We start from the raw sequence: 72,089 nt of genomic DNA, 5'->3' as shown, positions 1-72,089 counted from the left end.
ACGCCCATGAGCCCTGAGTTCTACAGTTGTTTTTCTTCGATGTGATTTCACCCACTTTTAAGTGATCGCCGATCACGATCATTCAGGAATTGGTTCCCGCCACATTTCTTCCTCGAATACGATCGGTCCCCATTATCCTTTCAGTTTTTAATAATGCGTTGGACAGTTCTTAACCCAATTTTAGTAGTTTCTGCAATCACCTTAGATTTTTTCTCTGCTTGATGTATGCCAATGATTTGACACTTCTCAGACTAACATCTTTTCCACCACCACGAGATGTGTCTTTCTACGTGGTTGTTTAAGAAATGATGAAAAGAAAGACGGTCCAGCTTCACTGAAAATACTTGAGGCTTTATTTAATCCCGTGAGGATAAAAACCAACATACAGCAATGCAAGAAATCGACCGGTTTTGGATCACTATAGGTGCGGATCCTTAGTCATGATGTGCAATTTTCGCATGTTCATTTTCGGATTTGTTGTGCGCCAAGGTTCAGGGCGAGGTCCGGGCTCCTGGCTTCCTGTGGATGAGCGCGACATTTTCCAGTGTTGTTTTAAGAAATGATGGGTCAATTCAGACCTGCGGTTTGCTGCGTTTCCGGTCCATTCGGGTCTCCGGTGACCCGATGAACCGGAAAAGGACAGTGATAGCAATCACAGTCCGAGCATTTGGGGGCGGCGGTGCTGTCCTTGGTGCTGGCGGTGCTGTCCTTGGCGCTTATTGGTGCGGGGAAAGAGGTGGGAGATTCAAACTCCCGGCGCTCCTCTATCCCGTCCTCTTCCTGCTGCTGCTCCTGCACCGTTCTGCACCAGCTCCTGCGATCCCCCCGTCAGCACCCATCACCCTCCTGCACCCATCACCCTCCAGGTAGGTTTGGGTCAGTGAGGGAGAGGCACGATTAGACAGGTATAGAAGGGAGAGTTAGGAAAAAAAAAAAAAAAACTTTATCTGATTTATTGTTTCTGGTGGTTGGGGTCCACAGCACTTAGCTGTCAGACCCTAGACCCACCCAGGAGTGCTGCCACTTGCCCACCACCACCACTTTTTTTTTTTGTACCGCTGATCAGCAAGTTTGAACTTTTTTTTTTTTTTCTAACACTTGTCTATTTTTTTTTTTACTAAAAAGTATGTGAACACCCGTGCCCCCACACACATGCACATACAATAAAGTTTTACACGCACGCACATACACACGCACATGCACACACACATGCACACACACACATGGCCCGCCGGACGTTCTCGGCCGAGGAGGCATACGCCCATCTTGCCTCCGACTCCGAGAGCCCCAGTGAGGATGAGGATGACCCCACGTTCCTCTTGTCATCCGCATCCTCCTCATCATCATCTGATGACGATGAGCCCCCAAGGCGGTGGAGACACCGCCAGGCGGAGCCAGGGGCCCTACATGTAGGGACCCTGTGGCCCACACCAGTACGAGCCGCCCTGGGGCTCGTACTGGTTTCCCGGCCCACCAAATAAGCCCACCGGAGCCCCCTACCGGTGAACTTAGCTGGTGTCACCCAGTGGATTTTGAGCCCGAGATTCCGGATTTTGTTGGCAATCCAGGAATCCAGATTCCCACAGTGGGCTTCACTGAAATTGACTTTTTTTTTTTCAGTGACCCATTTGTGAATCTGATGTTGAAGCAGACGAACCTGTACGCCCAACAGTTCGTTGCTCAGCACCCGGGCTCCTTTTTGGCTAGACCCGGTGGCTGGACGCCGGTCAGTGCAGCCGAGATGAGGACGTTTTGGGGCCTCGTGCTGCACATAGGTCTAGTGCAAAAACCGAATGTCAGGCAATACTGGAGTGGGGACGTCCTCTACCAGACCCCACTCTACAGTATGGCCATGACACCCCCCCGGTTTGAGGCCATCCGGAAATGCCTGCATTATGCAGATAATGCAGCATGTCCCCCCCGAGGTGATCCTGCCTATGACCGTCTGTATAAGATACGGCCTGTCATCGATACCTTCGGGGCCAAATTTGCTCAGGCCTACGTACCTGGAAGGGAGGTCACAGTTGATGAGTCTCTCGTTGCTTTCAAGGGGAGACTCAGTTTCCGCCAATACATTCCCACTATGGCGTGAAAATGTACAAAATAGTACCTCAGGGTACACTTACAAATTTTGTGTGTACGAGGGGCGAGATTCCCGTATTGAACCCCCAGAATGTCCCCCCACTCTGGGTGTTAGCGGGAAACTCGTGTGGGACCTTATGCACCCACTGCTAGATAAGGGTTACCACTTGTACATGGATAACTTTTATACTAGCATTCCCTTGTTCAGGTCCCTTGCCGCCAGATCCACGTCCGCTTGTGGGACCGTGCGGAAAATTCAGCGCGGCCTCCCTGCCCACCGCCTCTAGGTACCTATCCCCAGGGGTGAGACCCGTGCCCTTACCAGTGGAAACCTGTTGCTGGTCAGTTATAAGGGCAAGACAACTGCGGCCCTCCAGATGTTTTAAAACTATAACCCCCAGCATGCCCAGACAACCTACAGCTATCAGCAGGGCATGGTGGGAATTGTAGTTTTGCACCTGGAGGGGCGCAGTTTGAGGATGCCTGCTTAGTGTCTCCAAAGTCTGAGAGGCATACATATTGGGCATCGCTGCCTCCGTAAAAATCTTCTCTATAAAAATAACATTTAACCCAACTCCCCCGGGAGAACAGCGTAAAAAAAAAAAAAGGGTAAAAAAAAAGCCATTTTTTTGTCACCTAACATCACAAAAAGTATAATAGCGAGCGATCAAAATGTCAAAAGTGCCAATAAAACCACCATCTCATCCCGCAAAATATGAGCCCCTACATTAGATTGTCGCCCAACAAAAAAATAAAAAACTGTAGCTCCCAGGCTATGGAGATACTAAAATAATTTTTTTCGGGCAAAATTTCCATTTGAATCCTTCTTTTCCGGTAATAAAGCAAGGGTTAACAGCCAAACAAAACTAAATATTTATTGCCCTGATTCTGTAGTTTGCAGAAACACCCCATATGTGGTCGTAAATGGCTATATAGCCACACGGTAGGGCATAGAATGAAGGAAATGCCATATGGTTTCTGGAAGGCAGATTTTGATGGACTGGTTTATTTTCACCATGTCCCTTTAGAAGCCCCCCTGATGTAGCCTAGACTAGAAACTCCAAAAAAGTGACCCCATCTAAGAAACTACACCCCTCAAGGTATTCAAAAGTTACTTTATAAACTTTGTTAACCCTTTAGGTGTTCCACAAAACTAAATAGCGAATGTAGAAACAATTTTAGAATTAAAATTTTTTGTTACCTTGCCTCCAAAAAGTGTAATATAGAGCAACCAAAAATCATATTTACCCTAAAATAGTCCCAAAACAACAACCACCTTATCCCGTAGTTTCCTAGATGGGGGTCACTTTTATGGAGTTTCTACTTTAGGGGTGCAGCAGGGGGCTTGAAAGGGTACATGGTGTAAATAAACCAGTACAGCAAAATCTGCCTTCCAAAACCATATGGCATTCCCCTTCTTCTATGTCCTGCCGTTTAGCCAAATAGTAGTTTACGACCACATATGGGGTGTTTCTGCAAACTACAGAATCAGGGCAACCCATTGAGTTTTGTTTGGTGTTAACCCATTTATTCCAGTAATAAAGTTAGGGTTAAAATGGAAAATTAAAAAGAAAATTGAAATTCCAAAATTATTTCTCCATCTGCCATTAACTCTTGTGGAACACCTAAAGGGTTAACAAAGTTTGTAAACGCAGTTTTGAATACCTTGAGGGGTGTACTTTCTTAGATGGAGTCACTTTTTTGGAATTTCTATTTTAGGGGTGCAACGGGGGGCTTGAAATGGGACATGGTATAAACAAAACCAGTCCTGCAAAATCTGCCTTCCAAAACCCATATGGCGTTCCCCTCCTTCTATGTCCTCCCGTTTGGCCAAACAGTAGTTTAGGACCACATATGGGGTGTTTTTGCAAACTACAGAATCAGGGCAACCCATATTGAGTTTTGTTTGGCAGTTAACAATTACTTTATTACTGGAAAAAATGTATTAAAATGGAAAATCTTAAAAAAAATAGAAATTCCAAAATTGTTTCTCCATCTGCCATTAACTCTTGTGGAACACCTAAAGGGTTAAAAAAGTTTGTAAACCCAGTTTTGAATACCTGGAGGGGTGTACTTTCTTAGATAGAGTCACTTTTTTGGAATTTCTATTCTAGGAATGCAACGGGGGGCTTGAAATGGGACATGGTATAAACAAAACCAGTCCTGCAAAATCTGCCTTGCAAAAACCATATTGCGTTCCCCTCCTTCTATGTCCTCCCGTTTGGCCAAACAGTAATTTAGTTTATGGGGTGTTTCTGCAAACTACAGAATCAGAGAAACCTATATTGAGTTTTGTTTCACAGTTAACCCTTGCTTTGTTCCTGGAAAAAATGGATTATTTTGGAAAATTAAAAAAAAAATCTAAATTCTTAAATTTTATGTCCATTCGCCATGAAGTCTTGTGGAAGACCTAAAGGGTTAACAAAGTTTGTAAAATCAGTTTTGAATATCTTGAGGGGTGTAGTTTCTAAAATGGGGTAATTTTTGGGTGGTTTCTATTACGTAAGCCTCACAAAGTGACTTCAGACCTGGACTGGTCCATAAATGGTGGTATTTGGAAATTTTCTGAAAAATGAAAAAATTTGCTTCTAAACTTCTAAGCTATGTAACATCCCCAAAAAATTAAATGGCGGAAGGATGGCGGAAGGATGTGCGCCAAAAAGCTCTCCGCCTGGGGCCCAGCCGCCACTACATTTACCCAGTGTGCAGTTAGGGAGATATAGCGTCCCTGGCCGTGCCTCCTGTAGCCTCCTCCTCCTACTCAGCTTCCTCCTCCTCTTCTTCCACCTGCTCATCCAGTCAGCCACACACCTTCACCACCAACTTCAGCACAGCCCGGGGTAAACGTCAGCAGGCCATTCTGAAACTCATATGTTTGGGGCACAGGCCCCACACCGCGCAGGAGTTGTGGCGGGGTATTGAACAACAGACCGACGAGTGGTTGCTGCCGGTGAGCCTCAAGCTCGGCCTGGTGGTGTGCGATAATGGGCGAAATCTCGTCGCAGCTCTGGGACTAGCCGGTTTGACGCACATCCCTAGTGGAGTTTCAGCTGCAGCACGCATGGGTCAGTCGCACTGTGGAAAAGCACCACTTCACCACCAATGACTGGGCCTCCATGCGAGACCTGTGTGCCCTGTTGCGCTGTTTCGAGTACTCCACCAACATGGCCAGTGGCGATGACGCCGTTATCACTTAGGGCGATGATTGAAGAGGAGGTCGCCCAGGAGGAGGAGGAAGAGGGGTCATTTTTAGCACTTTCAGGCCAGTCTCTTCGAAAGTGACTCAGATGGAGGTTTTTTGCAACAGCAAAGGCCAGGTACAAATGTGGCCAGACAGGGCCCACTACTGGAGGACGAGGATGAGGAGGAGGTGGAGGAGGATGAGGATGAAGCATGTTCACAGCGGGGTGGCACCCAACGCAGCTCGTGCCCATCACTGGTGCGTGGCTGGGGGGAAACGGAGGACGATGACAATACGCCTCCCACAGAGGACAGCTTGTCCTTACCTCTGGGCAGCCTGGCACACATGAGCGACTACATGCTGCAGTGCCTGCGCAACGACAGCAGAGTTGCCCACATTTTAACGTGTGCGGACTACTGGGTTGCCACCCTGCTGGATCCCTGGTACAAAGACAATGTGCCCACCTTACTTCCTGCACTGGAGCGTGATAGGAAGATGCGCGAGTACAAGCGCACGTTGGTAGACGCGCTACTGAGAGCATTCCCAAATGTCACAGGGGAACAAGTGGAAGCCCAAGGCGAAGGCAGAGGAGGAACAAGAGGTCGCCAACGCAGCTGAGTCACGGCCAGCTCCTCTGAGGGCAGGGTTAGCATGGCAGAGATGTGGAAAAGTTTTGTCACCACGCCACAGCTAACTGCACCACCACCTGATACGGAACATGTTAGCAGGAGGCAACATTTCACTAACATGGTGGAACAGTACGTGTGCACACCCCTCCACGTACTGACTGATGGTTCGGCCCCATTCATCTTCTGGGTCTCCAAATTGTCCACGTGGCCAGAGCTAGCCTTTTATGCCTTGGAGGTGCTGGCCTGCCCGGCGGCCAGCGTTTTGTCTGAACGTGTATTCAGCACGGCAGGGGGCGTCATTACAGACAAACGCAGCCGCCTATCCACAGCCAATGTGGACAAGCTGACGTTCATAATAATGAACCAGGCATGGATCCCACAGGACCTGTCCATCCCTTGTGCAGATTAGACATTAACTTCCTCCCCTTAACCATATATTATTGTACTCCAGGGCACTTCATTCAATCCTCTTTTTTTAATTTTAACATTATATTGCGGGGCAACCCAAAGTTGAATGAACCTCTCCTCTGTGTGGATGCCGGGGCCTAAATATCTGACAATGGCCTGTTCCAGTAGTGGGTGACATGAAGCCTTATTCTCTGCTATGACATGAAGCCTGATTCTCTGCTATGGGACCTTTCTCATCTGTCTGGGTGCCGGGGCCTAAATATCTGACAGTGGCCTGTTCCAGTGGTGGGTGACATGAAGCCTGATTCTCTGCTATGGGACCTCTCTCCTCTGTCTGTGTGCCGGGGCCTAAATATCTGCCAGTGGCCTGTTCCAGTGGTGGGTGACATGAAGCCTGATTCTCTGCAATGGGACCTCTCTCCTCTGTCTGGGTGCCGGTGCCTAAATATCTGACAATGGCCTGTTCCAGTGGTGGGTGACGTGAAGCCTGATTCTCTGCTATGGGACCTCTCTCCTCTGTCTGTGTGCCGGGGCCTAAATATCTGCCAGTGGCCTGTTCCAGTGGTGGGTGACATGAAGCCTGATTCTCTGCAATGGGACCTCTCTCTTCTGTCTGGGTGCCGGGGCCTAAATATCTGACAATGGCCTGTTCCAGTGGTGGGTGACGTGAAGCCTGATTCTCTGCTATGACATGAAGCCTGATTCTCTGCTATGGGACCTCTCTCCTCTGTCTGGGTGCCAGGCCTAAATATCTGACAGTGGCCTGTTCCAGTGGTGGGTGACATGAAGCCTGATCCTCTGCAATAGGACCTCTCTCCTCTGTCTGGGTTCCGGGGCCTAAATATCTGACAATGGCCTGTTCCAGTGGTGGGTGACATGAAGCCTTATTCTCTGCTATGACATGAAGCCTGATTCTCTGCTATGGGACCTTTCTCATCTGTCTGGGTGCCGGGGCCTAAATATCTGACAGTGGCCTGTTTCAGTGGTGGGTGACATGAAGCCTGATTCTCTGCTATGGGACCTCTCTCCTCTGTCTGTGTGCCGGGGCCTAAATATCTGTCAGTGGCCTGTTCCAGTGGTGGGTGACATGAAGCCTGATTCTCTGCAATGGGACCTCTCTCCTCTGTCTGGGTGCCGGGGCCTAAATATCTGACAATGGCCTGTTCCAGTGGTGGGTGACGTGAAGCCTGATTCTCTGCTATGGGACCTCTCTCCTCTGTCTGTGTGCCGGGGCCTAAATATCTGCCAGTGGCCTGTTCCAGTGGTGGGTGACATGAAGCCTGATTCTCTGCAATGGGACCTCTCTCCTCTGTCTGGGTGCCGGTGCCTAAATATCTGACAATGGCCTGTTCCAGTGGTGGGTGACGTGAAGCCTGATTCTCTGCTATGGGACCTCTCTCCTCTGTCTGTGTGCCGGGGCCTAAATATCTGCCAGTGGCCTGTTCCAGTGGTGGGTGACATGAAGCCTGATTCTCTGCAATGGGACCTCTCTCTTCTGTCTGGGTGCCGGGGCCTAAATATCTGACAATGGCCTGTTCCAGTGGTGGGTGACGTGAAGCCTGATTCTCTGCTATGACATGAAGCCTGATTCTCTGCTATGGGACCTCTCTCCTCTGTCTGGGTGCCAGGCCTAAATATCTGACAGTGGCCTGTTCCAGTGGTGGGTGACATGAAGCCTGATCCTCTGCAATAGGACCTCTCTCCTCTGTCTGGGTTCCGGGGCCTAAATATCTGACAATGGCCTGTTCCAGTGGTGGGTGACATGAAGCCTTATTCTCTGCTATGACATGAAGCCTGATTCTCTGCTATGGGACCTTTCTCATCTGTCTGGGTGCCGGGGCCTAAATATCTGACAGTGGCCTGTTTCAGTGGTGGGTGACATGAAGCCTGATTCTCTGCTATGGGACCTCTCTCCTCTGTCTGTGTGCCGGGGCCTAAATATCTGTCAGTGGCCTGTTCCAGTGGTGGGTGACATGAAGCCTGATTCTCTGCAATGGGACCTCTCTCCTCTGTCTGGGTGCCGGGGCCTAAATATCTGACAATGGCCTGTTCCAGTGGTGGGTGACGTGAAGCCTGATTCTCTGCTATGACATGAAGCCTGATTCTCTGCTATGGGACCTCTCTCCTCTGTCTGGGTGCCAGGCCTAAATATCTGACAGTGGCCTGTTCCAGTGGTGGGTGACATGAAGCCTGATCCTCTGCAATAGGACCTCTCTCCTCTGTCTGGGTTCCGGGGCCTAAATATCTGACAATGGCCTGTTCCAGTGGTGGGTGACATGAAGCCTGATTCTCTGCTATGACATGAAGCCTGATTCTCTGCTATGGGACCTCTCTCCTCTGTCTGGGTGACGGAGCCTAAATATCTGACAGTGGCCTGTTCCAGTGGTGGGTGACATGAAGCCTGATTATCTGCTATGGGACCTCTCTCCAATTGATATTGGTTAATTTTTATTAATTTTATTTTTATTTTAATTCATTTCCCTATCCACATCTGTTTGCAGGGGATTTACCTACATTTTGCTGCCTTTTGCAGCCCCCTTTCCTGGGCTGTTTTACAGCCTTTTTAGTGCCGAAAAGTTCGGGTCCCCATTGACTTCAATGGGGTTCGGGTTCAGGGCGAAGTTCGGGGCGAGTTCGGATCCCGAACCCGAACATTTCCGGGAAGTTCAGCCGAACTTCTCGAACCCGAACATCCAGGTGTTCGCTCAACTCTAGTTATCAGCACTTAAAGTGACACTGATCAGATTTGCAAAAAATGGCCAAGTCCTTAAGGTGAAATAGGGCTGAGTCCTTAAGGGGTTAAATCCATGTGGCGACTTTTTTTTTGGACAGGCAGTTTATATATGCATTCAGCCAATCTGAACGTGTATGTGTATGGGACAGTCGGGGGGAGTCTGGACACATACCTTCCATCAATAATGCCCCTTGCACCTTCCTACATACCTCCCCCCTTTGTTCAACCATAAGGGAGAGAACACCCACCAGACAGTGTACCCAGGACAGGGCATCTGCGTTTCCCTGTAACCTGCCTGCCCTATGTTCTACAGAAAATTTAAAGTTTTGTAATGACAAGAACCACCTGATGACCCGAGCATTCCTCTCTTTGGCCTGGCTCATCCACTTGAGAGAGGAGTGGTCGATAAACAGACGGAACTTTCTGCCCAACAGGTAATAGCGAAGAGACTCGAGTGCCCATTTGATGGCCAGGCACTCTCTCTCCACTATGCTGTACCTAGTCTCGGCTTGGGTAAGCTTACAGCTCAGGAAAACAACAGGATGTTCCTTCCCATTGATGTCCTGAGAGAGTACAGCTCCGAGGTCTACTTCAGAGGCATCGGTCTGTACCACAAACTCCCTCTTGAAGTCAGGTGTCACCAATACCGGGGACCCACACAGGGCAGACTTCAAAGCGGAGAAAGCCTTGTCCGCCTGCCTATTCCACTGAACCGTCACTGACTTGCGTCCCTTCAAAAGGCCTGTCAATAGTGCGGTGACCGTAGCAAAATTGGGGACAAACCTCATATAGTACCCCACCATACCCAGGAATGACTTTACTTGCCGAGTAGTGACAGGTCGGAGCCAATTCCTAATTGCCTCAATTTTGTGCACCTGAGGTTTGATAATTCCATGCCCAATTACATACCCCAGGTACTTGGTCTCTTCTAACCCTATCGTGCACTTTTTTGGGTTAGCAGTTAAGCCAGCCTTCCTAAGGGAGTCCACTACAGCCTGTACTTTAGGTAGGTGACTTTCCTAGTCGGCGCTGTGGATAACCATATTGTCCAGGTACGCTGAAGCGTACCAACGATGTGGACGGAGTACAATGTCCATTAGCCTTTAAAACGTGGCAGGAGCGCCATGTAGACCAAAGGATAATACCTTGTACTGATACAGCCCCTCTGGCGTAATGAAAGCCGTTTTTTCCTTGGCAGCCTCCGTCAAGGGTACCTACCAGTACCCTTTGGTGAGGTCCAACACAGAAAAATACCGGGCTTGGCCCAACTTCTCAATAAGCTCATCCACTCGAGGCATGGGCTATGCATCAAACTTGGACACCTCATTCAGTTTGCGGAAGTCGTTACAGAACCGCAATGTCCCATCCGGCTTGGGTATTAAGACTATCAGACTGGCCCATGCACTTTTTGACTCCTCGATGACACCTAGCTGGAGCATTAGCTGCACTTCCTCCGCGATGGCTTGTCGCTGAGCCTCGGGTACCCGGTATGGTTTTAACCAGACTTTTGCCTGAGGCTCAGTCATAATGTCATGTCGGACTATGGAAGTGCGTCCAGGGAGGTCTGAGTAATTTTACAAATGCCTAGGAAGGCAATAAGACCTATCTTGACCCAGGTGAAATTTAATACTTCACTTTTATTATTATATATATTAAAATCTGAATTACTAGGTGAGTGCTCATTTTATTTACCTTTATTAACTATTTTACAAACCCAAAAAATACTATGTTTAAGAATACAGTCAGCACTCCACTAGAGAATTGAGATGTTGAACGGCAATGACGGGGCGTGGAGGGGTGCACTACCTCCCACCCTATTACTTGTAATACAGGGCAATGCCGTATTACTTAGTGCAGGGCTGTTGCTAACTGAATATTGTTGTCAGTATGGCAGTGTAAAGCAGTGGGGAACAGGCAACATCAACCCACTGTCAGAATGGATGCTAATCACCCCCTTATACACGTGAGGCCAGCTAAAATGCCAGACCACAGATAGCCCTACAAGCTATAGTACACACCATAAGCTTGTGTTTGAACTGAATAGCTTGATTAATCTCTCTATTGAGATGTAGTCCAGCCGGACTGAACACAGTTGGATCACAATGAAGTAGAAGACTTCTTACTTGTAATACAGGACAATGCCGTGTTACTTAGTGCAGGGCTGTTGCCAACTGAATATTGTTGTCAGTATGGCAGTGTAAAGCAGTGGGGAACAAGCAGCATCGACCCACTGTCAGAGGGATGCTAATGACCCCCTTATACACGTGAGGCCAGCTTAATGCCAGACCACAGCTAGCCCTGCAAGCAATAGTACACACCATAAGCTTGTGTTTAAACTGAATAGCTTGATTGTTCTCTCTATTGAGATGTAGTCCAGCTTCATCAGGGGAAATGGGCACCATTGCTGCCCATTTCCCCTGATGAAGCCAGAATACTGGTGAAACATGTCGGGGGGCAGTTGTAGTTTGCAGTTTTAGATTCAGTCTTACACTCCATTGTGATCCAACTGTGTTCAGTCCGGCTGGACTACATCTCAATAGAGAGAACAATCAAGCTATTCAGTTCAAACACAAGCTTATGGTGTGTACTATAGCTTGCAGGGCTATCTGTGGTCTTGCATTAAGCTGGCCTCACGTGTATAAGGGGGTCATTAGCATCCCTCTGACAGTGGGTCGATGCCGCCTGTTCCCCACTGCTTTACACTGCCATACTGACAACAATATTCAGTTGGCAACAGCCCTGCACTAAGTAACACGGCATTGTCCTGTATTATAAGTAAGAAGTCTTCTACTTCATTGTGATCCAACTGTGTTCAGTCCGGCTGGACTACATCTCAATAGAGAGATTAATCAAGCTATTCAGTTCAAACACAAGCTTATGGTGTGTACTATAGCTTGTAGGGCTATCTGTGGTCTGGCATTTTAGCTGGCCTCACGTGTATAAGGGGGTCATTAGCACCCCATCTGACAGTGGGTTGATGTCGCCTGTTCCCCACTGCTTTACACTGCCAGACAACAATATTCAGTTAGCAACAGCCCTGCACTAAGTAATACGGCATTGCCCTGTATTACAAGTAATAGGGTGGGAGGTAGTGCCGTTCAACATCTCAATTCTCTAGTGGAGCGCTGACTGTATTTTTAAACATAGTATTTTTATGGTTTGTAAAATAGTTAATAAAGGTAAATAAAATGAGCACTCACCTAGTAATTCAGATTTTAATATATATAATAATAAAAGTGAAGTATTAAATTTCACCTGGGTCAAGATAGGTCTTATTGCCTTCCTAAGCATTTGTAAAATTATTTGTTAATAAACCTTACCCAGGTTCGGTCCTAACCATTATTATTCCAGGGAGGTCCGAGAACACATCCGTATTCCGACTAATGAACTCCTTGGCTTCCTGAGCCTGTTTAGAGGAGAGGCTCTCAGCAATTTTCATTGTGGCAGCCGCTTGACTTCCTTCAGACAGAGGGGCCGAAACCGCTTCCCCTAGGAACCCTTGTCATAGGCTGTCTTTCGCACAGGTTTCCCTATCTTTCCAGGGTTTGAGCAGATTCACATGGTACACATGCTCTGGATTTCGCCTCCCTGGCTGGTGTACCTTGTAATCTACCTCTCAAATTTTTTCAAGCACCTCGTAGGGCCCCTGCCACCTAGCTAGGAACTTACTGTCTATGGTTGGTGTATCACAGTTCAGACTATAACCCGTCTGTAGGTATGATTTATATAAAGTGGCAAATTCTAGTACTCAAAATCACAGGCTACCACCCTTAAAACTTAGCTTTAAATATTATCTAGAATATAAAATATACAAGGAACCCTCCAACATAGAACAAAATAAGGAACAAACACAAATAATGGAGCAATAGCATTTGGTTAATAATTGATATTCGGGTTAGTATATGACATGGGTGGGGCCTAATACTGAGCTATGGGCTCTCTCCCTATAGCTGACCCTCTCACTATTTATACCCTGCCTGTAAACAGAATAGCCGCCCCAATAGGGGCGATCCCGTATCAGGAACCTTCTGGATGGCCCTGATTAGGGATGGCCCTGATGGCTAATGTATGCTATCCTATTGATAAACCATTCTTATACCTAGCGAGTAATTGCCAAAAACAAAAACATATATACTATAAAAAAGTAGAGATATACTATAGAAGAGTATGAATTCTAGAACACAGATCCAGAAATAGATTATGTGATAGTCAATCCATTTCCTAGTTGTGATCCTAGCTGCTTATTGACAGTTATCAAATAGCACATAAATCACCCTTTACTATAGCAAAGTGTTTTGTGTCAACCAAGATTGGTGACACCAATATCCCTTAGATACAAGAATAATAGGATGCCATCTAGATTGATGACCTCCTCGTCCCAACGCGTTTCACCCTTATTGTCTTTGGGTTCAGAAATATCTCTGTAAATTGACAACTTTGTATAAAAAAAATCAAAAAGTTGTCATTTACAAAGATATTTCTCACACACATTATTGGCATATGTAAAAATACACCGCAAAACACATTGCCCTACTTCTTCTGAGTACGGCGATACCACATGTGTGACACTTTTTTGCAGCCTAGGTGCACAAAGGGGCCCAAATTCCAATGAGTACCTTTAGGATTTCACAGGGCATTTTTACGCATTTGGATTCCAAACTACTTCTCACGCTTTAGGGCCCCTAAAATGCCAGGGTAGTATAAATACCCCACAAGTGACCCCATTTTGGAAAGAAGACACCCCAAGGTATTCCGCGAGGGGCATGGCGAGTTCATAGAAGATTTCTTTTTTGGCACAAATTAGCGGAAAATGATTTTTTTTTTTTTTTTCTTACAGAGTCTCATATTCCACTAACTTGTGACAAAAAATAAAATTTTACATTAACTCTCCATGCCCCTCACAGAATACCTTGGGGTGTCTTCTTTCTAAAATGGGGTCACTTGTGGGGTATTTATACTGCCCTGGCATTTTAGGGGCCCTAAAGCGTGAGAAGTAGTTTGGAATCCAAATGCGTAAAAATGCCCTGTGAAATCCTAAAAGTACTCATTGGAATTTGGGCCCCTTTGCGCACCTAGGCTGCAAAAAAGTGTCACACATGTGGTATCGCCGTACTCAGAAGAAGTAGGGCAATGTGTTTTGGGGTGTATTTTTACATATACCCATACTGTGTGTGATAAATATCTCTGTAAATGACAACTTTTTCCATTTTTTTATACAAAGTTGTCAATTTACAGAGATATTTCTCTCACCCAGCATGGGTATATGTAAAAATACACCCTAAAACACATTGCCCTACTTCTCCTGAGTACGGTGATACCACATGAGTGACACTTTTTTGCAGCCAAGATGAGCAAAGGGGCCCAAATTCCAATGAGTACCTTTAGGATTTCACAGGGCATTTTTACGCATTTGGATTCCAAACTACTTCTTACACTTTAGGGCCCCTAAAATGCCAGGGCAGTATAAATACCCCACAAGTGACCCCATTTTGGAAAGAAGACTCGCCAAGGTATTCCGTGAGGGGCATGGCGAGTTCATAGAAGATTTTTTTTTTTGGCACAAGTTAGCGGAAATTAATTTTTTTTGTTTGTTTGTTTTTTCTTACAAAGTCTCAGATTCCGCTAACTTGTGAAAAAAAATTATTTTTACATGAACTCACCATACCCCTCACGGAATACCTTGGGGTGTCTTCTTTCCAAAATGGGGTCACTTGTGGGGTATTTATACTGCCCTGGCATTTTAGGGGCCCTAAAGCGTGAGAAGTAGTTTGGAATCCAAATGCGTAAAAATGCCCAGTGAAATCCTAAAAGTACTCATTGGAATTTGGGCCCCTTTGCGCATCTTGGCTGCAAAAAAGTGTCACTCATGTGGTATCGCTGTACTCAGGAGTAGTAGGGCAATGTGTTTTGGGGTGTATTTTTACATATACCCATGCTGGGTGAGAGAAATATCTCTGTAAATTGACAACTTTGTATAAAAAAATGGAAAAAGTTGTCATTTACAGAGATATTTCTCACACACAGGATGGGTATGTGTGAAAAGACACCCCAAAACACATTGCCCTACTTCTCCTGAGTACGGCGATATCACATGTGTGACACTTTTTTGCAGCCTAGGTGCGCAAAGGGGCCCAAATTCCAATGAGTACCTTTTAGGAGGGCATTTTTAGACATTTGGATTCCAAACTTATTCTCACGCTTTAGGGCCCCTAAAATGCCAGGGCAGTATAAATACCCCACATGTGACCCCATTTTGGAAAGAAGACACCCCAAGGTATTCCGTGAGGGGCATGGCGAGTTCATAGAAGATTATTTTTTTTGGGCACAAGTTAGCGGAAATTGATTTTTTTTTTGTTTTTTCTCACAAAGTCTCCCTTTCCGCTAACTTGTGACAAAAAGTTCAATCTTTCATGGACTCAATATGCCCCTCAGCGAATATCTTGGGGTGTCTTCTTTCCAAAATGGGGTCATTTGTGGGGTGTTTGTACTGCCCTGGCATTTGAGGGTCTCCACAATCATTACATGTATGGCCAGCATTAGGAGTTTCTGCTATTCTCCTTATATTGAGCATACGGGTAATGAGATTTTTTTTTCCGTTCAGCCTCTGGGCTGAAAGAGAAAATGAACGGCAGAGATTTCTTCATTCGCATCGATCAATGTGGATGAAAAAATCTCTGCCAAAAAATGTGCAAAAAAAAATAAAGAGGGGAAAGGCGTCTGCCAGGACATAGGAGCTCCGCCCAACATCCAAACCCACTTCAGCTCGTATGCCCTGGCAAACCCGATTTCTCCATTCACATCAATCGATGTGGATGAATAAATCATTGCCAGAATTATTATTTTTTTTTATACAAAGTGTTTGCCAAGGCATATGACCACCGCCCCTCAGCTCATAAGCCTCGGCAAACGTATCTTTTTTACTGCAGAGGAGAATTCTCATCTTGCAGCGCCGCATACACCGACTTTGTGTATTCTGACAGCATTGCAATGCTTCTGTCAGAATGCACATCAGTGCTGCAGCTGGTTGATCGCTTGGCCCACCTAGAAGCTAAAAAAAAAACAGGCAGCAACGCAATAAATTTATTAACATCAACTTTTATAAACTTTATATAACATTTGAAACAGAACATTAACTTTTTTGCTTACCTGTCAATTTTTTTTATTTTTTTTTTACCTTTAGATGACAAACCTCTCCTTCCCCATAGGACAATGTGCAAAGCGCAAATCGCCCAGAGATGTGGCGAAGTACATTATGCACTTCGTCCCAGGTGAAAGGAGAGGTTTGTAGCAGCTCTGTGTGAAAGGACCCTAAGACCCCTGTGTGCCTGTCCTGTGTCACGCGATCCCTACACTAATAGTGTACCTGTGTGTGGTAACATAGTAACATAGTAACATAGTACATAAGGCCGAAAAAATACATTTGTCCATCCAGTTCGGCCTGTTATCCTGCAAGTTGATCCAGAGGAAGGCCAAAAACCCTGTGAGGTAGAAGCCAATTTTCTCCACTTTAGGGGAATAAAAAATTCCTTCCCGACTCCAATCATGCAATCAGAATAACTCCCTGGATCAACGACCCCTCTCTAGTAGCTATAGCCTGTAATATTATTAAGCTCCAGAAATACGTCCAGGCCCCTCTTGAATTCCTTTATTGTACTCACCATCACCACCTCCTCAGGCAGAGAGTTCCATAGTCTCACTGCTCTTACCGTAAAGAAACCTCTTCTATGTTTGTGTACAAACCTTCTTTCCTCCAGACGCAGAGGATGTCCCCTCGTCACAGTCACAGTCCTGGGGATAAATAGCTGATGGGATAGATCTCTGTACTGACCCCTGATATATTTATACATATTAATTAGATCTCCCCTCAGTCGTCTTTTTTCTAAAGTGAATAACCCTAATTTTGATAATCTTTCAGGGTACTGTAGTTGCCCCATTCCAGTTATTACTTTAGTTGCCCTCCTCTGAACCCTCTCCAGCTCTGCTATGTCTGCCTTGTTTACAGGAGCCCAGAACTGTACACAGTACTCCATGTGTGGTCTGACTAGCGATTTGTAAAGTGATAGGACTATGTTCCTATCACAGGAATCTATGCCCCTTCTGATGCAACCCATTATCTTGTTGGCCTTGGCAGCAGCTGCCTGACACTGGTTTTTGCTGCTTAGTTTGCTGTTTATTAAAATTCCTAGATCCTTTTCTATGTCAGTGTTACCGAGTGTTTTACCATTTAGTATGTACGGGTGACTTGCATTTTTCCTTCCCATGTGCATAACTTTACATTTATCAGTGTTAAACCTCATCTGCCACTTATCTGCCCAAGCCTCCAATCTATCCAGATCCCTCTGTAGTAGTATACTGTCCTCATCAGTGTAAATTACTTTACACAGTTTAGTGTCATCTGCGAAAATTGATACTTTACTATGCAAGCCTTCTACAAGATCATTAATAAATATATTGAAGAGAATAGGGCCCAAGACTGACCCCTGAGGTACTCCACTAGTGACAGTGACCCAATCTGAGTGTGTACCGTTAATAACCACCCTCTGTTTTCTATCATTGAGCCAGTTACTTACCCACATACAGATGTTTTCTCCCAGTCCGAGCATTCTCATTTTATATACTAACCTTTTATGTGGTACAGTGTCAAATGCTTTGGAGAAGTCCAGATATACGACATCCATTGATTCGCCGCTGTCAAGTCTAGAACTTACCTCCTCATAGAAACTGATTAAATTAGTCTGACATGACCGATCTCTCACGAAGCCATGCTGATATGGCGTTATTTGCTTATTTCCGTTGAGATGCTCTAATATAGCATCTCTCAGAAAACCTTCAAACAGTTTACCCACAACAGATGTTAAACTTACCGGCCTATAGTTTCCAGGCTCGGTTTTTGGCCCCTTTTTGAATATTGGCACCACATATGCCACGCGCCAATCCTGTGGGACATTCCCTGTCAGTATAGAGTCTGCAAATATCAGAAATAAGGGTCTGGCTATGACATTACTTAATTCCTTTAGGATACGGGGGTGTATGTCATCCGGTCCTGGCGATTTGTCTATTTTAATCTTTTTAAGTCGCTGATGTACTTCTTCCTGGGTCAGACAGGACACTTTTAATGGGGAATTTATTTTTACATTCTGCATGTCATCTGACAGTTTATTTTCCTCAGTGAATACATTGGAGAAAAAAATATTTAACAGCTTTGCTTTCTCCTCGTCGCTCTCTGCGACTCCCCCCTCATTACTCTTTAAAGGGCCAACACCTTCAGATTTATACTTTTTAACATTTATATAATTGAAGAACATTTTAGGGTTAGTTTTACTCTCTTTGGCAATTAATCTCTCGGTCTCTAGTTTGGCCGCTTTTATTTGTTTTTTACATGTTCTATTTTTTCCTTATAGTTTTTCAGTGCTTCCGTGCTACCCTCCTGTTTTAGTGTTTTATATGCTTTCTTTTTGTCATTTATTGCTTTCTTTACAGTTCTATTTATCCACATTGGTTTATTTTTGTTCCTTAACCTTTTATTACCATACAGTATGTACCTCTCACAATGAGTTTTTAGGATGTTTTTAAAGATATCCCATTTTGGTACTTGCGGAAACACTCCCCTATGCATAGGGCAGGCTGGTCAGGACAGTCAGGACAAAAAACGGCGGTGTCACGCCTTATTTCAGCCCTGCTACAGACACGACATCTTTTTCTTGGGGAACGCTGAGTTGGGGTACCAGGATAGACACTCGGGAAGTTTCTGTCATGTAGCCGGCTAACTACACCAGGGACTTGGGGCACGGACCAGGGGCATAGCTAAAAGCTCATGGACCCTAGTGCAAGAGTTTAGCTTGGGCCACCCTTCCCTCAGTGCTTGTTGGAAAGGGGCAGGGGAGCACGTAGCCTTCCTGCTGCCTGAGGCAAACATTGAAAGGGCACCCCCTCATGCCAAATTCTTGACCAAACCCCTTCCCTCCAGCCAGAGGTGTAAGTTGACCAGCATGCACTTTCTATAATGCCAGTGTCTTATGTGGCACAAGGGTCTTTGGGCCCCTCAGGCTCCTGGGCCCGGTAGCGACAGCTACCTCTGCACCCCCTATAGCTACGCCCCTGGCACAGACCCTCCTGGATACAGGAGTTCCGAAATGATCTTTTCCTGGAATTTTAGGAAGGATCCCGTTCTCCCAGCCTTATTGTAGAGAACAAAACTATTATAGACAGCCAATTAAATAAAATAAATAGACACCTTCTTATACCAGCGTCTGGTGCGGCGGGACACTAAATAGGGAGCCAACATCTGGTCATTGAAGTGCACCCCTCCCATGTGAAGGTTATAGTCGTGGACAGAGAGGGGTTTCTCAATGACTCCAGTTGCCCTTTCAATTTGTACTGTCGTGTCTGCGTGAATGGTGGACAGAAGGTAAACGTCCCTTTTGTCCCTCCACTTCACCGCGAGCTGTTCTTGGTCACACAAGGCAGCCCTCTTCCCCTGTGCAAGTCAGGTATTAACGAGCCATTGGGGGAAGCCCCGGCGACTAGGTCGCGCGGTGCCACAGCATTGAATTCCGACTATATGTAAGTGCAGAAAGAGGGCCACGCTTTTGTAAAAATTGTCCACGTATAAGTGGTACCCCTTGTGGAGTAAGGGTGACACCAAGTCCCAGACAATCTTGCCACTGCTCCCCAGGTAGTCAGGGCATCCGACCAGCTCCAGTTTTGAGTCTTTTCCCTCATAGACCCTAAAACGATATGTATAGCCTGTGGCCCTTTCACAGAGCTTATACAGTTTGACCCCATACCGGGCGCGCTTGCTGGGGATGTACTGTTTGATGCCAAGGCGCCCGGTAAAATGTACAAGGGACTCGTCTATGCAGATGTTCTGATTGGGGGTATACACATCTGCAAACCTGGATGACAAACGGTCTATGAGGGGCCGAATTTTGTGGAGCCGGTCATAAGCAGGGTGGCCTCTTGGATGACAGGTTTTATTGTCAGTGAAATGCATAAAGCGCATGATGACCTCAAAAAGTGCCCTGGACATAGCAGCAGAGAAAATGGGCATGTAATGTATTGGGTCTTTAGACCAATAGGACCGCAATACATTTTTTTTAGTTAGACCCATGCTGAGGATAAGGCCCAAAAATATTTTAAATTTGGAAACTGTGACTGGTTTCCACCGGAAAGGCTGGGCATAGAAGCTTTCAGGATTGGCGGCTATATACTGTGTGGCGTAGCGGTTGGTTTCTGCCACAACAAAGTCATAGAGATCTGCGGTGAAGAACAGCTCAAAAAACTCAAGGGCTGATAATAAATGAGCTGTCTCCACGCGAACTCCAGACTGGGCGGTGAAAGGGGGCAATACGGGTGCGGCGGAAGCAGGGGATTGCCAATTTGGGTTTGCCAGCACCTCTGGGAGACTAAGGGCTCTACTGGCCTGTGAACGTGGTGGCTGCGATGGGGGAGTTACTGCACATGTCACCGTACCAGCTTGAACTGCCCTTCTGGTGCTCGCCACTTCACCAGGGAATACAGCAGTGCTGGTAGAAGGTCCAGGATGTGCTGCGCTGCTGGTGTATGCCGCACCATAAAAAAGATCAGCGCTAGCACCATTCTGCTGCAAATGAGGCTCATCACACGGGGTATGCAGAACACTGACATGGGGTCGGGTACGCCTGACCGTAGCAGGGACCTCAACCTCGTCATCTTCACTAGCGGTTAGAGTGCCACTGCTGTCTACAGGTTCATATTCTGAACCACTGGATTCAGCGGGTGAGGCGTTCCCATCGCTTTCATCCATCAGGGCCAGAATCCTGTAGGCCTCTTCAGTGGAATATCCCTTTTTTTGACATTTTGGGCTAACTAAATTTAGGGGGTATTCCTCTGAGACTACCCAGGAAAAAGAGCACACCTGCTTAGTAAAAAGGAGTGCTTGCGAAGTAAAGCTGCGATCGCTAATAAAGATCCAGAAAGCTCAAAAGTGATCTTTATAGCGCCGCAGCGATTTTACGGTGTTTTTGCAGTGATCAGAAAAAAAAATATTCTGTCACTGCGGTGGGGCGGACTGAACGCAAGTGTGGGCACAAGATCAGGCCTGATCGGGCGAACACTGCGTTTTTTGTAGAACCTAAGGTGACCCTAATGTACTTATATAGATCTGATTGCGATCAGTATTGATCACTTACAGATACTATATAGTACTAGTGCTGATTAGCGACAGTGATGACACTAATTAGCGACTAATCAGTCACTGTGGTGCGGTGGGTAACTGGCGGTGATAAGGGACCCTTATAGGGGGGTGATCAGAGACAGGGGGGTGACAGGGGGTTGATCAGGGAGTCTATATGGGGTGATCAGGGGTTAATAAGGGGTTAATAAGTGACGGGGGGGTGTAATGTGTGTGTGGTGTTTGGTGCTACTTACAGAGCTGCCTGTGTCCTCTGGTGGTCGATCCAAGCAAAAGGGACCACCAGAGGAGCAGGTAGCAGGTATATCAGAAGCTATTTACAAAATAGCGTCTGATATACCTATTTGATTGGTTATTTAAAAAATCTACAGCCTGCCAGCCAATGATCAGCGCTGGCAGGCTGTAGTTCAACTTGTGAACTGCGCAATCCTGTTTACCAATTACCAATTTAAATATCATCTAAATATTAACCGCTTGCCATCACGGTAACGCCGACAGGCGTCCGGACGGCAGCGCTCTCAGGTCTCAGCGACGCCTATTGGCGTCATCTCGTGAGACCTGAGATTTCCTGTGAACGCGCGCTCACAGGAGCGCGCGTTCACAGGAAATCTCAGGTCTCACGAGATGACGCCAATAGGCGTCGCTGAGACCCGAGAGCGCTGCCGTCCGGACGCCTGTCGGCGTTACCGTGACGGCAAGCGGTTAATATTTAGATGATATTCAAATTGGTAATATATGACATTAATAGAAGATTGTCTACTTGCGTATCATAGACGTGGGTAGTATACTCAATATCTTCCTATAGTGACAGCCACCTGTGAAATAATATAATGTACATGAGCTTCCAACTCACATTAAAGTAGCATAGATTCACATTAGGTAATCACAATTGAGTACCTGGTTATGGCTGGCCTCTGATTATAACACACAGAGAGACGTGTCTTTAATGTGTATATCCAATACATGTTATATTTCCGGAGGTCCGGTATTCAAGGCGACATAGTGGTACTTCACATGCATCTCAGCCGACTTATGGTTGATATATCAATATATACAGTATATGGGCCCAATAGGTCAAAATAGACTGCCGATGTATTATAATGCAATCTATGGGGAATCAAGATGGTGAAAATAAATAGCCTAAAGTATCCCATAATATCGCCCCTAGTCTGTCAAAATAAGGACTAAAGCACAGGCAGAGACATTAATCGCTGGTACTCCAGTATTGTATGAGAGCTAAGTTACCTGTAGGGCAGTCTGTCCATATGTATGCGGCGTCCGATAGCCTCCCGGCGTCTGCAGTGATACAGAGCGTAGGTATGCTGCGTCTGGCTCTTTGAAATAGCCGCCGGCTGATTACATCACTAGGTCACATGATCGCAGATCTTTCAAATGTCCCTGACCAATGTATTCAGTATGGTAAATGTATTTAGTGCTTCTAAATGGTCAGTTTAGACTATACTTAGATAAGAATATGAGAGAGAAGATGATGATACATAAGATTATTTATACTTAAAATGGCATTCTATTATTTAATTGATTTAATTATTAAGTTATTTAGTTATATTAGTCATCTACCAATATATTACAGTAGTATATCATGTGTTATATAGAATTTTCTTTATTATACACTGCTCAAAAAAATAAAGGGAACACTTAAACAACACAATGTAACTCCAAGTCAATCACACTTCTGTGAAATCAAACTGTCCACTTAGGAAGCAACACTGAGTGACAATCAATTTCACATGCTGTTGTGCAAATGGGATAGACAACAGGTGGAAATTATAGGCAATTAGCAAGACACCCCCAATAAAGGAGTGGTTCTGCAGGTGGTGACACAGACCACTTCTCAGTTCCCATGCTTCCTGGCTGATGTTTTGGTCACTTTTGAATGCTGGCGGTGCTTTCACTCTAGTGGTAGCATGAGACGGAGTCTACAACCCACACAAGTGGCTCAGGTAGTGCAGCTTATCCAGGATGGCACATCAATGCGAGCTGTGGCAAGAAGGTTTGCTGTGTCTGTCAGCGTAGTGTCCAGAGCATGGAGGCGCTACCAGGAGACAGGCCAGTACATTAGGAGACGTGGAGGAGGCCGTAGGAGGGCAACAACCCAGCAGCAGGACCGCTACCTCCGCCTTTGTGCAAGGAGGAACAGGAGGAGCACTGCCAGAGCCCTTCAAAATGACCTCCAGCAGGCCACAAATGTGCATGTGTCTGCTCAAACGGTCAGAAACAGACTCCATGAGGGTGATATGAGGGCCCGACGTCCACATGTGGGGGTTGTGCTTACAGCCCAACACCGTGCAGGACGTTTGGCATTTGCTAGAGAACACCAAGATTGGGAAATTCGCCACTGGTGCCCTGTGCTCTTCACAGATGAAAGCAGGTTCACACTGAGCACATGTGACAGACGTGACAGAGTCTGGAGACGCCGTGGAGAATGTTCTGCTGCCTGCAACATCCTCCAGCATGACTGATTTGGCATTGGGTCAGTAATGGTGTGGGGTGGCATTTCTTTGAAAGGCCGCACAGCCCTCCATGTGCTCGACAGAGGTAGCCTGACTGCCATTAGGTACCGAGATGAGATCCTCAGACCCCTTGTGAGACCATATGCTGGTGTGGTTGGCCCTGGGTTCCTCCTAATGCAAGACAATGCTAGACCTCATGTGGCTGGAGTGTGTCAGCAGTTCTTGCAAGACGAAGGCATTGATGCTATGGACTGGCCCGCCCGTTCCCAGTACCTGAATCCAATTGAGCACATCTGGGACATCATGTCTCGCCCTATCCACCAACGTCACGTTGCACCACAGACTGTCCAGGAGTTGGCAGATGCTTTAGTCCAGGTCTGGGAGGAGATCCCTCAGGAGGCCATCCACCACCTCATCAGGAGCATGCACAGGCGTTGTAGGGAGGTTATAAAGGCACGTGGAGGCTACACACACTACTGAGCCTCATTTTGACTTGTTTTAAGGACATTACATCAAAGTTGGATCAGCCTGTAGTGTGTTTTTCCACTTTAATGTGACTCCAAATCCAGTGTGACTCCAAATCCAGACCTCCATGGGTTAAAAAATGTGATTTCCATTTTTTTTATTTTTGTGTGATTTTGTTGTCAGCACATTCAACTATGTAAAGAACAAAGTATTTCAGAAGAATATTTAATTAATTCAGATCTAGGATGTGTTATTTTTGTGTTCCCTTTATTTTTTTGAGCAGTGTATTTTAAATATTATAACATTTTTATAATTAAATCTATTTAAAAGAGGTCTAGATAGGGTGTTCCCCAATTTACTATGGAGACTTATTGGGGTAGCTAATGAGCCCCATTGTTAATTAGGTACTCCATATATGTGTCAAAATATATAGGAACCCCTAAATAAGATGATGGATCTGGACTATAAAAAGCACGCAAAATCAATCCAAACGTTTATCCCCATGGTTTTAAGGGCAAAAATCCTTCTGGATTCTTTTTGTTTCAAAATCTTATCCAAATTACCCCCACGTATTGAGGGTTTGATGGTTTCAATTACTGAGAAGTGTATCGATTTGATGTTTCCTTCATGATACAGTACAACATGTCTAGCTAGAGGTTTGTCTCGTCTGTTTCGTATATCCCCTATATGCTCTAAGATCCGTTTTTTTGAAAGGCCTACAGGTTTTTCCTATGTATTTTAAATTACACTCACATTGTGCCAAGTAGGACCACTCCTGCCGTATTACAGTTGGCAAAGCTCCGTGCTGAATATATTTTATTTCCAGAGCTGTCCATAAAAGTGTTCCCTATATGGATAAAGGGGCATGCCTTGCACTTTCCACATCTAAATATGCCCAGGCTCCTTTTCTAGAGCCATGTGTTCTTATGCTGAGATTCAAAATGGCTGTGGACTAATGTATCCCCAATACTTCGACCCTGCCTATATGTAATCGCTGGGTAATCAGGTAGACATTTATCTAGGTCCGGGTCTGTTTTTAATAATTGGTTTATTATATCCTGTACTTGTTTAGCCTCAGTATTGTATGTGCCAATAACTCTAATTAACTTTTTAGGCATGTCTCATCTTAGGTTGAAATAGTGACGACCGTTTTACTGTGCATGGGCCCAGGCCTCATAAAGGCATGAGTCCGGATATCCCCTATTCTTAAAGCGGTTAAACAATTTGTGTGCCTCCACAGTGAAATCTTCTTGTTCAGAACAGTTCCTGCGAATTCTCAGGAACTGTTCTTTAGGTATTCCTCGTTTTTGTGGAACTGGATGAAAACTGTCCCACCTCAAGAGGCTGTTAGTAGATGTCTTTTTTCTATATAGAGTAGTTTTAATATAGTCATCTAACCCACGTTCAATTAAAATATCCAAAAAGGCAATCCGATCATGTTGGAGCTCCGACCTGAAATAGAGGCCAATATGATTGCAATTAAGATCACTCATGAATTAATTAAATTCCGCCTCAGTGCCTGCCCAAAGTAGCAAAATGTCATCAATAACCCTGAACCAAAGCAAAATGTGCTTTGTCCAGTCATGTAATGATTCGGTGAATACCACAGTATCCTCCCACCAGCCCAGGTGGCGCACAAGGGCTTCCCATCGCGGTGCCCCTGAGCTGGTGGTAGAAGTGGCCCTCAAATAAAAAATAATTATGTGTCAGTATAAAATCCAATAATTGGATAATAAACTGATTATGCTTATGGCAGGTCTTTTGATCTTGTATCTAAAAAGTATTTTACAGCCGCCAAACCTTTATTATGGGGTATTGATGTGTATAATGCCTTCACATCAATGGAGGCCAGCCATATATTAGATTCAAGGGTTATTCCCTCCAGACGTTAAAGAAGGTCAGTTGTGTCCCTCAAATATGACGGTAAGGCTGTAACAAAAGGGCGGAGGACCTGATCGATATGTGTCCCCACGTTCTGTGTGAGGGATTCAATCCCTGACACTATTGGACGCCCTTTAAGGGGACGAACACCCTTATGTATTTTTGGGAGCGCATAAAATGTTGCTACCCTTGGCATACGTGGTTTAAGATATTCAAATTCATTCCTATCGATGAGCTTTTGTTCAAGGGATGCTTGAAGGATCAGGGTAAGTTCGGCTGAGTACATATCAGTAGGGTTTATCCTAAGACGTTGATAATTTTGTTTTTCTCGTAGCAGGGAAAGACACTTTATATTGATCACATGTGAGAATAGTGATGTTGCCCCCCTTATCAGCGGGTTTGATCACAACATCCACATTTTCACATTTTGAGAGCTTCCATTTCTGTCTTAGGCCTCATGCACACGACAGTTGTTTTTTGCGTCCGCCAAAAAAAACAGATGCGGCATCCGTTTTTTTTGGAGGATCCGTTTTTTTCCACAGATCCCTTGTAATAAATGCCTATCCTTGTCCGCAAATGTGAACAAAGTAGGACATGCACAATTTTTTTTGCTAAAGGGAAACACTGACAACGGACGCGGAACACAAACGGATGAACTATCAGCATTTTTTTGCTGACCCATTGAAATGAATGGCTCCCCATCCTATCCGCAAAAAAAACGGAACGGAGGCCTTGCATGAGGCCGTAGAGTAATTTTTATCGGTGATTTTTAGTTGATGATGATGTATAGTCTTCTGTACATGCAGTCTTACCCTTAGGGCCTCGATGCACTTAGCTGGTTGAGAAGAAGGCATGACACTTTGCCATGGGCCACAAAGGCCTAGAGAATAAGGAACCTATTCCAGAGACCAATTTCCTAGCACTTATCAAATGGAAAATCAAGAAAAAGGGAAGGTAGGGAAGGGAAGGGAGGGAAGGGAGGGAAGGTAGGGGGATCTCAAGGTTCAAAGGGTTCGGGCGAGATATAGAAAATGTGAAAAGAACAAAATTAATAAATGTGAGGAAAAGGTATCTTTAAAATAGAAGGGACATTACCAACCGTGAATTTATAGACTAAGATTTAGGAAAACCCCCAAAATTATATGAACCAAAAATAAGTGTTATATAGGAAGATCAAACGCCTGTTTGAAAAGTAAGGTTTTCAGTGCACGTCTGAATGAGAGAAGACTGGGAATCATTTTCAGGGCCAGAGGTAGGTGGTTCCAAAATCTTGCCCCTTGAGCCGAAAAAGATCTACCTCCACGTCTGATCTTATTAACTTGTGGTATGTTAAAATTCGCAGATTTTTCTGGTTGAATTTTCTCTAAGTCCCTCATCACTGATTTTAAAAATAGATCAATGTTGGCCTCATTTAGGGATTTAGGGGGCATTTTTGTACTACTATTCATTTAGTAATTGTACCAATGTGTCCACTCCTTGCAGATCATTCATTTCAAGTAATAGTTCCTGACATCTTTTTTGGTCTACAGATGCAAAGATTTTCCGCCACCTAAGTTTTCTTGTAAATAAGTGAAGGTCCTTCACCCATTCAAACAAACTAAAACGGGTTGTAGGTACATATGATAGACCTTTTTCAAGGATAGCTACTTCTGTCTTAGATAGTGGAATTCCTGCAAGGTTAATTTATCATTAGAGTGTCCTAATGCTTTTTTGATCCCTGTAGTCTCTCCCTGAGTCCATAGGTATTGGCTGGTATCTGGCCAAAAAAAGAGGCTGGATTGGTAGAGGGAGAGGAGCGTGTAGATGTACCAGACGAGGTAGAAGATCCATCTTTTTCCTCTTGTTGTATTTGTCCCTTTTCTATCTCAGTCATAGTGTGGGTTGAAGATTTGAGGGGGCCCATTGTTTATATGTGTGGCCTCTTGTGTATTCACTATTCTTAGAGTTGAACCTAGAAGATCTCTTTCTCCCTCTATATCCCCCTCTACCTCTCCAGTAGCCCCTGCGGTTATACTGTTGTTGTCCTACGTGGGGTTCTTGGTCAGAACTTTCCCCTTCCGAAACAGATGACTCAGTTACAGATCCTCTCTGATTCAGAGACGTGATCTCATATGCTGTTTTATTGCGGAATTCCGTGAGATCCTTAATGAACTGCCGATTTGTTCATTATTTTGTTCTATGTTGGAGGGTTCCTTGTATATTTTATATTCTAGATAATATTAAAAGCTAAGTTTTAAGGGTGGTAGCCTGTGATTTTGTCTATGGTTGGTACCAGAACCAATACCCAATCACCCGGGTTAAAAGGTCCGGACCTGAGCCTGCAAATTATAGATCCTACTCTGGGCTCGCTGCACTGCCTCCATATGCTCCTTAACCAGAGGTAAAACTGTTTCCATCTGTCCTTGCATCTGGGTGACGTACTCAACAACACTACTGTGCGGTGTAGGTTGTTGTTCCCACGCCTCTTTGGCCACGTCCAACAGACCGCGAGGGTGTCTGCCGTATAACATTTCGAAGGGCAAGAACCCAGTAGAGGCCTGGGGCACCTCTCGCACTGCAAACATGAGATAGGGCAGAAAAAGGTCCCAATCCCTCCCATCCTTAGAGACCACTCTTTTTAGCATATTTTTTTATGTTTGTATAAACCTCTCTACCAGGACATCCGTTTGCGGATGATACACGGACATCCGTAGCTGTTTTATGTGGAGCAACTTACAGAGTTCCTTCATGACCTTAGACATAAACTGGGTCCCTTGGTCAGTCAGAACCTCCTTAGGCAGACCCACGCGAGAAAACATCTCCATTAACTCCTTAGATATGAGTTTGGCTGATGTATGCCGCAGTGGCACCGCCTCGGGGAACCGAGTGGAGTAGTCGAGGACAACCAAGATGTGCTGGTGTCCTCTAGCAGACTTCGGTTCCGGGCCTATGAGATCCATAGCGATTCGCTCGAACGGTACCCCGATAATCGGGAGGGGTACCAGGGGACTACGGAAATGTGGCTGGGGGCTCGTTATCTGGCAGGTTGGGCAGGACTTACAATATTCTTCTACCTCTCTGAACACACTGGGCCAGTAAAACCGCTGTAGAATCCAGTCCTGCGTTTTTTGCATTCCCAGATGACCCCCGAGAACATGCTGGTGGGCTAACTCTAACACGAGTTTGCAATAAGCCTGGGGCACCACCAACTGTTCAATGGATTCACCTCGCAGCTGGTTTACTCAATACAACATGTCTTGATGATCTATTATTAATACATTTTTCCAGGCTCAGGATAGGGTTGGGTCCCGATGTTGTGCAGTACCAAAATTATCCCCGGAGACATTGAGGTTGGCTTGCTCCGGACCTGGCGGCAAGTCCTCCATGTCTCCCACCATCACACTTAGCGGGGTTGTCTCCCCCTCTTCCACCGAAGTGGTGGTCACCCCTACCGCTGGTCCTTCGGAGTCAGGTTCCCAGGGTTCTGGTCTCCCCCTGAGCCGGGTCACTCTGCTAGGGTCACATCTGTCTCACGGGTCACATCTGTCTCATGGGTATCGGTAACTTTCGTGTCCAGCCATAGTGCCAGGAAACCAGGGTAGTCTCTCCCAATTATTAGTTCATATGGTAATTTTGTGGCAACGGCCACCTCATGAATCCACCTGCGGGCCACCATTGATATAGACACCAGGGCGGTGGGATAGTCCTTTAAGTCCCCATGAATGCACACAACGCCAACCCTTCGGCCAGTATACTCGACGGGCTGCACCAGGGCAGTTCTTACCAGGGACACCAGGCTCCCTGAATACAGCAGTGCCACCGCCAGAGTGTCCCCCACTTCCACCTGGCACAGGTGGCTATTGTCTATAGTCTCGGAGGTACTTGTGGGACACAGCTTCCTGGCATACAATGAGTGGCGATAGCCATAGTTGGTATCCATGTGTTCACCCCGATGGGGACAGTCGGCCCTTATGTGTCCAGGCTCGTGACACTGCCAGCAAACCACCAGGGCTGGGTCTGCAGGGGATACATCCCGGGCGGTTTTGGCTGGCACCTGCCGCCGGGTCTGGGGTGGAGACTTCCGGGGTTTGACTGGCCCCCTCCCAAAAGAACCCCCCTGCAGATTTCTGGTGGCCTCGTAGCGCTCCACCAGGTCGACCATATCTAAGGCATTACCAGGAGACACCTGGCCGATCCAGTGCTGGAGAGGGTACGGCAAAGCCCTACAAAACACATCCGCCAACAGACGGTCCAGCATAGCAGTGGGGGTCAATATCCATTTCTGCAACCGGTGTAGCAGTTGATAATATTGTGGTCTGGCGGGTTCAGCCGAGTTAAATTCCCACTGGTGCACCCGCTGAGCCCGGACCAAAACATTCACCCCCAGTCTCGCCAGGATCTCCCCTTTCACGGTCGGGTAGTCGGCCGCTTGATCCTCGGGGAGATCAAAAAACACTTGCTGGGGTCCAGACACCAGGAATGGAGCGACGACCTCAGTCCACTGGTCTCGGGGTAACTTTTCCCTCATGGCCACCATTTCGAACATCGCCAGATAGGTCTCAACATCATCTGAGGGGGACATCTTAGGGACGGACAGCTTTCCGGGCATCAAGGACGTTCTGGAACGCTCCGGCCGCTTGCAACGCCATTATATGTTGTAATAGCAGCTGGTAAGTTTCCTGCTGCTGCTTGTTAGCCTTCCGCTGCTGCAAGTAAGCCTGTACAAGGGCTTTCACAACCGCCTCTATTCTATCCGGGGACACGGGTCGTAACCTTGCCGGCTTAAAATAGGACATGCACTTGTGCCCGGGAAAAACAAAAAAACGTTTTGGCCATCAGGCCTGCCTCACTGCGTTTGCCTGCATCCGGCACCAATTGTGGGGTTTTGCTCTGGTAGACAGGCTAGCGGACGCAGTATAGAGGCAATCACAAAGTCTTTAACTTAAATAATTTGGTTTTTATTCACACGTAAGGAAAAACAAAATGAACGTTCACAGTCTTGGTGTTTGTTCACACCATGCAATGTCCATAGAACAAAATCTTCACCTGGTTAGCAGTTTTCTACCCGCAGTCCACAGCAGGCTTTAGGGGCCTGTTTCCCGGCTCTCAGCCCTTTAGCGCGGCATAAATTCACAGGTCCCAAAACACAGAGGCTCCCCAGCTTCTCTGTCAGATGGAGGATAAACCACACCCAGCTAAGACTGCTGGCTGGGTTTTATATAGGCCAAAAAAGACCCGGCCTGGAGCTTGGGGAGTAGCCACCCACCCAGAACTTTGGCTACTCCCAGTAAGAGCCGGCCCGGATCGGCTTTACAGTCATACTAACAACAAGCAGTGTCAGTCAGCACTAGCTGCTGCTGGAACTTAAAACTACCAGCTCTTACCTCACCGAGGCCAGGAATCTCGGTAATACATACCTTCCATCAATGACGGCCCCTTGCGCCTTCCTATAATATATATATATATATATTTATATATACTGTTACGTCTGCACAATACCAAGCACTATGAAAACCCACACCAGCAAATGCTATTCTACCCACCCAATATACAAATACACATACCATCAGCGGCCCTTCCCCCACCTTACACTAACTTTCCCTATTGTTTTAGTGGTTTTAGGGGGAAAACAAGGGTTTAGGGTAAACGTACTCATGGGTAATATAGCAGCAATGTAGGGGTTAATACTCCTGGTATAGAGATAAGGAAAGGGTTAAACCAGCATTGTATAGAGGAGCAAGGAAAGGGTTAACTGGCTTGTTGTATAGAAGAAGGTAGGCAAGGAAAGGGTTTGTGCTCGTTGTATAGGGGAAGGTAGGTAAAGAAAGGGTTAATGCTCATTGTATAGGGGAAGGTAGACTAAGAAAGGGTTAATGAATGAATGCTCATTGTATAGGGGTAAAAAAGGGTTAACTAATTAATGCTTGTTGTATACGGACAAGGAAATGGTTAATGAATGAATGCTACTTAGCTAGCTTATTTGCAGGGGGTTACTCGTTCCCAGGGGATTGCTCGTTCTGCCTTAGGATGATCCTCTGTGAAGGGGAATGCTCAGCTCAATTGCCAAGTGCTCTAGTGCCGGGCTATTTAAACCCAGCAGGGCGCACTCCCAAGCTAGACTGCATACAGACGTGCGGGTGGCACGGTGATATGACGTCACCGAGCCAGTCCACATACGTGCCGGCACTTTTCTTTAGACTTTTCAGCCAAATTGGTAGATTGCAAGTGGTATGTACCGTGTCCCACCCACTTCCTAATCCCCAAATGATTTCCTAACCCTGGAAGCAGCTGCCTGTTCCCCTTTGGTGTTGGAGAGAACTGTAGCATTCGTTCCACCTGTCCCTCAGTATCTGGATCAGTGATGCATGGGAGATATGGATGCTGTTGTCGCTGTGCCCCCTGTGCTGGTCCTGTAACACAAACCTGTTTCATGGGCAAGGGTATTATGCCATTGGTACCAGGCAGTGACAGATCAGAGATGACCTGCTACAAATTTGCATGGTTTGCATCTTTGCAGCCAGGTCTACTCTAAGGGTACTAATCAGATCTGTAGATGCGGCTCTGCTGTTGAATGGATTGATCTAAGTGTACAATATGAGCAGCTGTTTGTCCATGTCAGAATAATAGCTCTCTTTTTCCAAGAGTCTAGATTTTAAAACAGATTTACAACAAGTGGTGCACTACAATGGTAAATGCAGTTGACAAACCCTCACACTGATATGAAAATGAGACTTCACCAATATATTCTTATATCAAGAACATACCGGAGCCTGCGCACCCCGACAAGGTATCTCAAAGTGGCACGGGACCTAACGCTAACCTACCTGTGCCGTATGGGCAATTACAGGGTCCGTATGGGCAATTACAGAGGCATAAGGTCCGACACACAGCAAATTTTAACACACAAATTTATCTGCTCCTCTTGATTGTACATTGGGTCTTTTCCTGAAGTTGGGTTTCTAGTGTGTGTAATTACTTAATATTTTCAACACAACAATTGCAATGGAAGCTAGATGCAGCAGAAATTTCCTCTGCCTTCTTTGTGTTAGCGAGTATTTCAGTATGCTCTGGCTTCCAAATGCTATCCTCAAATGTATATAACAATTTGGCCAGAATTTGGAGCCATTTGGATGTTTTGTGGAAAACACATTTGCTAATACACAATTTATTATGTGCATATGCCTGGTCCAACAAAGCAGACCATAGCATTTCTGTGGTTTTGTATGCTGTGGGGAGTATGGGGTTAAAAGTGTTATTCTTAGATAAGAGTTCGAGTGTAGAAAAATCTATACTTACTCGTTCAGAAGTCATCATGTTCAGTGTTCTCTTTTCCATCTCTTCCTTGCTGCATTGAAAAAGGTCCTTTTTCTACCGGAGCTTTCTTTCACAACCAGCTGGATTATTTTCCTGATCAACACAAATGTCGATGCTTGGAGAATGACGCCAAGTGATAACTTGTTCGCCATTTACCCGCACACGATTGGAAGGGAAACAGAAAAATGTTAATACCTCAGAAAACAAAACATTAGGTTCTCTGTTGTTGATTCTGCCTTGTGTATAGCTCTAATTGAAATTGTGTTACCTGTCCGAACTACCAGACCTAGAGACTAAGTATAACATGACATTCCACCGTATACCAATGTTATCTGTCCCTGCCTCTCCCGCCTGTCTTACTTCACAAAACAAGCACGAATTTCAATAAAGCCAAACACATAACAAATCAAAAACAATGTAGGCCTGGCTCACCAGTGTAAAAGGAAAGGGGGTTTGTCACGTCCCTATTAACGCTTTGTTCCCTCTGGGCCTGTTGTGTGCACTTAACACACTGGTTTACTAATAAAATATTTATTCTACACTTTTATGCACTACATGGATACAGTATATATATATATATATATATATATATATATACACATACATTATAATTAGAGATGAGCAAAGTTTGGAAAAATTTGATTCAGGCAATTTGCCGAAGTTCTTTAAAGGGCTTCTGTCACCCCACTAAACCTTTTTTTTTTTTTTGCTTACTTATAATCCCCACACTGCGATTTATGCCTACATAATCAAATTAATCATTTTGGTCCTGTAGATTTTGTTTAAAACATGCTTTTAAAATATGCAAATTACCTTGCTACCAGCAAGTAGGGCGGCTGGCCCTGCCTGTTAGCATTCAAAATCTGGCGCCTGTCTTCAATCGGCGCAGGCGCACTGAGAGGCGGCCGCTTGCTCAGCGTTCCATCCTCAATGCGCCTGTGCCAGGTGTAGATGTGACGTCATCGGCGCAGGCGCATTGAGGATGGAGCGGCCGAGCGAGCGGCCGCCTCTCAGTGCGCCTGCGCCGATTGAAGACAGGTACGGCCGCGGCGCAGGCGCCACATTTTGAATGCTAACAGGCAGGGCCAGCAGAGAACGATTCCGTTCCCTGGCCCTGTCAATCACAATGCGGAGGGGGCGTCTTTAGGATCGGAGGATGCGGCTGCTACCAGCAAGTAGCCGCCCTACTTGCTGGTAGCAAGGTAATTTGCATATTTTAAAAGCATGTTTTAAACAAAATCTACAGGACCAAAATGATTAATTTGATTATGTTGGCATAAATCGCAGTGTGGGGATTATAAGTAAGCAAAAAAAAAAAAAAAGGTTTAGTGGGGTGACAGAAGCCCTTTAAGAAATTTGATTCGGCCCAAATTAATTTGTCATAAATCGCAATAAATCTGGTATACCCAGGCCACTCTGCCTAATCATATGTATCCTACTTGGTGGCCCAATCTCAGTGTGAACTTAAACTACAGGCACAGTACAGGGAGAGGGTATCGCTGTGTGCATTATGTTCTAGTGCACCCACATTCATAGTTGATCCATTCTCTAGGTACTGTGCCGTCAGTATTACAGGCAGTTGTAATTTATTGCAGTCTACATCAGTGCACCAAGATTCATGGCTAATCCTTTCTGTTAGCTGTTGAATTATTGTGCGTCAGTATTACAAATCAATATAAGAGTCATGTTTAATTTATCGCAGTGGACTTCACCGTGCAGTGCACCAAGATTCAAGTAGTGGCCCCATGACAGAGTGGGAAAGGTGGCAGCAGCAGTGGCAGTAAGGCTGTGTTAACAGCACTGTTTATGTTTCCATTATTCTGATCAGTCAGAAGAACATAAACCAAAACAAACAAAAAACAATCCTGTATTTTGAGCCTCCATAAAGCCTTTTTCAGTCTTTTGCATCAGTATTTGATCAGTAATTGTAAGCCAAAAACAGGAGTGGATCCAAAACAGATATAAAATATAATGGAATCATTTGCATCTCATCTGTGTTTTGGACCAACTCCTGCGTTTGGCTTACAAATTCTGATCAAATACTGATGCAAAACACTGACTAAAAGAACATATTAGCTACAATGAATTTGGGTCGAGTCGGTGGAGTGATTTCTGTGGTTCATTCCAATAACAAACTGACACTGCTCCCATATGGCAATAATACAGCTGCCATGTTTGATCCATCCAGCAAGTTCAGACAATCTGGTTTTAACCTTAATACATGTTGAAAGCAAAATACTCTTGCGTTCATAGTATGGAGGAATACCCATGGGCTACAGTTTTGTTGCACTGCACAGTGACATAGAATTTGTTTAATATTTGTTGTGGCTGTCAGAGTGACACAGAATAAAATTTTCTATAACAGAACATGGCAGCTAGGAATGATGAAATTGGGTCTATTTGGTGGAGCTATATGTCTGGTAATACCTTTGTAATTTTTTTGTTAAAAGAACATATTAGCTACAATGAATTTGGGTCCAATTGGTGGAGTAATTTATGTGGTTCATTCCAATAACCAACGTCACTCCTCCCGTATGGCAATAATCCAGCTGACATGTTTGATCCATCTACCAAAATGTATCACCCCAATTTGTGAATCAGGGCCTAATACAATTATTTATCTATTAATCAATGTGGACATGCCACAAACAGAATAGGACAGGTGTATCACCACACTTTGTGAATCAGGGGCTAAAAGAATTTATTATTGGACATGCCACAGACAGTAGAATGAGACAGGTGTATCACCCCACTTAGTGAATCAGGGCCTAATAGAATTGCTTATCTATTAATCAATGTGGACATGCCACAAACAGAATAGGACAGGTGTATCACCACACTTTGTGAATCAGGGCCTAAAAGAATTTATTATCTATTAATCAATGTGGACACGCCTTTAACATGAATTCAAAAGATTTGAGAATGAATAAGCTTATGCAGGCTATGTGGGCCAGATTTATAGACGACATTTTTGTCGTCTGGAAGGGCAAGGAGAGTGAATTTATTGCGTTCATAAAAGAACTTAATATTAATTCTATCAATATGAGATTCACCTTTGAATATAAAAGCAACACCTTGCCCTTCCTTGATATAGAGATATCAAGGGACAAGGACAACATGTTACAAACTAAAACATTCAGGAAACCCACCTCCACGAACGCGCTGCTACATTGGACGAGTCACCATCCACAACCCCTCAAGAGAGGGATACCGGTGGGACAGTACCTGCGCATTAGGAGGAACTGTTCCACCTGGCATGATTTTAAAAAACAAGCCGAGGATCTACGGTGCAGGTTTCGTGAGAGGGGGTATCCTGATGTTGTCCTGAGATCAGCTTATAGGAGGGCCTGTAATAGCAATAGGGATGAATTATTATACCCTAAACCTAAAACAACAACCAGTGGCCCGATACGCCTGATAGGTACATTTGATGGCGCTTCGGATGAAGTGAAACGGATACTTAGGAACCACTGGGAGGTCCTCCTACTTGACCCTGATATAAAACATGCCGTCTCCGAGACAGCACAGGTCACATATCGCAGGGGCTTGAGCCTCAAGGACCGGTTGGTCCACAGCCACTTCAGCGAGAACCAGGAGGTTAGAGATACTTGGCTTCGACGCCCTGTTGGTAGTTTTCGCTGCAGTGGCTGTGTGGCGTGCCCTCATATTACACAGGGACGCTCATTTTGTGGTAATGTTACTGGTACTGTGTACCAGATTAGACATTTTGTGAATTGCCGTACAAGGGGCGTGATATATAAAGCCAACTGCATTTGTGGCCTTGAATATGTGGGCAAAACCACCCGTGAATTGCGGCGTCGGGTTGGGGAACATCTGGGTGATATCAGAAATGATAGGGATAGACCCCTAGCCACACATATTAACACTGTACATGGAGGCGATATATCTGGCCTCAAATTCATGGGAATAGAAATGGTTCATAAACCAAGACGAGGCGGAGACTGGGATAGGAGGATTTTACAGAGGGAGACTTGGTGGATCTTTCAACTGCAAACTGTGGCTCCTTTGGGACTGAATGAACAATTGTCATTTAATAGCTATATCGATCCCTAAGCCACCACACTATTGATCCACTAACCACCGTGTACTTCTAATCTGTACATTAATTAATCCCTACCTGTCTCATTTCTCCCTCTCGTCTTTTGGTCTTGTCATTGCTGCTTTTGTTGTGGAAGCATCCCATAGTTTACATCTAAGCAGTTATCATGAAACCCAACCATATAAGCTCTATATTACTATCCGGAGATCAATGACTTCATTGATCTCTGAGGTATGATTTTATTGTTTAATGTGCCAGGTGGAGCTGCTTTGCCTGCTTGCTTCACTGACACATTGAAACAAATCCGTCCCTTTGTGACGCTAACAACCCTGTGCGGTGTGGGGCGGCGTTATGGCCATGGCGACCGCGGGATTGACAGCTGAGCGATTGTGGTCTCCAGTTTGTGGAGACAGCTGTCACGTGTGCAGTTGCTATGACAGCACGATTTGCCGAGCGCCTCTTACCACGGCCGGGTCATCTGATCGGGAAACAATCTAGTGTTGTTGTCACGTGACCCGATCAGCTGACTAGATGACGTCACTGGGCGGAGAATGGGCGGAACAGGACGGCTTTTTAAACGAGCCGTGAACTCACCCTCATTGCAGCTGCCATACGCGGAATGCCAAGGAGTGACACCCGCACCCCTCTGTGAACAGTCGGTGCATCATGACTACACAGATAAGTACTCTGCTGACTGTGTGTTTAAACATCATCGCTGCATAGCGCTTCTTGGCACACAGTGTTGAACGTCCTTTGAATACATTCTGGTGGGTGACAATACACCAGCAAAGCCGATTCAACACTTGAGAGCCAGCTTTTTTCAGCATTTTTTGAGTGTAATCTAGGTTATACATATTGCTTTATATCTGGACCTTAACCTTACCGGTGGTTTATTTGATACACTGTGTTTTATAAGTGACTTTTGAACAGGTAGTCACTTTATATATTCTTTATGATTGAGGAATTAAACTAGTGACCCTAAAACAGGTGGTCACTGGCTAGTTTGAGTTATTTGAACCAGAGTGACTCGAGACCCTTTCACTTGAATGATCCTTTGAGCCTGTGACCCTGAAACAGGTGGTCGCAGGGGGTTCCTTGAGCCTTTTCTGGTAAAAAGACAAGATTTCTGTATATTATTAGTGTGGCTACTTTCTTGATACCTGAGAGCTACCTCCTGCAGAACTTGATACATTGGACTGAATTTGTGACAACTACAATTGAGTCAAATTAGTGACCGATACATTTAAAGGTTGTAGTCCCCTGAAGATTTGCCAACCTTCAAGGAAACGTGTCGGGACATTTTTCTTATCTATTTGGGACCCACTATCGATCCCTGAGCACTAGACCTATATTAATTATTTACCGTGTTGATTATAGGTTGTCTTATATTTTGTTTGTCAGTCTATGTATACTGCCCTCCTTTTTCTGATTTAGATTGCTTTCCCTTAGATATAGGGACCACACTCTAAAGCTGGGCAGTCCACGTCTAGGTAGGGCTATCTAGGGTTAGTGATAGATTATAAGTGTGTTGAGGAGTCAGGATAAGGGACCTCTAGGGCCTGTGACCCAGCAGTGTGTCCCTCTTACTACGCATCCTTTCTTCTCAACCTATCATTATATCTATCCCTTCCTCTTTTTTTGGTCCACTTTCCTCTCTCTGGATTGGCATTTGCCAGCGGAGAGTTGTATGTAGTATTCTAATTGCACTCAGTTCAGATTTTTTAATCTACATACTAAGGGCCTATCATTTTAACTTTTGATATAATTAAACGTTAAGTATTAATAAGCTACCCATTATTGTGAATAGTCATTGGATTTAAGGGTTTAGCCCACTATAATAGCATCGGTTTGATCAAACCTTTATCTTGGTCGTGTTAATTGTATGCAGGCTATGTGAATAAATATATTTACTGAGTGTGATTAAAAAATAAAAATAAAAACTGACAAATCACATACAGAATAATAAAAAGTAAATAAACATCACTAGCCTAAATATGCAGTATGGGATAGGGCTGCGGTCTGCCATGCTATAACATGTCAGGAAAAGCTGTTGATGGTCAAACACTGCATTTGAATACTCTCCCTATGATCTACCTACACTGTCCCTGCACTGTCTCTATCCAATTTTCTACAATTGAAAGCTTTCCAAAACACTGTCCATAATGCTTGACACGTCTTTCCGTATGCTTAGTTCAGAGTGAAATGGGGGCGACTGCGCGTGATGAGGCATTTATAGACCTGTGACATCACAGGGTATGGCCATCTGCTCATTGGCTGACTGCACAGCATTATGGGTCGTATCGTGTTCCCGGGCTTCTTACTTTCACTATGTGACACTTGTAGCCACCATTTTAGGAAAAAAAAGGATTTGTTACCATGATGCACAAGGAAATTTGGATTCGTGGCGAATCAAACTTTTCCTGAAATTCGCACCAAAGTCAATTCATTTGACTTTGATTCGCTCATCACTAATTATAATATCAAACAAAACATTTGTTTCTCCTATCATTTTCACCAAGTAAATTTGAAGCTTTGGGCAGCGCCACAGCATATGTATAAGATTTGCATTAACATTTTTACGGCTAGGACAGAAATAATCTATTCAAAAAGTCATTTTACTCAACACATTAAGCATTTAGTGCACATATGTAGCAAAAAATAACGTAACATAGTATTATTTTGTGAGGTTATTATTATTATTTTGAAAGGTTACAGCTATCATTACAGCAAGGCATTGATTCACTCTTGTTTAACCGTATCTAACATTCCTCTCCATTTGTTAAGATTTTTCACTACACAGTTAAGCTTCTTATAATTATATATGCAGGGATATAATTTCAAAAGAGCATTTGCTTCTAATTTTACAGCAAAATAACATCATATATTTGATGGCTTACTAATATTAACTTCCCCTTATTTTCTTGTGCTTTAAAGGCATGCTGTACTTGTACATATAAAAAAGGAAATTTATCTTCTACCCCATATTTCTGTTTAATATATTAAAATGGATTAAACTTATTATTGGTAAAACATTGTGTCACCCAAAAATATCTTTATTTTTCCCAAATTTTACGCACTGTACTGCATCTGTAGTATAGTTACCATTACGCCGAATTGGAGTAAAGAAAAAGTAGTCTTCCCAAAATATTTCTCATAGTACTTTTGCAACATTTTTCAATTGATACCAATTTTCAATTCTTTTCTACTGAAGTCTTGTGTTCCTAGTGCACTATGTATTATATGACTCCTATCCATTTCCATCTGATAAAACATATATATATATCCGCTCTATTATCCATATCTATTAACTGGGTTAATTGTGATGTCAAATAAAATGGATGGGAATTAGTGTTATAGTGTTATATGATTTGTTGATCTAATATATAAAGCTGAGTGTTTGTATGTGTGTTTGTCTGCTAAAGAATTCTGCACCGTCGCAGTTACAATCACGAAATTTGGCAAACAGGTATATTAGGTGTCCGGGAAGGTTTTAGACCAGGTCTCAGCTCTCCAGGACGTACCATTCTTGAGATAAAATGCATTAGCCAATAGAAACCTGGTCACATGACCCTTTTTAACCAATAGAAGCTCGCAGGCCCTTAGTCTCCACATACACACAGTTTTACACCAGGTTTCCTTAACAATCGAGCCGTTTTTCTTCACTGCTGTAGGTCAGCTTTAAAGGGGCAGGGTGCTGTGGATGACACTGTTAAGGGAGCGGAGTGATGTGGAGGTCACAGTTCAGGGGACAGGTATGGTGGCCATTCAGGCCACCCTCAAAAGACCCTCAAAAAACCCCACCCCAGGTCCCGCTAGGCCACGTCCTTGATTCAGTTAGGCCACGCCCCCACTCCGCAGCTGATGGGGATTGAAAAAAATGAAGGTAAACATCAACATCTGTCAGCTGCAGTAGTAGGAGGGAGGGACTTCCTCCCTTTCAGCTCATACTCAGATAGCACAGTGCTACTGTCTGACAGTGAGCTGTTCAAAAGGACATCAGTGTCCGTACAGGCCCTGCGCCGGACGGAAGACAGGGAGTCTCAAAGCAGGACTGTCCGGCCTAAAACCGGACCTCTGGCCACCCTAGGGGAAAGCTGCTGTGGAGGTCACAGTTAAGGGAACGGTCCGCTATGGAGGTCAGTGTTAAGGGGCAGATTGCAGTAGAGGCCACTATTAAGGGGATGGGGTGTTGTGGAAATCACTGTTAAAGGGGTGGGCTGCTGTGGAGGTCACTGTTAAGGGGGTGGGATGCTGTGGAGGTCACTGTTAAAGGGACAGGCGCTGTGGAGGTCTCTGTTAAGGGGGCAGGAAACTGTGGAGGTCACAGTTAAGGGGACGGTCTATTATGGAGGTTAGTGTTAAGGGGTCGGGTGCTGTAGAGGTCACTGTAAAAGGAGGAGGGGACTGTGGAGGCCACTATTAAGGGTTAGCGAGGTACTGTGAGGTCACTGTTAAGGTATCGGGTTACTGTGAGGTCACTGTTAAGGGAGCAGGGTACAGTGGAGGTCACTATTAAGGGAGAGGGATACTGTGGCAGTCACTGTAAAAGGCACAGTTGCTGTGGAAGTCTATGTTAAAGGGTCCAGGAATGGTGGAGGTCAGTTAAGATAACTGTAACCTATGGTCAATGTTAAGGGGCGGGTGTTGTAAAGGTCACTGTTAAGGGGGCGGGCCCCTGTGGAGGTCACTCACAAGGGGGTGGGGTGCTGTGGAAGTCACTGTTAAAAGGGCAAACTGCTGTGAAGGTCAAAGTTAAGGGGGTGGGCTGCTGTGGAGGTCCCATTTTAAGGAGATGGGACACTGTGGGGGGGTCAATGTTAAGGGGTGGAGGGCAGGTGGAGGTCACTGTTAAGGGGCAGGGTACTGTAGATGTCACTGTTATAGTGGATACTGTCGATATCTTTTAACGACACACAGAAACATTAAAGGAGTTCGACAGTTATTTTAAACTGATGATCTATCCTCTGGATAGATCATCAGCATCTGATCGGCATAGGTTCAACACCCCGCCAAATCAGCTGTTTGAGAAGGCAGCAGCGCTCGCTGTTTACCACAGGCCCAGTGACGTCACGACTAGTATCAGTGGCCTGGGCGGGGCTAAGCTCTGTTCACTTAATTGGGCTTAGCCCCACTCAGGACATTGATACCAGCCGTGACGTCACTGGGCCTGTGGTAAACAGCGAAAAGGCCACGGTGCTACTGCCAGCGCCGCTGCCTTCTCAAACTGCTGATCAGTGGGGGGTCCCGGGTGTCGGAGCCCCGCCGATCAGATGCTGATGATCTACCCAGAGGATAGATCATCATTTTAAAATAACTGCAGAACCCCTTTAAATGAAATAGATGAAATATACCCATGCAAAGCCGGGTCCTTCAGCTAGTAAGTTATATTCACCAAACATGTTAGATAATTGTTGGCAGATCCTGATATATATGAGGATAGCCCACCATTCTCTCGTGTCTCATATTGAGAGAAATAAGAATGGTAATTCTGGATTTTTTTTTATAAACCAGGAGATATGCATTGTTAGATTTATGTTGCAGCTATTTATCTCTAGCTATGGCCATTAACATTCATGTCCAACCACTGGGTGTCTTCCAGCTAGCAGGTACAAGAGTGTAGCTTTGATCCTGGTCATTAATATTGATAAAAGTTGCATAATCACATCTCCTGCCACATACAAAAACTTTTATATCAGTGGATGTGCATTTTAAATCTTTTTCAAGATCCAAGTCTTACAGAAAAAGAACAACACAGACAATTCAGAACATGGACAATTCAGATTCACATGTAGTAAAATCAATATGCACTCTCCAATCACAGTTCTTTTTATCTATTGATGTTCAGGACAATCTGAACAAAGGGTGGACATTTTTGGCCTAACGACCATCAGATTCTCACGCATGTTCAGAAAAATCCAAAATTAGAGAGTGCACAGTGATTTTTATAACATGATGCTAGGAAGGGCTGGAACAAATTGAGGTAACAGGCTGGTGGAGGCCCTTGGGCAATTGTATTTTTTTCCCCCATTGATTGCTACTTGCTACTAATAAATTTCAAACAAGGTTAATTTCAAAAAAAATAGTAACATAATACAACATATTCAGAAATAGAATTGCTTATTAAGCTCCAGTAAATAAATGACCAGTAAACCATACCATGTTCAGATATATTACATTATTGTTTGGTTTTCCTATTTCTAATTTAACCTATTATATAAGGTTATAATTCTCATATTTGCCAAATTTGCCTTTTAGGGTACTTTCACACTAGCGTTTTTCTTTTCCGGCATAGAGTTCCGTCACAGGGGCTCTATACCGGAAAATAACTGATCAGTTTTATCCCCATGCATTCTGAATGGAGAGTAATCCATTCAGGATGCATCAGGATGTCTTCAGTTCAGTCATTTTGACTGATCAGGCAAAAGAGAAAACCGTAGGATGCTACGGTTTTATCTCCGGCGAAAAAAACTGAAGACTTGCCTGAATGCTGGATACGGCATTTTTTCCGATAGGAATGTATTAGTCCCGGATCCGGCATTCAAAATACCGGAATGCCGGATCCGTCCTTCCGGTCTGCGCATGAAAAAAGTAAATGCCGGATCCGTTTTGCGGGATGACACCGGAAAGATGGATCCGGCATTTCAATGCATTTTTTTGACTGATCAGGCATTTTTAAGACTGATCATGATCCTGATCAGTCTTACAAATGCCATCAGTTGGCATACGTTTTGCCGGATCCAGCAGGCAGTTCTGACAGAACTGCTTGCCGGATCTCTCTGTTGCAAGTGTGAAAGTAGCCTTAGCTAAATGTTTCATAAGTTTAGCTATTGCTCCCTAAACCCCATGCACTCAGTCTCTGGTGTGTGCACATTGTGAGGTATACCTCAAGGATGAGGAAGGTGTTCACGTTATCCTTATGCTCTGCTAAGGGCTTAAAAAAAATACACAACTCTGCCATTTTAAATGCTTTTTGGCCTTGTGTTTTTACCATTAGTTAACATGTTTTACCATTTGTCACAGCAATGTGGTGCAAAATTTTTGTAATGATAGTCAATGGTGTCACACTGTGACATGCTGCGACTGAGACGCAAAAGTCACACAAAAATCCATCCAAGTTGGATTTATGTGCAACTGCTACGTCGCATACGCAGTAAACCACAGGAAGTCGTATGTCGCAGTGCGACACCATTGACAATCAGTATAAAAAATGATACACAACATTGTTGCTACACATGTCGCAATCTAGTTGCACCCTTTTTATTGCGTGACTTAGGCTGAGTTCACATCAGCGTTCAGCCTTTCCGTTCTCCTGCTCCGTTATAGGTGCAGGAGAACGGAAAGGACGGATTCAGCACATAACTTACCCCAACGGAGCCTACAGACCCCATAGACTATAATAGGAACCATTAGGTTTCTTTTCAGAGAAAGATTTTGGTAGCGGAGCAGGAGAACAGAAAGGCTGAACGCTGATGTGAACTCAGCCTTGTTATGCGACAAATGTAACAAGTATACATTGCGATATAAAGTGTTTTGGCTTAGGAACTGTGAGAACCAATAAAGTTAAATATAAGCCACCAGAAAGGCAACTTTTTGACAAAACATGCAAGTAGCCCCCCCCCCACCCCCAAAAAAGTCAATACGTTGTAGGACCACTTTTCGCTGCAATTACAGCTGCAAGTCTTTTGGGGTATGTCTCTACCAGCTTTGGTCATTTAGAGGCTGTATCATTTTCCTTTTACTTCACACATATTTAGTACTTTGTGTATAAAGTTAGTACTATTGTATAAAATAGTACTATAGTATTTAGTACTATTGTATAAAATCCCGATAAAATAAATTTAAGTTTGTGGATGAAACATGAAAAATAAAAACTTTTTCTAAGCACTGTATGTATATATATATATATATATATATATATATATATATATATAGACAGTGGTGTATATAAAAAGTCTACACACCCCTGTTAAAATGTCAGGTTTCTGTGATGAGACAAAGATAAATAATTTCAGAACTTTTTCCACCTTTTGTGTGACCTATAAACTACCACTCAATATTAGGTGGAGGGAAGAAAAAACTAAAAAACTAAAATAATGTGGTTGCATAAGTGTGCACACCCTCTTATTACTGGGGATGTAGCTGTGTTCAGAATTAAGCAATCACATTCAAAATCATGTTAAATAGGAGTCAGCATACACCTGCCATCATTTAAAGTGCCTCTGATTAACCCCAAATAAAGTTCAGCTGCTCTAGTTGGTCTTTCCTGAAATTTTCTTAGTCACATCCCACAGCAAAAGCCATGGTCCACAGAGAGCTTCCAAAGCATCAGAGGGATCTCATTGTTAAAAGGTATCAGTCAGGAGAAGGGTACAAAAGAATTTCCAAGGCATTAGATATACCATGGAACACAGTGAAGACAAGTGGAGAAGATATGACATCATCAAGTGGAGAAAATATGGCACAACAGTGACATTACCAAGAACAGAAAACAGGTTTGGGAGGCTACCAAGAGGCCTACAGCAACATTAAAGGAGCTGCAGGAATATGTGGCAAGTACTGGCTGTGTGGTACATGTGACAACAATCTCCCGTATTCTTCATATGTCTGGGATATGGGGTAGAGTGGCAAGACGAAAGCCTTTTCTTACAAAGAAAAACATCCAAGCCAGGCTACATTTTGCAAAAACACACCTGAAGTCTCCCAAAAGCATGTGGGAAAAGGTGTTATGATCTGATAAAACCAAGGTTGAACTTTTTGGCCATAATTCCAAAAGATATGTTTGGCGCAAAAACAACACTGCACATCACCAAAAGAACACTATATCCACAGTGAAGCATGGTGGTGGCAGCATCATGCTTTGGGGCTGTTTTTCTTCAGCTGGAACTGGGGCCTTAGTTAAGCTAGAGGGAATTATGAACAGTTCCAAATACCAGTCAATATTGGCACAAAACCTTCAGGCTTCTGCTAGAAAGCTGAACATGAAGAGGAACTTCATCTTTCAGCATGACAACGACCCAAAGCATACATCCAAATCAACAAAGGAATGGCTTCACCAGAAGAAGATTAAAGTTTTGGAATGGCCAAGCCAGAGCCCAGACCTGAATCCGATTAAAAATCTGTGGGGTGATCTGAAGAGGGCTGTGCACAGGTGATGCCCTCACAATCTGACAGATTTGGAGAGTTTTTGCAAAGAAGAGTGGGCAAATCTTGCAAATGACAAAATGTGCCATACCCAAAAAGACTGAAATAAAATCAAAAGGTGCTTCAACAAAGTATTAGTTTAAGGGTGTGCACACTTATGCAACCATATTATTTTATTTTTATATTTTTTCTTCCCTCAACCTAAAAGATTTCAGTTTGTTTTTCAATTCAGTTGTAGAATTAATAGGTCACATTAAAGGTGGAAAAAGTTCTGAAATGATTTATCTTTGTCTCATTTTTTTACATCACAGAAACCTGACATTTTAACAGGGGTGTGTAGACTTTTTATATACACTGTGTATATATATATATATATATATATATATATATATATATATAGAGAGAGAGAGAGAGAGAGAGATAAAAATAAACTATCCTTTTGTGAAGCAATAAAAAATACTATATCCAGAATACATTGTCCTGTAATTTTACGCAGTCACTCATATTGACCATCATCATCACTACATGTAGACAACTCCATCATCTTTATACACAATAAATGAAATGTTTCTGTCACAGTAGGAACAGAATTGGATGGTTTATTACTATGGTGTTCTTTCTGTCTTCATGTCCCTTGATATACTGTATTGTGGACTCCATCTCAATTTAATTTTTACTTAAAAAAATGTAAAAGAAATCATTCACATTTAAAAAGCCAGCATAGAAAAACATTCATGAAGCACTCAGCTCTATTCAAAGAAATATTGCATTTGTGCCCAGCCATCCATCTTGTATTAACTACTTTTGCAATGAAGGCTGTCAGTTAACATTGTGTTGAATGCATTTTTATGCACAACCCCAGCTGCAGTATATGTCTCTTTTGTAGTCGTTTGTGAAGCTTCATTCAGTTGCCATTGTGAACAGGTGGTGAAGAAAATATGATAGATTGGTTTCTAAAGAACATTACCAGCAAAACAAAAAGTACAAGAAAGAAACGGTGACAAAATAATGATTGATTATGTAAAAGCGTTAATAATAGCACTAATATCCCATATAATCCAATTGGCATTTAACCTTAACTTTCTGTACACATCATCTGACAGGCTTTGAAAAGTTGCTGGCAAATATACTTTCTTAGTTATTAAATTAGGTGTCCTCCTGAGAAGGACTTGAAGATTTTGGGGGTCATTTATTATCCAGAAATACACCCTTGGGGGTCATTTATTATCCAGAAATACGCCTATATTTCCCCGCTCACGCCCAGTCTACATGGCATGGGCAGGGCAGGGAAGAGGACTGGTTGGCAGGCCCGTCTCATTCATCATTTTCTAAAGCTATGTAAGATAGTATGTAAGATAGCTCGGAAGCTGGCTTATATTTAGACTGGTGCTGAATGCGCCGAAGTTACACCGCCAAATATAGGGGTTATTATAAATGACCCCCTTTATGATTAACATTCTGCTTGTCCACTCCTAGACTTATGGTGCGTTCTTGCTCAGATGGCAGGAGAATCTGCTATTTTGGTAAGAATTGGTGCAAGAATCACAGTTACACCTTGACTGTGATATATTATATATGCATATATTTGTTCAGAACAAGTCTGGCTTTTAATTCAAACTGATCAATAAAATTGTATTGAGATTCATACTACTGAGGATAAAAACCTAAACTATAGACCAGATTTATGTATGGTATCTGGTACTGTCCCATTACTATACATGTAAACCAGCAGCAAGCGTTGGACTTCCCAACAGGGTCCTCAAGAGACACTCTTTGCAGCTGTTCTCAGAGATAATGGTCCTCAATGAGATCTCACCTTCTATTACACCAATATGTACTAATAGAATATTTGAAAATGTGTCTTCTAAACCAGAAATACTTTAAAGGGAATCTGTCATTATGTTTTCTGTAATACAATTACCATCATGGCCTCATACAGTCAGGTCCATAATTATTGGGACATCGACACGATAGTAACATTTTTGGCTCTATACACCACCACAATGGAGTTGAAATAAAAAGAACAAGGTTTGCTTTAACTGCAGACTGTCAGCTTTAATTTGAGGGCATTTACATCAAAATCAGGTGAACGATGTAGGAATTACAACAGTTTGCATATGTGCCTCCCACTTGTTATGGGACCAAAAGTAATGGGACAATTGGCTTCTCATCTGTTCCATGGCCAGGTGTGTGTTATTCCCTCATTATTCCAATTACAATGAGCAGATAAAAGGTCCAGAGTTCATTTTAAGTGTGCTGTTTGCATTTGGAATCTGTTTCTGTCAACTCTCAAGATGAGATCCAAAGAGCTGTCACTATCCGTGAAGCAAGCCATCATTAGGTTGGAAAAAAAAAAAAAAAAACATCAGAGAGATAGCAAAAACATTAGGCGTGGCCAAAACAACTGTTTGGAACATTCTTAAAAAGAAGGAACGCACCGGTGAGCTCAGCAACACCAAAAGACCCGGAAGACCATGGAAAACAACTGTGGTGGATGACCAAAGAATTCTTTCCCTGGTGAAGAAAACACCCTTCACAACAGTTGGCCAGATCAAGAACACTCTCCAGGAGGTAGGTGTATGTGTGTCAAAGTCAACAATCAAGAGAAGACTTCACCAGAGTGAATACAGAGGGTAAACCATGGTAAGCCTCAAAAACAGGAAGGCCAGATTAGAGTTTGCCAAACAACATCTAAAAAAGCCTTCACATTTCTTGAACAACATCCTACGGACAGATGAGACCAAGATCAACTTGTACCAGAGTGATGCGAAGAGAAGAGTATGGAGAAAGAAAGGAACTGCTCATGATCCTAAGCATACCACCATATCAGTGAAGCATGGTGGTGGTAGTGTCATGGCTTGGGCATGTATGACTGCCAATGGAACTGGTTCTCTTGTATTTATTGATGATGTGACTGCTGATAAAAGCAGCAGGATGAATTCTGAAGTGTTTCGGGCAATATTATCTGCTCATATTCAGCCAAATGCTTCAGAACTCATTGGACGGTGCTTCACAGTGCAGATGGACAATGACCCAAAGCATACTGCAAAAGCAACCAAAGAGTTTTTTAAAGGAAAGAAGTGGAATGTTATGCAATGGCCAAGTCAATCACCTGACCTGAATCCGATTGAGCATGCATTTCACTTGCTGAAGACAAAACTGAAGGGAAAATGCCCCAAGAACAAGCAGGAACTGAAGACAGTTTAAGTAGAGGCCTAGCAGAGCATCACCAGGGATGAAACCCAGCGTCTGGTGATGTCTATGCATTCCAGACTTCAGGCTGTAATTGACTGCAAAGGATTTGCAACCAAGTATTAAAAAGTGAAAGTTTGATTTATGGTTATTATTCTGTCCCATTACTTTTGGTTCCTTAACAAGTGGGAGGCACATATTCAAACTGTTGTAATTCCTACACCGTTCACCTGATTTGGATGTAAATACCCTCAAATTAAAGCTGACAGTCTGCAGTTAAAGCACATCTTGTCCGTTTCATTTCAAGTTTATTGTGGTGGTGTATAGAGCCAAAAATGTTAGAATTGTGTTGTTGTCCCAACATTTATGGACCTGACTGTATGTGTTGTAAGGGAACGCTCTCTCTCAGGGGGTCACAATCACAGACTTCTCCTCAGACAGCGGATTTAAAGTCCAAATAAGCATTTATTTTGGCACCAGCACAAACATAACAGAAGGAAATTAACTCCTGCCTGTCTGGGCTCTAAGTAATACACAGTTCTTTTCCCTGACTCACCTCTAAGCACAGCTTATACACAGGGTCTCAAGCTCCAACCCTTAGGAGATTCGCTCCCCAAACCCAAATCCAGATAGGGAAGAGATCTCGCTACACGTAGCCTCGTGGCCCCTCAGCCCTCCTGGCTGAGACCACCCAGAGCCTCTCTAGGCCTCTGTTTCAAAGTCTTCTCTCCGAGACTGACACACAGAGGGTTGGTTTTATCCCACCTTGATTAAAGCAGCCTAATCTGCGATGACCTCAGGTAAAAGACAGCACACATACTGGAAGGGTGTGGACTGGCAGATCCCACTACCAAACCTATCCACCAGTCCAAATAAAATCCAGCCCAGAACAAAATGTAAACAAAACTGTCTCAGCAAACTACACTTTACTGAAACCCCTGCAGCTTTCTGGGTTTTACCTATCTCACCCAGCTGAGGTATCTGGGTGGGATATACACACCTCCAGCACTTATACTGTACACATCACCACAGTGTGCATATGTAAGGGTGGGTTCACAGCATGTTTTTCCCATCCGTTTGATGTATACATTGGGAAAAAAAGGGATCCAAAAATGCAGCACATCATGTTTTTGTATCCTGCAGAGTCCAGTAAAAAAGCGTATATGTTAACTTATACATTTTTTTTCAATGGAACTCTAACTGGATGGCAAAAATGTGATGTCAACCGAGCCCCAGTGTGCCAAAATAAGTACTAGTACACAGCGGGGCAGCAGGGCAGAGAGGGGAGGCTACCATGTACTGTATGCTATAGTACACACAGCCTGGTCCTGGTGATCAATGGTGAGGAATGTTCTCTAAGGCTCATTTACTCTATTGGGAAATACAGGGCACACTACAGTATAATATATTAGAATCTACAGTATGTACTGTAAAGATTTTTCCCTAACCCAAAATAATAATACATTTTGTAACTATATATTACCAACATACAGAGACTAAATAATACTGCCATATTGGATAATAGCTCATACCATGACTAGATAACACTGTAACAGTATAGCACCATACCATGGCTGGATAACACCACCATACATTGACTAAATAACACTGCCATATAATGAGTGGATAACACCACCATACAGGGACTGCATAACACCTCTATACAGTGACTGCATAATACTGCCATACACTTCCATACAGTGAAATCATAACACCACCATTCAGTGACAGGATAACAACGCCATTTAGGGACTGCATAATACTGCCATATATTGACTGGATAACACTGCCATACAGTGACCAGTTGTCAGGGAGTCTATGGAGGCAAACAAACTGCTTAATGAGGCAGTAAATAACATTAAATAAGCATTTAAGCTGCTGGCCATACAGAATCCAGACAGCAGCAGCTTTAAGAGTTCCCTGACCTCTCTGCATCCCACAGAGAAGAGACAGTGCAGACTTACAGGCTGTCTGCATTTCTTCACTGCTCCTGCCGCTGCGGTCTCACTCTCCTCTTCAGGATGATTCCCTGCTCTGCAGAATGGGTCTGAGAGGCTCTGCAGCACGGGAGCTTGAAAAAACTCCAAACACATACTGATAGGGACCTTCGATTGTGAGCCCCGTTGGGGACAGTTGGATGCTAATGTCTGTAAAGCGCTGTGGAATATAGTAGCGCTATATACAGTGGCGTAGGGATCGCCATAGCAACCGCTATAGGGCCCTACGCCACTGGGGGCCCGTCCGACCGCATTCATTTATTTTTTTTATTAACACACACAGACACTACACACAGGCAGCCAGGAGGTGGCGTAACTACCGGGGAAGCAGCTGCTTCAGGGCCCGACAGTTTACTTTCAAGTTAGTTAAATATCGATGTCTTAATGTTCAGGGCCCCCTTCACAGTAGCGGTCTTAATGTTCAGGCCCCCTCGCTAATGTGATCTAATCTTACTGTATTCTAAAGTCTCCTGATGTGTCTGGGATTTGAACCCACAACCTCCAATGTATCAGTGGCAAAGCATTTACCCTCACAACCATAAAGGAGGCATTGCAACTGATTGAAAAAATTTGACACTTCTACTGTTATAGCTGGCTAAGTGTACATCTATACATATGACAGCTGCCCCAACACACCCAGCACTGCTATATCTCTATATGACAGCTATCCCAGCACACTCAGATCTGCTATATCTCTATAAATGAGCAGCTGTCATGTATATAGATGTACACTTAGCCAGCAATAACAGTAGAAGTCTCATAATTTTGCAGTCAGCAGCAAGGCTGGTCTTGTGGTTAGATGCTTTGCCTCTGATACAGAAGGTCATGGGTTCAAATCCCAGCAAACCTTTTCTGAAATACAAGCACTGACTCCATATATGGACATACAGGGCAGGACACAATACAGGAAGAGGCTGCATCGCTGACATGGAGGTAAGTAGAAGTGTTTTTTTTTTTTTAATACCCGACTGTTACTGCCATGGGGGGAGCGGGGGGCACTTGATACTGGCACATGGGGGGAGGGGGGTTGGTACCTGACCTGATACTGGCACCTGGGGGAAGGGGGGGGTTGGCACCTGATACTGACTGGCACATGGGGGGGGGGAGGCACCTGATACTGTGGATGGCACTGTTTAGGGAAGGGGGATCTGTGGATGGCAGTATTTAGGGGAGGGGGGGGGGTGGGGGGGGGGCACATGGGGGGGGGGAGGCACCTGATACTGTGGATGGCACTGTTTAGGGGAGGGGGATCTGTGGATGGCACTATTTAGGGGAGGGGGGGGTCTGTTGATGGCACTGTTTAGGGGAGAGGGATCTGTGGATGGCACTATTTAGGGGAGGGGGATCTGTGGATGGCACTATTTAGGGGAGGGGGGGTCTGTTGATGGCACTGTTTAGGGGAGAGGGATCTGTGGATGGCACTATTTAGGGGAGGGGGATCTGTGGATGGCACTATTTAGGGGAGGGGGATCTGTTGATGGCACTATTTAGGCGAGGGGGATCTGTGGACGGCACTGTTTAGGGGAGAGGGATCTGTGGACGGCACTGTTTAGGGGAGGGGGATCTGTGGATGGCACTATTTAGGGGAGGGGGATCTGTGGATGGTACTATTTAGGGGAGAGGGATCTGTGGATGGCACTATTTAGGGGAGGGGGATCTGTGGATGGCACTATTTAGGGGAGGGGGATCTGTGGATGGCACTATTTAGGGGAGGGGGATCTGTGGATGGCACTATTTAGGGGAGGGGGATCTGTGGACGGCACTATTTAGGGGAGGGGGATCTGTGGACGGCACTGTTTAGGGGAGAGGGATCTGTGGATGGCACTGTTTAGGGTAGGGGGATCTGTGTATGGCACTGTTTAGGGGAGGGGGGATCTGTTGATGGCACTGTTTAGGGGAGGAGGATCTGTGGATGGCACTGTTTAGGGGAGAGGGATCTGTAGATGGCACTATTTAGGGGAGGGGGATCTGTGGATGGCACTATTTAGGGGAGGGGGATCTGTGGATAGCACTATTTAGGGGAGAGGGATCTGTGGATGGCACTATTTAGGGGAGGGGGATCTGTGGATGGCACTATTTAGGGGAGGGGGATCTGTGGATGGCACTATTTAGGGGAGGGGGATCTGTGGATGGCACTGTTTAGGGGAGGGGGATCTGTGGATGGCACTATTTAGGGGAGGGGGATCTGTGGATGGCACTATTTAGGGGAGGGGGATCTGTGGATGGCACTATTTAGGGGAGGGGGATCTGTTGATGGCACTATTTAGGGGAGGGGGATCTGTGGATGGCACGGGGGGGCCCATAATTTTTTTTTGCTATGGGGCCCATGCATTTCTAGCTACGCCCCTGGCTATATAAGTGCATAAAATAAATAAATAAGGGGGACAGCAGCCAGCCTCTGCATCTTGCATGAAATAGGCTGTCATGCTACTGCTCCCGGGCCCCTTCACAGCTCGGGCCCCAAAGCAGTGGCTTCCCCTGGCTGCAGATAAGAAGTCCAGATCACTTTTTTTTTCTGCTGTCTCCCTTTCCCATGTTGTCAGCACTCAAAGCTGCACTGAAAAACAGTCTGATCTGCTGTGCCATGCCAAATAATTGGGAGGACTGCTGTGTATATGCATGGCAGTCCTGAGAATGTATCTGTTAGGACAGTTGGTGTGGAACCATTGTGTCAACCAACAGATTGGACTAAGGGCTAACCCTAAGGGCACTCTCCTGGAAGTCCCGTGGTATTCACCCTTTAAGCCCTGTACAGGTATCTGGACTTTCCTGCAGTGTAACCACTAGGCTGTTATCTCCTGGACAGCTGACCCACATGGGTCAGAGACACTGATACAGGGCACCAAGGGGTCAGAATCGTAGTCAGGCACAGGCTGAGGTCAGGGCTGTCGAAGTATATGTCAAACAGTCCAAGGTCAGGGTAGACAGTAAAGGTCAGTAAAGAGGTCAGGCAGCTTAGGCAGTCGAGGGTCAGAATACAGTAAACGGGAAGAGACGGAGGGAATGTGTGTGCATGCCCTACAGTCAGAGGAGAGGAGACCTTGCTGGGAAAGAAGCTGTGGCCTACATGGAGGGACAGAACAGATCCGGGTTTCTGGAAGAGGTAACCAGAACAGCTGCTGCTGTAACAATATCTCAGCTTTAATTCCTTGAGTCCTGGAGGATTTTTTGTGTTTGCATTTTAATATTCAGAGCTGTAACTTTTTTATTTTTCTCTTCACATAACCGTATGAAGACTTGTTTTATGTGGGACAAGTAGTGCATTCTAATGGCACCATTTAACCTTGCATACAATGTAGTTGGAAGTGGTGAAAAAAAAGGATGGAACTGGAAAATAACATGGCAAATATTCAAAAATCTTACACAAAAATCTCTCTATTGACAACACCAGTCACAATACCTTAATGCCTTGGCCCCTACCTTCTGCTCCCTTATCAGCCTTCTCTCTAAATTAAAGGTAGTGACTGCATAAATGACTCTACTCACATATCCCCTCCTTCTCACCCTTCATTATTTGAAGATTTTGGTTAGTCACTGACCAAGCCCCCCTGAAATACATGAACCTAAACAGGGAGAAAGAAAGCAGAGTGACAAGATGGTTTTTGGCCCTTCAGGGTCTGCAGGCTTACAGTTTTACAGTATAAGGGACCATTCACACGTCCGCATGAATGGGTCCGCATCTGTCCCGCAATTTTGCGGAACGGGTGCAGACCCATTAATTTTCACTGGGGCCGGAAAAGATGTGCTGTCCGCATCTGCACTTCCGTTCCGCAAAAAAATAGAACATGTCCTATTCTTGTCTGCAGACACGGACAAGAAAAGGCATTTCTATTTAAAGTGCCTGGCATGTGTGGTCCACTGGTGTCTGTGTTTTGCGGATCCACAATTTGCGGACGTGTGAATGAACCCTAAGGAAGTTGCAAGGAAATACAGATGCATTGTCATGTATACACTGTCTTTTGGTTACAATTGCTTAGTCCCTGTTGCCAAACAGAGAAGGCGCACATGTGACACCAGTGCCATATTGGTTATGGAGGAGATATATTTCTCCAAGATTCCTTTTCTATGTGAAGTAGCAGGTAATATCTAAATGTCGCTGTCACTAATGCTGTCTTCAATGCAACAGATTCCCAGCGGACGCTCGTTCTGTTCAATTCATATGTCCTTTATTCAAGATAAGTGTACAGGTATAAGGACGCGTTTCGGCCCGTCCAGCCTTCATCAGGCTGACGAAGGCTGGATGGGCCAAAATGCCTCCTTATACCTGTACACTTATCTTGAATAAAGGGCATATGAATTGAACAGAACGAGCGTCCGCTGGGAGTCTGTTGCATTGTTTCGTGGAGTTTCTCTCCTTCCCCTGCCGAGGCGCATTAGATCGAGTGCCAACCATCCCCCTCTTTGACTAATGCTGTCTTGGCATGAAAGATCTTGAAAGGAGGTTGGATACAGTCCAAGGGAACCCTAGAGTGTCATAAACAACTTTTTAGGACAACTGGGGAATTTTTGATTTGGGTCAAATTTATTGATCAAATCGATTCCGATGATCGATCGATTGTATCAGAACCTAAACAAGTTTAAGGAAATTCACTCATCTCTACTCCTAAATCCATGAGGGGTTGAGCTAAAGACCAGGGGCTCAGTAGATTCCACAACTGGGTGCAGACCAGTGCCATTCCCTGAAAGCCTAATGGATAAACCCATTTGCAGAAAAATGACAGAGATTTGATAAGTAGATTTTTTTGAGCGACAAAGACGCTGTAAAATTTACTATATATATTAAAGATTTCTATTTTTTTTTAAATAAAACTCTATTATAGCTAAATTTAACATGCAGTGTAAGGCCTCTTTCACATGAACATATTCGTTCCGTGGCCGTATTGCGGGCCACATACGGTGTTTCCGCAATACACAGGTCACCAGCTGTGTGCATTCCGCATCACGGAAGCGGACCCATTCACTTGAATGCGGTGGGGATGCGGTGCTGAATGGAACGGAAACACGGAACCCCAAGGAAGCACTACGGAGTGCTTCCGTGGTGTTCCGTTCCATGCTACCGTTCCGCTAAAATATAGAACTTACATAGTTACATAGTTTATACAGTTGCAAGAAAAAGTATGTGAACCCTTTGGAATGATATGGAATTCTGCACAAATTGGTCATAAAATGTGATCTGATCTTCATCTAAGTCACAACAATAGACAATCACAGTCTGCTTAAACTAATAACACACAAAGAATTAAATGTTACCATGTTTTTATTGAACACACCATGTAAACATTTACAGTGCAGGTGGAAAAAGTATGTGAACCCCTAGACTAATGACATCACCAAGAGCTAATTGGAGTGAGGTGTCAGCCAACTGGAGTCCAATCAATGAGATGAGATTGGAGGTGTTGGTTTCAGCTGCCCTGCCCTATAAAAAACACGCAACAGATCTGTGTTTGCTTTTCACAAGAAGCATTGCCTGATGTGAATGATGCCTCGCACAAAAGAGCTCTCAGAAGACCTACGATTAAGAATTGTTGACTTGCATAAAGCTGGAAAGGGTTATAAAAGTATATCCAAAAGCCTTGCTGTTCATCAGTCCACGGTAAGACAAATTGTCTATAAATGGAGAAAGTTCAGGACTGCTGCTACTCTCCCTAGGAGTGGCCGTCCTGTAAAGATGACTGCAAGAGCACAGTGCAGACTGCTCAATGAGGTGAAGAAGAATTCTAAAATGTCAGCTAAAGACTTACAAAAGTCTCTGGCATATGCTAACATCCCTGTTAGCGAATCTACGACACGTGAAACACTAAACAAGAATGGATTTCATGGGAGGGTCCCACAGAGGAAGCTACTGCTGTCCAAAAAAAACATTGCTGCACGTTTACAGTTTGCACAAGAGCACCTGGATGTTCCACAGCAGTACTGGCAAAATATTCTGTGGACAGATGAAACCAAAGTTGAGTTGTTTGGAAGAAACACACAACACTATGTGTGGAGAAAAAGAGGCACAGCACACCAACATCAAAACCTCATCCCAACTGTGAAGTATGGTGGTGGGGGCATCATGGTTTGGGGCTGCCTTACTGCGTCAGGGCCTGGACGGATTGCTATCATTGAAGGAAAAATGAATTCCCAATTTTATCAAGACATTTTGCAGGAGAACTTAAGGCCATCTGTCCACCAGCTGAAGCTCAACAGAAGATGGGTGTTGCAACAAGACAACAACCCAAAGCATAGAAGTAAATCAACAACAGAATGGCTTAAACAGAAGAAAATACGCCTTCTGGAGTGGCCCAGTCAGAGTCCTGACCTCAACCCGATTGAGATGTTGTGGCATGACCTCAAGAAAGCGATTCACACCAGACATCCCAAGAATATTGCTGAACTGAAACAGTTCTGTAAAGAGGAATGGTCAAGAATTACTCCTGACCGTTGTGCACGCCTGATCTGCAACTACACGAAATATTTGGTTGAAGTTATTGCTGACAAAGGAGGTTTAACCAGTTATTAAAGCCAAGGGTTCACATACTTTTTCCACCTGCACTGTGAATGTTTACATGGTGTGTTCGATAAAAACATGGTAACATTTAATTCTTTGTGTGTTATTAGTTTAAGCAGACTGTGATTGTCTATTATTGTGACTTAGATGAAGATCAGATCAAATTTTATGAACAATTTGTGCAAAAATCCATATCAGTCCAAAGGGTTCACATACTTTTTCTTGCAACTGTATGGTTGAAAAAAGACATAAGTCCATCAATTTCAACCAAGGGATAGGTGGTGTAACGTAGGGCCGGCGACGTGTGCTTCCTTCACACCGCCAGCGCCCTGCGCAAGGAAAGGGTCAAGAACGCAGTCTGCGTCCTCGTCTCCATGGCAGGAGGCGAGCGACAGAGGAGCTGAGCGCCGAGAATTATGATGGGTGATCGGCTGTGTTGGGCTGTGTACGTCATGTGACTCACCAGCCAGGCCTATTTAAACAGGCAGCCTGCTGGCCATAGGTTGCCTGTGATTGGTCTTATTTTATTCACTATTGCCTGTTAGTGTTTATTGTGTTTTGACCTCGGCTTCATATTTTGACCTCACTCTTGCTACCTCCTGCGTTTGACGTGACCTCTTGGCTTTGACCCCGGCGTGAGTTTGACTTGATCTTGTTTTCCCTTTTGTATTGTTGTACCTCCTGGCTCCTGACCTCTAATCGTATTGACTTTGATATGTGATTAACCCATCAGTGCCTGCCTGTCACTTTGTGTGTTGTTTTCTCCTTTATTGTATTCTTTCCTTTAACCTCTTATGGACACAGGGCGTACATGTACGCCCTGATGTCCGAGTTCTTAAGGACACAGGACGTACATGTACGCCATGTGTATTTCCGATCACCACCACACGGCGGGCGGTGATCCGAACGGGGTGCCTGCTGAAATGATTCAGCAGGCACCTGTACCAATGCCGAGGGGGGTCCTGTGACCCATCCGTAACGGCGATCGCTGCAAACCGCAGGTCAATTCAGCGTTGCAGCGTTTCCGGTGACCCGATGACCTGGAATAGGAGAGTAATCGGTGGTGTAATATACACCACCAATCACCCTCCGTAGATCCTGTGAGGTGGCGGTGACGCCACATCTCAGGATCGCCTGTGATTGGCTGGATGGACGGACGGGGGGTAACATGCCGGAGCTCCGCTCTCCTTGCCCACAGACTTCTGTGTGAGCGAGGAGAGAGGAGCCCAGTGTCAGGCCCTCTGCCTCCCACGCGATCCGCCACCATCCATGGACCCTGAGCCACCATAAAGTGCCATCTGGCACATAAACATTAAGGGAGAGCTTTAGTTAGGCAGCTTTTTTTTGTGTGCAGCAACCGGATCTGTGGGTGTCTGGGGTCCACAGCACCCTCAGCTGTGCATCCCCCGACCCGCCCAGGGGTGCTGCAGCTTTCCCCCCCCCCCCCCTACATTTTTTGGGGCGCAAGCACTTTTTTTTTCTTTTTGTAGGTGTGCTGACTGTGGCCGGCACTCTTAGCCGTAAAAGAGCGTCCGGCCACTGTTAGCGCATCGCCCACTCCACCGCTGATCAGCTTGGTTTTTGGGGTGTGAGCAATTTTTTCGGCGATTGAAGCTTTTTTTTTTTTTTTTGTACCACGTTTTGGGGCTTGCTTTATTTTATTTAGTTTTATATATATTTTTTCTGTTAGGTTAGGGTGGGTTAGGGTTGGGTATACGTAAAAACACACCGTCCCCCACACACACACTAAATAAAGTTTTACACACACACACACTCCCCTTTAGCGTTAGAAGTTGGCCCACCAGATGTTCTCGGCCGAGGAGGCATACGCCCAGCTGCTCTCCGACTCCGAGAGCCCCAGGGAGGACGAGGATGACCCCACTTTCCTGTTGTCATCCTCGTTCTCCTCATCATCTAGTAATAATTATGAGCCCCCAAGGTGGCGGAGACGCCGCCAGGTGGAGCCAGGAGCCCCCCATGCCAGGGACCCTGTGGCCCACACTAGTATGAGCAGCCCTGGAGCTCTTACTAGTTTTCCGGCCAACCAGGCAAGTCCACCTGAGCCCCCTACCAGTGAACTTGCCTGGAGTACCCCAGAGGATTTTGAGTCCGTGATTCCTGACTTTGTTGGTCAACCAGGAATCCAGATTCGCACAGTGGGCTTCACTGAATATGACATTTTTAGTTTTTTTTTTCAGTGACTACTTTGTGAATCTGATGGTGGAGAAAACAAACTTGTTCGCCCAATAGTTCATTGCTCAACACCTGGGCTCCTTTTTTGGCTAGGTCCGGTGGCTGGACTCAGGTCAGTGCAGCCGAGATGAGGACATTTTGGGGCCTCGTGCTGCACATGGGCCTAGTCAAAAACCCAGTGTCAGGCAGTACTGGAGTGGGGATGTCCTCTACCAGACCCCACTTTACTCTATGGCCTTCCCTATTGCCCCCATACATATTCATAGTTACATTTTTGTATTTAAGTATATACCATTTCCCTCCCCCTCCCCCCTTCCTCGTTTACCTGTCCCTTCCTCCTATTTTACCATCTCCCCTTATGCCCCTCTTACATGTGTCCATATACTGCCAACATAGTCTGGATTCATATATTACTTTATCTTTTTGCCATCTAATACCATGTTCATATTGAGCGCAGCAACATATCCGGAGCTGTGCGGCCCGACGATGCCTGGGAATAGCGTCCCGTTGGCTTGGCAACCATCGCGTCATCTCGCGTGTATTTGCGAGATGGGACGCGATGACGTTATCTCTGTCATTCACGTCCACCTTCCTGCCTTCCTCTCTCTGTGCGCTGTACCGCTCCGCGCATGCGCGGGCGTCCACCACTCGCTCGGACTGAGGTGGGCGTGCTCTAGCCAAGCCTCATTCTGAGGCTGGCTTTCACTTCAAAAGGTAGCGCTTCTCAATTGCTACCCAGGCTACATCAGCCCATGCGTCTCAGTGAGCTGTTAGGAGAGGGGCTCCATATCTTGATTCCCCTTTCCCTTCATAGCTTAATCGCCCACTTAGATCCATATCTGGATTGTGGTGTTTCTTGTCTCTGTGCAGAGAGCACCTTTGACATTATTGTCAGTGCACCCAGCACAGGTTCAGCCCAAGCTCCCATGTTTCCCCTGATGAGCTTGTTACTCATCCCTCCCCAGCGAAACATGCATGTAGGGACTAGGTAAGCAAGGGCTTTTCTAGGGCGCATAAATTCCAGGGTGAGGTTCCTGTAGGTGACTGGTGGCGAGTAACCGTCATCCGGTCACATAGGCGAGTGTAGGGCTCTAGGGCATTTCTAGGGCCAGCCAGTTCTACAAACCACCCTGCGTTACGTAATTGCCGTCAACAACGGTGTGAAAATCTATCAACACCGGCCGGTCAATTGCTGATCCTGGAGTACCCCATCTGAGCGGTAGGACCAACCGGTTATTATCCTGGTGCCGCCGATCATCTTACATTATTGTATATTTGGTTTTGGCACTATCTACATCTGTTTGGTAAACCGCCGTGGTGCTCCGCTTATGTATATTTATATAAATTGTTCATATCTCTTATCTTGGGACCTATTTTTCTAAATATCTTTATTAAACGTTAAGTTTTATTCTGACCACTTACCATACAATTCTTCTATGGCCTTCCCCCCCGAGGTGATCCTGCCTATGACCGCCTGTACAAAATCAGGCCGGTCATCGATCACTTCGGGGCCAAATTTTTGGAGGCCTATGTAACTGGAAGGGAGGTCGCTGTTGACGAGTCTCTCATTGCTTTCAAGGGGAGACTCAGTTTCCGCGAGTACATTCCCACTTAGCGGGCGAGGTATGGGTTGAAGCTGTACAAACTTTTTGAGGATACATCAGGGTACACTTGCAAGTTTTGTGTCTACGAGGGCCGAGATTCCCGTATTGAACCCCCAGAATGTCCCCCCACTCTGGGTGTTAGCGGGAAATTTGTGTGGGACCTTATGCACCCACTACTAGATAGGGGTTACCACCTGTACGGGGATAACTTTTATACTAGTATCCCCTTGTTCCAGTCCCTCGCCGCCAGATCCAAGTCCGCTTGTGGGACCATGCAGAAAAGTCAACGAGGCCTCCCTACCCACCTCCTCCAGGTACCTATCCCCAGGGGTGAGACCCGTGCCCTTACCAGTGGAAACCTGTTGATGGTCAGATATAAGGACAAGAGGGATGTCCTTGTACTGTCCACAATTCACGGTAACGGCATCACCCCTGTCCCTGTGCGAGGTACCGCGGCACTGGTCCTCAAGCCCAATTGTATCGTGGACTACAATCGGTATATGGGAGGAGTTGATCTCTCTGATCAAGTCCTCAAGCCATATAACACCATGTGCAAAACCCGGGCATGGTACAAAAAAGTTGCGGTCTACTTGGTGCAGGTTGCCTTGTACAACTCTTTTGTGCTGTCCTGGAGCGCCGGCAACACGGGGAAATTCCTCCAGTTCTATGAGGCAGTCCTCAAGGCCCTGATCTTTTCTGACCAGGAAAGAGCAGGCCGGAGTACCTCAGGAACTGGAGGCACCCGGATCGTCCCTGGCCAACACTTTCCAGCTGTGGTCCCTCATACTGGAAAGAAGGGACGGTCCCATAAAAAGTGCAGAGTGTGTAACAGGAGGGGGATACGGAAGGACACCACCACTCAGTGTGACACGTGCCCCGATCATCTGGGCCCCTGCATTAACGGTTGCCTCAGGGAGTACCACACTTCCATGGACTACTAAATGTATAATCCCCTTTCCCCATTTTAATTTATTTGTCCACAGTCTTCCAAATTTTAAACTCGACCCCTTGTTATGTACCTTGAGGAAGTCTATTCCACAGCTTCACAGTTCTTACAGTAAAGAAGCTTTGACGCTTCCAGAGACTGAACTTTTTCCTCTCCAATCAGAGGCAGTGCCCCCTTGTCTTTTGAGCACATTTTACATGGAACAGTTTTTCACCGTTTTTTTTTGTATGGCCCATTTATATATTTGTATAGGTTAATCATGTCCCCCCTTAGACATCTCTTCTCAAGACTAAATAAATTAAATTCTTTTAATCTTTCTTCATAACTAAGATCCTCCATTCCCCTTATCAGTTTAGTCGCTCTCCTCTGTACTTTTTCCAGCTGTAGTGCGTCCTTTCTATGGACTGGTGCCCAAAACTGAACTGCATATTCCAGATGAGGCCGCACCAACGCTTTGTAAAGTGGTAGTATTACATAGTATTACATCCATGCCCCGCGAGTCCACGCCTTGTTTAATGCATGACAATATCCTGGTGGCCTTAGAAGCAGCTGATTGACATTGTATGCTGCAATTTAATCTACCATCCACAAGGACACCCAAATTTTTCTCTATAAGTGACCCTCCCAGTGTTACATCACCTAGGACATATAAAGCACAGAGATTATTACTACCTAGATGCATAACTTTACATTTGTCCACATTGAACCTCACTTGCCAAGTTGATTTCCAATCACTCAGAGTGTTCAAGTCAGCTTGTAGTTTATGGACATCTTCCATAGACTGTACAGTTCTACATAGCTTAGTATCATCTGCAAAAATAGAAATGGTGCTATTAATCTCATCCTCGATATCATTAATAATAAATACATTAAATAATAATGGGCCCAGCACTGAACCTTAGGGTACACCACTTATAACCCGGGACCATTCTTAATAGGAATCATTAACCACAACTCTCTGGACCCGGTCCTTCAGCCAGTTTTCAATCCAATTACAAATTATACTTTCCAAGCCTATAGACCTTACTTTACCTATTAAACGTCTGTGAGGGACAGTATTGGAAGCCTTTGTAAAATCCAGAAACACTACATCCACAGGCACCCCTCTGTCCAGGCTACTACTCACCTCCTCATAAAAACAAATCAGTTTAGTCTGACAACTTCTGTCCTTGGTAAACCCATGTTGGTTATCACTTAATAATATTAGTTACAGTCACATACACCTGTATATATTCCCTTAAGAGTCCTTCAAACATTTTTCCCATAACAGAAGTTAAACTAACTGGTCCATAATTACATGTGAAGGACCTTGATCCTTTTTTGAATATGGGCACCATGTTTACCTTGCGCCAATCACTTGGCACTGTACCAGTACCTAGAGAATCTTTAAAAATTAAAAACAGGGGCACAGTAATAACTAAACTGAGCTCTTTAAGCACTCTTGGGTGTAATCCATCTGGACCCGGAGTCTTGTTCACATTTACCTTATTTAACTTATCTTGGACCATATCTACAGTTAGCCAATTGAGTATATTACTGTATGTACTAACAGCCCCAGCACCACAGAGATTAGCTCCTTTCTCTTCTTTTGTGTATAAAGAGCTAAATAAAACATTTAGTAACTCTGCCTTTTCCTTATCTTCAGTGACTACAAGCCCCCCCCCCCCCCCCTTTACCATTATTTAGTGGACCTACCTGCTCAGACCTAGGTTTTTTAGCATTTATATATTTAAAGAATTTTTGGGGATTTGTTTTGCTCTTTTTTGCTACCTGCTGCTCGTTTTGTATTTTTGATAATTGTAGCTCCTTTTTACAGATTTTATTAAGCTCTTTGTAATCTTCAAACGCTCCAGCTGACCCCTTTTTGCAGTAGCTGTAAGCCTTGGGGGGTTTATTTTTAGCCATGTATACTTGTTACCCAAAGGAATACAGTTTTTAGTGCAGTTACCAGTACTCAATGTGGATTTAAAGCTCTCCCATTTATCCTCAGTATTATTATGTGACTGTAGCTGCTCCCAGTCTATGCCCTGAAATGCTGCCCTCAACCCAGAGAAATTGCCTTGAAAATTCAGTGTCTTTGCTCTGCCTGACAGAGTTTGCTTCTTATAATTTAGGGGGAATATAATTATATTATGGTCACTATTACCTAGTGTTTCTCCAACAAGCTCTGCATCATTAGATATTACCAGATCCAACAGAGCATTGCCCCTAGTGGGAGCTTCTACAAACTGGCCAGTAAGATGGTTCTGCAGCAAGTTGAGGAATCTTCTCCCCTTTGCGGTTGAGGCAGAATCATGTCCCCAGTCAATGTCTGGGAATTTAAAATCTCCCATTATGACCACTGTACCAGCCTGTGCAGCCCGCTCTATTTGGTTATACAGTTGCGTTTCTATCTCCTCTGTGATGTTAGGGGTCTATAGATTACACCAAGTATTATTTTTTCAGTGTTTATATCCCTTTGAACTTCCACCCATTAGGTTTCCACATCCTCACCATCTTCACCCACAATTGCCTCTTTCACACTTGTCTTCAGATCACTCCTCACATACAGACACACACCACCTGCTTTTCTATTGACCCTATCTTTCCTAAATAGTTTAAAACCCTTAATATTTACAGCCCAGTCATGCAAAGAATCCAGCCATGTCTCAGCCACACGAACTATATCTATGTGTTCTTCTAGTACCATAGCCTCCAGCTCCCCCATTTTGCTAGCTAGACTTCTGGCATTTGTAAAAATACATTTTAAATTACTATTACCTGTAAAGTGAATATCCGGGATTTTCGGGTTACCTGTATGTACCTGACGCTCGTGGCACTGGTAGTATTTCTGAAAACTCTACCTTGGAGGTCCTGGACTTGAGCTTCTCTCCTAGTTCCCTAAAATAATTTTTAAGGACCTCCCATCTCCCCCTGACTTTGTCATTGGTGTCAATGTGTACTATGACCGCCGGGTCTTCCCCAGCCCCACCCAGCAATCTGTCAATCCGATCCACAATATGCCAAACCCAAGCACCCAGGCAGACTACACACTGTTCAGCATTCACGGTCTTGGCGACAGATGACCCTATCTGCCCTCCTAATAATAGAGTCCCCTACCACCAGCATCTGTCTAACCTTTGCTGCATTCCTTTTCCCATCCTTCTTGCAGGGTACATCCTCCTGGTTGCTAGGAGAAACGCCCTGCTGCAGTGTTGCTGGCCCTGGGCTTTTATCCCTAATATCAACCAAACAGGCTTATTTACTAGGGTGTTCCAGCTCAGGACTAGCCTCCCTGGCACTTTTCCCTCTACCCCTTCTTCCTACATTAATCCAACTGCTGACCTAATAATCCTGATCTTGCCCTCCTCCTCCCACCTCCATTTCACTGACCCCAGTCACTTCACAGTGAGGTCTAAGCCTTTCTCCAGGTCTGCAATGCCCCTAAGTATTTCAAGCTGCTTATTTGGATACAAGATCTGGGCTTCCAAATATGCAACATGATTGCAGTTAGTGCAAATGTATTCACCCTCGAAAGGATCTTCAAGGCACGCATACTTTGCACAGGACATACACTTACGGTAGTAGCATTGTCCATGGAGCACATGTTTAAATGGGGATGAACAGTAAAGAAGGAAAACAGTAAATATGAGTTAAGATTTAGACCCTGTCTGCTGTAGTTGGAGGACTAGCTAGAATCAAGCCAACAACACACAAGGAAAATCTATCAAACCTTAGTTTCTTGCTCCTTGTCTTAAACTCTGGTTCTTTAACTCCACTTATTCAGCAGCCCACTTAGTACAGCAAGCTTCAGGTAGAGAAAGCTCTGGAGAGTTCAGTGGTGCAATTAATAGCACCTGGAACCACAAGCTACTCCCCTTAACCAAGCAGAGAAAATAAAATGGGTTTCACTCCCACGAAATCACACTCAGCACCAAAACTCCGGTTCTTTAACTCCACTTATTCAGCAGCCCACTTAGTACAGCAAGCTTCAGGTAGAGCAAGCTCTGGAGAGTTCAGTGGTGCAATTAATAGCACCTGGAACCACAAGCTACTCCCCTTAACCAAGCAGAGAAAATAAAATGGGTTCAAATTGCAGTACCAAAATGCAAGTACTTAACTCTCTGGGACCTCCGCTTCAAACCTCACTCAGCCACCTGCAATCACTCCCAAGAAATCACACTCAGCACGAGGACTCTGGTTCTTTAACTCCACTTATTCAGCAGCCCACTTAGTACAGCAAGCTTCAGGTAGAGCAACTTGTTCTATATATTTGTGGAACGGATGGATCGCGGACCCCATTCAAGTGAATGAGTCCACGATCCGCATGCGGCTGCCCCACGGTCCGTGCCCATGCATTGCGGACCGCAATTTGCCGTCCTCAGCACGGGCCTAACCAGCACACGGCCGTGTGAAGGCCGGGATTTTATAAATTTGCCACACTTTCAGAACTTTTTGATGCATTCTTTCAGTGTTGTTAAATTTTACCCAGTTATATATATATATTATAATAATCCATTATATTGGTCAATAAATACAAATATAATAGGTCTCGGCAAGCATACTGAATCAAGTAAAAGTAGTGCTATGAATCTAGAGGTGAGACTGTATATAAGCCAAATAATGAATCCAATTCTGGAAAGCAACTATCCATAATTTATATACTTTCTCCATTGATCCATGCATTTGTGTCGCCTAATGTATTTATCTTTCAATCTAATCTACTGCTGAGCCAAATATATGGAATAAGTGCTAGTAAGAAACATTTTCAGTGACGTATTTACAGAGCTGACTCTTATTCTCCATGGTTACTTGGAACACTTTATTAGTCACGTATTTTTATGCCACGTACGGTCCCATTATTTGTGGAACAATTGAATGATTCAGCAAGATTTATTCATAACACTAAAATATGCAAATGGATACCTTAGAGATGTAATTAATGCACACTGGTTTGTGACATCCATAGAATTTAAAATATTTTTACATATTTGAGAAGGATAAATAACAAAAACATTCACTAGTGGCAGCAAGGAAAAATATTTCACTCCAACATTTAGAGGTCTGGGTAAAATATATTAATGTATCATGCCAGGCAAGTTGCTTACAGCTGCCAAGTAGAAAAAAAAAAGAAACAAACTGGAGACTATGAGGCTCATTGGAAAAGAGAATAAACAAACTCAAAAATTTTCTTCAGTTATGTAAATGTTAAAATACGGTAGTTAAAATATTGGCCCTTTAAAGAGTGATGAGGGAGGAGTTGCAGAGAGTGATGAGGAGAAAACAAATGTATTAAATATATCGGATGACATCTGTGTTGCATCTGTTTGTTTTTTTTCCGAGGATTCATTGTAACAATGCCTATTCTTGTCCGCAAAACAGACAAAAACAGGACATGTTCCATCTTTTTTGCGGGCCTGCAGAACATAAATACAGATGCAGACATTTTTTGCAGACCAATTGAAATGAATGGGTCTGCATCTGATCCGCAAAAAATGCAGATCAGATGCAGACCAAAAATACAGTTGTGTGAATGGGGCCTAAGTTACTGGTTCAGTGATAGAAAACAGAGGGTGATTATTAATGGTACATTTTTTAGATTGGGTCACTGTCACTAGTGGGGTACCACAGAGGTCAGTAAGTGATATCGTAGAGGGATTGCACAGTAACTTTTTTGTTGATATTAAACTGCAAAAAACAATTAACACAAAAGTGATGAGCGAATTTCCTGAACTGAACTTTGTTGCAATTCTTATCCTTTCAATTTGGCCATCAGATTAAATTTGACCCAAATATAAAGTGCTTCAGTTGCCCTAAAAGTCATGTATGATAGTCTGAAGTTTTAAATGCCTTTTAAGCTTTTTAATGCCAAGGCAGTATTATTATTGTCAAAATGACAGCAACATATATGGTTACTGGTAGAGATGAGCGAAGTTTTGAAAAATTCAATTCGGACAATTCGCCAAAGTTCTTAAATTTTTTTAATTTGTTCCGAATAATATTGTCAAGAATTGCGATAAATCTGGTATACCCAGTCCCCTCTGCCTAATAATATGCATCCCACTTGTTGGCCCAATCTCAGTGCGAAGGATTGGAGTGAGGAGGGAGGCAGCAGCAGTGGCAGTAAGGCTGTGTTAACATCACTGTTTATGTTTCCATTCTTCTAATCCTCCAGAAGAACATAAAAAAAACCTGTCCTGTATTTTGTGCATCCATAAAGCCTCTTTCAGACAGTCAGTATTTTGTCAGTGTTTCGCATCAGTATTTGATTAGTAATTGTAAGTCAGGAGTGGGTCCAAAACAGACATAAAACGTAATAGAATTATTTGCATCTTACTTTTGTCTTGGACCCACTCCTGCTTTTGGCTTACATATTCTGATCAAATATTGATGCAAAACACTGACCAAACTGACTAAAAGAACGTATTAGTTACAATGAGTTTGGGTTGAGTTGGTGGAGTGATTTGTGTGGTTCAATGTTATACCCAACAACACTCCTCCTGTATGGCAATAATCCATCTGCTATGTTTGATCCATCCAGCAAGTTCGGCCCATCTGGTTTTAACCGAAATACATGTTAAAATCAAAATATCATTAAGTTCATGGGCTAAAGTTTCATTGCACTGCACAGTGACATAAACATTTTTTAAATTTGTTGTGGCTGTCAGAGTGATGCAGAATAAAACTTTCCATAACAGAGCATGGTAACTAGGAATCAGAGATGAGTGGAGTTTTGGAAAATGTAATTTGGCTGCTTCACCAAATTTTACAAAAAAGTTCACATTTTTTTGTAAGTAGCAGGTGCAATGACAGGGATCTCCAATAGCGCCGCTCCTCATCATTGTACCCCTCAGATGCCGCATTCATACATGAACCTGGCATCTGAGAGTAAAAACAGTGTAAAATTAACATATTTTTTTTTTTAATCATACAGTACTTACCGCCTCCATTTGCTTGTAACGGGCCGACCCCTGCCATCTTGCTTGAAGATCTGGTACAAAATCTTGTGTGGCCCGAGATGACGTTGTCATGCTGGCCAGCTTGGTGACATCATACGTCAACACGCAAGGGATTTCAGCCGAGATCTCCTATCAAGATGTCGGAGGCTGGTCCGTTCCAAGCAAATGGAGGAGGTATTTATGATTATTTTTGTTTTTTACACTATTTCAGGTTAAATCAATTCGCTACTACGAAACACGAGGAAATTCGGCTTTGTGGCGAATTTAATTTATCCTGAAATTCGGATCGAATTCTACTTCACTCAACTCTACTAGCAATGATGAATTTGGGTCCAGTTGGTGGAGCGATTTGTCTTGTAATACCATTGTAGTTCGCTAAAAGAATGTATTTGGGTCCGGTTGGGGGAGTGATTTGTGTGGTTCATTCCGATAACCAAAAACACTCCTCCTGTATGGCAATAATCAAGCTGCCATGTTCGATCCATCCAGCAAATTTGGTCTACTTAGTTTTAACCCTAATACGAGGAGTTCTGCGTCCAACTTCCTGGAGTAAGGATCAGCACTAACTGTTCTGTGATGCCCTTACATGTCCAGGGCTGCACTGAAGGGATCGCCGTGTGTCTGCTCTTTGTCAACAGGTGCAGGTTACCCGCTCAGTGTCGTTCGTCATAGGGATGGGGGATTGTAATACTGGAGCAATGTAATTTATTTTTTAAAAGACTAATTTATTTGGCAAAAGACAAATTATTTCGCTACAAGATTAATGTTTTCGCTAAAAGAATAATTCTTCATATAAAACAATATTTTTTCCGACAATAAACGATGATCAACTCGTGGGCAACTTACAGTAACTTTTTGGATAACAGAAGCAGTTAAATATCAATGTGGACACTCCACAAACAGTAGAATGAGACAGGTGTATTGTCATGACCAGAGGATGTGGATCCTCTGGGTCAGCTAATAGTGGACAAGGAATTAGCCCAATATTGCTGACTGCTGACTCCCAGAATCAGGACACCACTGTTTACACCAGTCACCCAGAAAGCAGCAAAATGTAGAAGTGTGTACAATAGAGGCAGAGTAACGGAACAGATTATCTTTACCTATAAAAGGTAGACAAAAGTCACTTGATAAAAAAGCAAAACAAAGTTCAGAGTAATACGGTATACTGGGTCAGGTGGGCTGGTGGTCAGGCAGTGCAAGGTCAGAGGTCCAGACAGATGATGGCAGGCAGAATTGAAGCAGGCAATGCAGTGGTTAATAGTCCAGGCAATCCAAGTAGCAGATTGAGGGCAAAATCATAGTCAGGCAATGCAGGGATCAATAGTCCAGGTAATCCAAGTAGCAGACAGGCAGAATTGTAGTCAGGAAATGCAGGGGCCATGGCTGGAGACAGACAGGCAGGGAAAGTCAGGGTTAATTGGCAAAAGTCCAGTACACAGCAGGACAGAGCTGTGTACTAGACTTCAGCAGAGGTTACCAGGTATAACAACCACGCTTGGGTGCCTCATGGTCAGTGAAGCCACCCTAAATACCAGTAACCCGGGCAGGGACAGTTATCAGTAATCAGGAAGCGTGCTCTCCTTTCATATAACTAAGGGAGAGGTGCATGCGTGTGCACTATAGCGCATAAGATGAGGCCTGGCAGTGAGGGGAGATACGGCTGCATACCTGCCCGAGAGGTAGGCCAGAGCTGGGACCCAAGGAACGGCAGTTGTGAATCAGAGCCTAATAGAAGGGCTTATCTATTAACCACCTCAGCCCCCAGTGCTTAAACACCCTGAAAGACCAGACCACTTTTTACACTTCTGATCTACACTACTTTCACCGTTTATTGCTCGGTCATGCAACTTACCACCCAAATGAATTTTACCTCCTTTTCTTCTCACTAATAGAGCTTTCATTTGGTGGTATTTCATTGCTGCTGACATTTTTACTTTTTTTGTTATTAATCGAAATTTAACGATTTTTTTGCAAAAAAATGACATTTTTCACTTTCAGTTGTAAAATTTTGCAAAAAAAACGAGATCCATATAGAAATTTTGCTCTAAATTTATTGTTCTACATGTCTTTGATAAAAAAAAAAATGTTTGGGTAAAAAAAAAAATGGTTTGGGTAAAAGTTATAGCGTTTACAAACTATGGTACAAAAATGTGAATTTCCGCTTTTTGAAGCAGCTCTGACTTTCTGAGCACCTGTCATGTTTCCTGAG

The sequence above is a fragment of the Bufo bufo genome, chromosome 2 (assembly GCF_905171765.1).
Source record: "Bufo bufo chromosome 2, aBufBuf1.1, whole genome shotgun sequence".
NCBI lineage: Eukaryota > Metazoa > Chordata > Amphibia > Anura > Bufonidae > Bufo > Bufo bufo.
Note: the sequence above shows the minus strand (reverse complement) of the source record.